Genomic DNA, 72,089 nt, shown 5'->3' with positions numbered 1-72,089 from the left:
TCTCATGGCCATCAGGGTGTCAGAACTGGTTACCTCTAATCGCGCCTGATAGGCAGAGAGGGCCTGGGCACAACCGCAGGGCCTCGTGATTCAAATCACAACCGCTTACAAAAAACGCACCATGACCACACATTGACAGATTAACATTCCGCATGTTTAACTCATATCTCAGGAGCTGTGAACAAGCGGCGGCGAAACTCCCTCCCAGATTCCAGATCACATTGTTCGACCTTTTTTCCCTAGCAGCCTCCGTGATGTGAACCTGAGGGAACAGCGGCATTGGAATGTCCAAGATGGAATTCCTCTGAATGGCCGTTTGACCTGACTCACCACTTAGTGTCAGCACAAGGAACACACTCAATCATTAACAACTGGACCATGGTGACCGCTGATGAGAATGGCTGTTGTGACCCAGGCCTCATGACTGGCACGGCCACTTGCATACACAGGCAGGGAAATCCTATGGCCCTGATTCCACCATTAGCCATGACCTTCCTATTACAATGATGGAAAGGAAGCTTGGGAGGTATTTTGTTCGAGTTGTCAGCTGCTATTTGAATGAATGAGTTATCGCCATGGTAATGATCTGTTGGGTTCTGGCGTGATGCTTAAATAGTGTTTGCAGCTGAAGAAACAGCACTATAATTTGTAAGTCTGGTGTAACTGTGAAACAAGTCTTTTCATTTGTTCAACATACTTTGTTTTGTATAAACTGTGTCACTAGGAATACAAAGATCCTACTTTTCCCAAAATCACTTTTGATACCTCAGCTCAGGGTATCTGTAAATACTGATCAGATACAGTTATTTCTTTATAACAAACACTTTTTAAGAGCATTTCTAGTGCTCTGAAAAAAAAGTCTGAGCCAGTTTTGTCTGCTCTCAACATGGAAGTTGCTGAGCTGACTGCTAACAGCTAATGGTGCTAAAAGCACAGACAGTCATGACTGAGCTAATGGTGTTAACCAGGAGTGGGGCCATTGCTGTTATCAGCTGGAACTGCCTGCAGCTGTGATACAAGTGCTGTGCATTTTGCACCTCAAATGTTTTCAGAAACATATTTTAGTGTGCTGTTTAGCTGCAAAGTTTCAGAGCTGGCTGCTGTGTTGAAAACAGTCAAGCCAAAACCAAGCACCGCCTACTGGCTGGATGAAGACTTTCTCATTTTACAGCTAAACAGTACGCTAAAATATGATTCTGAAAACATTTAAGCCAAGAAATAGGCAATGCAATAACAGAATTCAACTTTAATCATCGCTACCTCGTTTGAATACAGTTCATGAGCAAGGATTAACATGATTGACAGTTGGGAATGAGATTACTTGACTTTGATTTGTTGTTTTTGGTCAGGTGTTGTGGATTTTTGAAAATGCCATCGGAAGCACTATGAGGAAGCAAAGGAACATGATTTCTTTTCAGATTATCAGTTTCATGTACTACTGTCAGGATATAGTGACAAGTTACCAACTACAGCTTATTCAGTGTCCCTTTTATAGGCCTGTAACTGTGTCTTAATTAATGTAACTGAAAGCAGAAATACTATACACTGAAACTCTATTTGTGAGCATTGATCTTTGCATCCTAAACGTAACTTCTTTTCAAATCAATGGGTAACACATCCCTCGTCCTTTTGCTCTTTATTTCCAGCCCATGGCCAGTTTGAGTTTACATCAGCTACAATGGATTTCAACAGTGACCACTTTTCACTGTGGAAAAAATGTCCATACAAACTTCTCCAATCACTGCAACAACATCCAATTCTACGCTCTCCATCTGTATGCTCTGTGTGCTCCAAACACTCATATTTTCACCCAGAAAATGGCTAAACACACAACTTCCAAGCTTTTTCCTCTATAACGTTACAGCCCATTTCCTACTGTGATGAAAAACACTTGTAAGTCACAAAATATTAACATTACTGATCACACTGGAGGCCATACCAGAGCCCTCATTCACAAAACACAGCTTGAAACAAAGTCAACAACAAAGCAATGAAAATATGAAAAAATGTGAAAGAAAGACTGCTGTACAGCTTTGATAACTTAAATCCTTGTAACAAATTCCACGTGTTTATGCAGTGACTAATTATATCGGCCACTAAAAGCATTCCATAAGCCACAAGCAGTGTCCAAATGTGAAATGTATGGCAATTGGAACATCTTCAAATGAATAGCGGAGACTTGACATTTGTAATACTTATTTAGCCAGTTCAGAAGGCCTGCGTTGGCTGATAAGTCTAGTTTCTAGTCTCATGCATGATTGTTGTGACTTTTGACATTATTATTATGATTTTAAAATAAACTAGAGTTGAAATGATGTAAAAACTAGCCTAATTTACACTGTTTACACAACGTGTATTGCAGTCTGGTTAGAATGTAAGCAGGTAGATCCTTAAATCTGCAATAGCCTCAAACAAATGACAGTGGAAGCAACATCTGGTGGAGTTTCAGCACACGTGGCTGCCAACACTGTGAGGCCTCCCTTCACCACTTTGACCACACGTGGCTCCCCTATAGCTCCTCTGGCGCAGAACCATAACAGTACTCCATATCTCTTTTTCACGTGATGTATCCACCACTGTCCTCTTGCACAATCCACAAGGTCTTTATGTGGATTGGGAGTGATAGTGGGTTGATTCTCGACATAAGACTCTTTCCATGAGGGTCGCGGTGGTGCACCTGTTTATCCAAAGCCCAGAAAATGTCAGAGCTACTGTGGTAGACGATGACTTGTCTTTTCGAGTCAGAGCGAGTGTCAGTGAGTGTCTGAGACATCTCATTGCTTCGCCAAAATTGCAGAGCGGAGTTTTGCTCTCCACACGAAAACATGCCCTGTTGGTTTCATTTGATATCTGATCACAGATTATGTTCCCCAGTCATAATTAGGAAATATCTTTTTCAAACATTTTGTGCCAGCAACATTATATTATGGTTAAAGGAAACCATTTCTGCTATGTCAAAACAGCAGCGCTGAAAAAAATGTCACTTTTGAAAAATGTACTCAAGTGTTCACTCACATTGGAGCCTTGTGTTGTTTTTTTTCTCTTTTCTATGAGCACCCAAATTAGTTTAACCAGCGCTTGTCAACAGCCAAACCATCAAATAACTTACATGCAACATATTTGGAACCAAATGTGAACGAGCTACCACAACAACGCTAACAAAACCAAGCTCTCTTCAGGCAGGGGGCCGTAAATGAGTACAAATAATGACACAACGCCACCCAGAAACAGCTGTTGGAGAATGATGGGAAAGGAAAGTGGACTGACAGGGCAGTGGGGACGCATGTGAGGTCCTTTTCAGAGCTGGGGAGGAGGAACCTGTGAAAGGGCCTGCCACGCAGGAGAAAGGAGCCTCTCATGGCCCATTGTGCATGAATGCTCCAACCTCTAGACCTGTCTCTCCAGCTCCAGCCATCAGCCTTCCTCCTGACCCATTCTCTTTACCCGGGCTCGCCTGCTCTCACCCAGTAGGAATGTTTGTTTGTGTTTGTGTACCTCTTTCACTTTCTTTCACCTCTGTAGCGACCCATTTGACTCTTGAGATCTGCAAACCTTTCCATATAACCACATATCATTTTATATTGAGCAAAGAAAAACTACTTCAAATTCTAGTTCACATGCACAGAGAAAAAATCCAGTTTATCTCAACTCATTTTTATAGTTTTAGCCATATTGGTAAAAATCACACTGTACCCAATCCAACTGAAATTAAATTGCATGTTATTTGTCCCCTGCAGCATGCATTTCTGCTCTCTGAATCATGTGTTCACCCTTTTTCTCCTTTCCTAAAATTAAAAAAAAAAAAAGATATGTAGATGTATGTTTTGTCTGTAAAACAGAGTGACTAATGTGATTCAATTGGACTATAATTGCTGATATCACTAAAAAGAAGGCCAAGAAACATGAATCAATCACAGGATCATACAGGTTTTAAACTAACCCCCAGGCTGACCAAACTTATTTTGAAGAGAAAATAAAGACAAATGGTAAATGGTAGCAAGTTTATAGTGTGACTTTATTTTTCCTTTTCTCCTGTAAGCATCCATCAGTTCAGAATGACTTCACTGCTAAACTCGGACCTGCTTGCTGCAGTTTTTCTTGGGGATACAATGATTTAACTTTTTCTCTACACCCACTGTACTGTAATACTTCAACTCAGGTTATCTATTGAGTACCGATCTGATACCAGCGCAGTTTTTTTCCCCCAAATTTATAATCTGCACATTGTGGCACTCGCTTGGATTGTTGTTATGTGAGGTAACAAGAGGGCAGATGTTGCTATATCACTGAAAGTGTGACTGATAGGGAAAACACAAGCTGTCAACGCATATCAATCACAGTGTGGCCAAAACTTGATCCGCTTAAGGACAGTATCGGTGCAGATATCGATCCAGATTGGATTAGTGCATCGATACTTTTCTGTGTGGTAAGAATCTAACCAATGTTTTTGGTGGGCTCATCTTCTATTTTCAGATGAGATGGTTTAGATAGCCTGGCTGAACTGTCAGCTTGTTTATAACCGGTCTGGTCATCTTACCGCTTGTGTTTCTTGCCATGTTGATGTCGTTGCAATTTTACAGTGTAACCAGCTGTTAAATGCTACCGCAAGGTTATTAAAAATGACCAAGCTGTGGAAATAAGAATTAATAATATGTTTATATAACCCTTACTTTATCCCTAAAGTAAAAACTATAGTGTGGGACTTTAAAATATAAATGAACGTCTGTTACACTCACGCCATGGCCAAATCCAGTTCACACAATGCTGATTAAGCCTAGCACTGCCAGGCAAAACTCTCTTTATTTCAATGTAATGGAGTTGGGTGGTGACGGGTGTCTATCCCAACTTTCCCGCACAGGTGCACCAGATTAATGAATCTGTTTTTATCTGAGATTTGTGTTTCTTTTGCTGTCTTTTTCTGTTCGGCACTAGTGATGTCCCGGTGATGTTTTTTTGCCCCCCATCCCAATCCAAGTCATTTAATATTGAGTATCTGCCAATACCAAGTCTCGATCCAATACTTTTGTTTTCCTCGATAATACACTTCCACAGTGCACACTTTAAGAAGGCTTCTTTTAAGTAATAAAAAAACCTGCATCCAAGCTGTTCCTTGATGTTATTTTATTAATTAGTCTATTATTATTAATTATTTATTTTACGAAATAAAATATAAAATGACAAACCCTTCCTTTGAACTTGTTGGCCTCCTCGCTGTCTTGAGGGAATGTCTCTGTCCAGCAGTTGTTGCTGCGGTGCAGCCTGTGTCTCAGTAATCTGAATGATCTGTATCATGTTGAGTGTTTATGTTCGTCATCTGCACATCTTTTGGGGAAAATTACCCTTCATCAATACATAAGCCATGTTGTGTTATTGCTTGCGGGGCTTTTGTTTCACTTTGCAGTAGTCAGTGTGGCTGTAGTAAGCTGTGCACCAGCCCTCTATGCTCTCCCCTCAAAGCACAGTGGGGAAACACCGTGCGTTACAGCTGAAATTAGCAAAACTAATCTAAAATGAAATCACTGCCTTTAACTTAGGTAAATAACGTAAATAAACAGTCTCATACTGTGTTTTCATTAACAGTGTTTGACGCTTAGACAGGCAGGGCTCAGCCCCTACTCTTATGTTCAACAGAAAGGAGAGACAGACAGCTCAGTGGAGTGGAGGTGATGAAGACTGCGCTTTGCATTGCTCATCTTGAAAGTAGAAACATGTGACAGCTAAAATAAAATAATGGATTGGATGTTCTATAAGCTAGTATTCCCGATCCCGATCAGTCAAGAAATGCCTTGATCGGCCCCCAATCCAATGTTTGAAATCGGATCAGGACATCCCTATTTGAGGCTGCTTTTTTTTCTTTTCTTTTTTTTAATCTCGATGCTTGATCTGTATGTGTGATTCTGATGTTTTGCTGTGATACTCTTTATGTCAACAGTTTGAAAGACTATACTAGAATGTTTTTATTGAAATCCAAACGTTTTGTACGTAAGGTCACACAATACAGGAATGGCACCAATTCAGTATGACAGGAAAAACATGGAATACTCTGCACTGCTTCTTTCACTGCATCTGGCCACCCTCTACCTATTTTATGAACCAACATTCATCAGCTTCAGTTTTATGCAGAGTCAGCCTGACTTTGATAATTGAGTCTTCCATGCCATGTCTTTATATTGCGGCTATCCAGCACTGCCATCACGGGGCCTCTAAGTACCAAGTGTTGAGCTTGCAGATTGTTTTACTTATACATTCAGCCTCTAATCTGCAAGATTTATACCTCGTCCCACCCCTGTAATTAACCAACTTCCTAATAACTCACCTCATACATTTATAACGTTTACTATCCCCACATATCAGGACACAACAGGACCTATTGAGATGTCAGCTTCAAACTGAAAACATGAGGTGGTTGCCATAGTGGCAGTCATCACTCATATTCCTCTAAAACCACCTCTGCTTCAAGCTGCGTTCGCTATTTATTCTTCAGCCAGATCTAAAGATCTCTCTGAGGGAACTTCAAGTAGCATATTTTAGGAAAGATAAAAGAAGGGATATGACCCACGAACAGGATTACTGCGGGTCACAAATCACAGTTTGTTTAGCTGTTAAGTTACTTAGCCAACTTATATAATAAGCTAAATCAAAGAATACACGTGTAAAAGAAGCCCCAGACATCTTCCGTTAAAACTGGCCAACTCTGATGCGACAAAGCACACCCAGGAAGTCCAGGTCATGTCGAATTTCACCCATGCTGTCATGGACCCCGACAACCACAGCACGTCAACCAGTAGTCTGAGGCAGGCTTTGGGGTCAACTTTCTGCCCGTGGCTCAGCGCAGCAGCACAAGTGTCTGGTCAGACCCGCTGGTCAGGCACCACGCCCTGCCAACAACCACCGTCTGACAGCTGCTGTTGCCTCACCAACCTGCGCGCATGGGAAAACTTCACAGAAAGCCAAGCAGACGGTTGGGACATGACAGGACAGGATCGCCCTATCACTTTAGAGCAGGCAGTATTCTTAAATGGCCCAAGTGATGAGAGGTGTAGCTGTAGGTCCCAGGCCAGAAAACTGGCAGCAGTTAAAAATGGATTTTACTGCTGCTCCTAGACAGACTTAATAGCACTTCCCAATGAGGTCTAATGCGTTAATGTATTTGTGGATTACATTTTATTGCAATTCAGCTCAATAAAACAGAGAAATGTAAGGGTAGAAGTTTTCTTTGGAAGCATGATACACAGGTCCATATGCAGAAACCATGATACTCAGAATTAGAAACACATTAATTTTTCCTCTGCTTTCTGCCCAAGCCCGCTAATTGATAGAACATATCCGAATACTGGTAAGGTGATCCTAAAATGAACACACGGAGTAACTATTCTTTCAAACCACATTTCACATGTTGTTAATGGCTAATGAAAATCATCACTGGGCAAATTCAAAGCAAAGAATTTTTTTTACTGATCTTTTAAAACATGAAACAAAGATTTTGTTTTGCTAATATGAGAACATAAATTTGATTTGTTGTGTTCACAGAACTCAAAGTGAAAAATCTGATTAACACCATATAGTGAACCATTTTGCTCTGTTGTGTTCTTTTTAGATTTACAACACATATGGCACTTCATAGCTTTGTTATAATCTTCCACCCATTGAAGTTAATTGCTTAAAAAAACAAGTTATTCACAGGCTTGAAAGTGTTATTCAGATGAACTATAAATAACATGAAACACCACGTTCTAGCTTTAAGCGAAACCTGTACCCTGTTTCTCAGAAGCAATATTGATTTAAATGACTTTGTGGTAGCACACAGCTGTCTGCATCCAAAAATCATGGTGTTGTTTTGGTGCCAGTAAGGCTCCTGCTCAACAAGCAGACACCTGCACTGCAAATAAAATGATTACTCAAGTTTCTAACTGAAACTGACTAATGGAGCATGCTTCAAAGGTTTCTTACCAATGCACTGCTTATACTTAACTTAAGCATTAAGTGGACCCTGAGAACACTATGTAACAGCAGTAAAAGCTTTTGAAGTGTAAAACAAATGTTAATATTAATTCCCCATGATTTAAGGAAAATCAAATTATACATAAAATGCATTGTGTGAGACCTTTGCGAAGCAAAAATGACTGGCAAAGCCACTGGAAATACAATGACAGGTTGCAAAAAAACCACCTATGGTTTGGGGGTTAAAAAAACGCTGGAAACACAGTGATGGGTCACTATAAAACCCCTGTATTTTGGGGCCTAAAAGCCAATGGAAAGAGAGCAACTACTTGCTAAAAAATATCAGAGTTTGAGGGCTAAAAAGCCACTGAAAACAAAGTGATGGGTCACTAAAAAACGGCCATCTTTTGGTCTAAAAAGTCACTGAAAAACACAGTGACAAGTCTCTAAAATACTCACATTTTGGGGCTAAAAGCTACTGGAAACAGCAGTGACTCTCTAAAAAACTCTTGTTTTCTGAAACACTAGTATGTAAGGATCTGAAGCTTGGCAAACATCACGCCATCACCCATCCTCTCCACCCCCAAATGACAAAGTCAGCTCATATACTGTGTCACTTCAGAATCGTTGATATGTATGAAACATACCAATGTACCATGTTCTTGGTTTGCAGAAAAGTACAGTGCCAATATTTTCTGCTGGTGACAGGGTTGGTATATTTAACGGACAGATATGACAGCAGTCAAGGAAGTAAATAAGTCATTCAGGTCATTTAGAAAAACCTGTTGGTTTCTCATAGAATCTGGATCTCCAGATCTCGATCTTCTCCCTGGTAACTCTGGTGGGCTATTAAGAGAAGGAGAGAAGCTTGGAAGACGACTGTCAGTGCCAGAGCTTTGCCTTAAACAAAGACATGTGTTACCAAAGGGATGTCAGCCTGCCCGCTCCCCAGCACTGTGTAACTCAATCTCCCCACATTCTCATCCACTGAGGGGGGTTCTTAGGAAGAAAGGGTTAAGTATGTTGATCAAAGGCTCAATGATGGACCAAAGGACTTCTCTAGATCATCAGTGTGACCTCGGTGCATCCATCAGCCATTAGGACGTCAGGACTGTGGCGAGCTAAGGCCCAGTTGGTGTGGAGGCAGTGGAGGAGGGGGGTGAGGGGTAGATGAGGGTCTTTTGGAGCTGGGGTGCTGACGGGCCTGTGTGGTAGATGGGGAGCTGGTGGGGGGAAACAGGACCCACAGAGACAAGAAAAAGAGGGGAAAAACTGGGAGGAGGGTTTGGCGGATTAAAGCCCCAACCAGCCTTTAACTTCTCCCAAACCACATGGAGCTGGTGTCCAATGCCCTACATATTCAAAGGCATGTACACGAGCCCACTTCCAGCCGGTGACACAGATGGAGACAGAAATATACAAGCGCCGGGCAACCAGTTCCTCTGATGTTGCTTTCCATGCGGTGCGCTCTGCTGACAGACCGAGTTAGCCATCAACTCTCTGAGCGGGAGATGGACAAGTTCACTTGTGTTAAGCAAACTTTGTCACCATGCTGCTCATCATTACCTGCCACAAACGCTTAAAATCCAGAGTACTTGTTGGGTTTGACACAGCTGAAAAAGCCATTAAAAGTTGTAAGATAATTAGTTTGAACAACAGAGCCCAGTGTTTCTTACAGCACACTGAGCTACATGTTGAGTTGGAGCTGTTTGTGTGTTGTTCCGGTGACCTTCCATCCCCATGGAAAAGCAAAGGAATCAGCAGAACTTTCCATGTATATGACCCACACCATGGAACCTCTTCACCTCCACCACTGCTCTTTCCACAGGCGAGACAGGGGAAGGATGATACACTGGCACTGAGTCTCACTGGAACTGGCTGTGTACTGGGGTTGGCTATTCCTGGACTATTCTTTGGACCCGGTTCTAAAGCATCGCTCTTCAGTGGAGCAAAAGAGTAATCGACTTGTTGCTGGTGCTACAACTTGTTGATTTACAGTAGCACACTAACTAACTCTTGTCTTAGTGAGCTTAGAGATGAAGTAAAGCTGCTCGAGGTGAGCAAATTACTTCAAGACTGATTTTTGGAACTTGTTGACAACAATTGCGTGCCGTGTAAGTTAACCATAACATTAAAAATGCCAATATTTTCCAAGTGGCAGCTGGAGAGTGTCAAGTTCTGTGGTCTCAGCTGTGTAGCATATTGATGTTGTTTTATCAGAACAGATCATTTAGAGTACAGGGCTTGGAGCATTTCTGAGTTTCTATGGTTTGGACTGAGTTAATTCTTCAGTTTTAGTCAGTTCAGTTTATTATTTGCAGCACAAAAATGAAATGCCATATTCAGTTTGCTTAAAAGATGAATTATGGTTTAGAAAAATGAATTGCTAAGCAATTGGCTGTAAAAATTCATGCTGTGTCCTTAGAATTACTGTACTTCAGTATATGGTAAAAGCAACAGGAAAATGTATTTCCAATACAATTTGTGATCATCTTCTTGAAAAACTTAATTTGCCTCTTCCAGAATGTTTGTCTTCACATCATCTCACAGAGGGTGAGGGGTGAAGTGCTAAGAAAAGGGCCCTTAAGGGTCTTGTAGTTTTTCCCTAGGTGGAGTCTGCTTTTAGAACCCCGACCTCACTTCATGAAAACAAAACGTGAGGAGGAAAATAACCTCAAGGCGAAGCCGTGGCCGAGCCAACCACTGGACACTGAGCAGCACAAAAGCGCGTGTGGGCTGTCCTCGAACTCCCTCCGCCAAATGTCTCCACGTAGAAACCCACTTCCCATAGGGATGTGTCCGTCTCACACGGGCAGACACAGGCAATCGTACATGTAGAAGTGTTGTGCAGACAGAAGGTGGGGGTGGGGGCAAGGGGCAAATAAATGCTTAGCACACTTTATATCTACAGAGCTTTGAGCTTTGCACACTCATGAACACAGACACAAATACAGCATTGCCTGGGGTTAAACCCATCCCATCGTCTCAGACTGCTGATGCTGTCCTAACTGTAGCTGTGAGGCCTGAGGGCGTCACCGCATAAGTATTAACCTCGCTCATATTTTACAAGCACCGCTTACTGCCCCAGTCCAACATAAACAGGTGAGCATGCCAAATTGGGCGTCATTACTCCCCAGGCTAATGTCTTGTCTGCTTATATATATATATATATATATATATATATATATATATATATAGTTAAGACATATATATATATATATATATATATGTTAAGACTTTTACTTTAATATTTGTGAATCTAATGTTATTTACAGTGTCTGTGACAGTTTTTGAACCTATTCAGTCAGAGCCATATGTTGTTTTTGTCTCTTTGTCGGTGGTTAGGGGATTTACACAAAAACTCAATCAAAACTGTGTGCATCTTGCCCTTTTTTCACTGCACTTTATCATCGTGCACAGTTTTGCTATTACATTTGACAGCTGATTTCAGTTTGGTTTATTGTGCTCTGCATGCTATTTTGATATGACACTAAAGATATTCTGAAAAAGGCCCCTTGGATCTTTGCTGTCTGTGCAGAAAAGACAACACAGTGCTAGAAAAACAAAAAAAAGCATGCATCAGAAACGGAGACACATGCTGGCACATTATTTAGACAATACAGTTGCAGATGGATGGAGGCAGTCAGGTAGCGTTCAGAGTCCTCAGTCTGGGGTCTTGACGATCCCCACTTTGCCTTGTGGTCTATGATGTCACACAGGGCTCTGCCTTTGAATGGCCATGTGTTCCTCACCACTAATATCAAACAGATGATGAGAAACCTCCAAATGATGGTCTTTCACTAAGACAAGCAGTCAAAACAAAGTTAAAGGAACACAGAAAAACACCAAGTGATCACATGAAAAAAATTAAAAGAGACTATACGTTCTTAATTGCTGCAGGCTGTTTTGCGGGTGGCGTTGAACTGTATTGTGTGCTCTTCTGCTTTGTTTTTTAAACCTGCATTATTATGTTGCAGAGACTGATTGTATTTCTCTCCTTGAGGGCTGCAAAGAGATGTTTTCAGCACAGTAGTACTTCCATGTTTTTCCATGTTGTATCACCTTAACCAAAGCCTCCACATCCTGGAATAACAAACAAGACTTAAAGGATTGCCCCAGAATAATCCATCATCCATGGGACTGTTAAACATCCTTCTTTCCTCAACTGAGGAGAAGTCTGTAATTGAAGTGCGGTGTCTGGAAGACAACAATCCTTTTCTTCTCACTTTGTATCTGGCTAATCTCAAGCGTCAGCTCGGAAGACCTCTGACTCCTCGTTTTTTAATTTAATGCCTTCATTTGGGTAATTTATTTTTTTGCCACCCTTGCTTTCTCTTTCCCCCTCTCTTTTGTGTCTTATCTCTGAGAGGCCGCGTGTGATCTGAAAGTTCCTGTCTCGCTTTTGCCAAAGTTACAAATTACAAGGAGGCAGACTGTTGGAGCGCATTCAAAGGAATTTGGGAGGGCTTTTGTCACTTCACAAACAGTGAAGAAAAAATGACTTGGCAGAAAGTAATGTGCTCCCAACAATAAAAACTAAACTTAAAGTTATTTTATATACCTTTGGCTAAGACCCATTCAATTACCTAGACAGCAGTAGTAAATTCTCTTTACACCAGATAGTAAAAGATTTTGTCAGCCAAATGAGGACATCACTCCAAAGGACTGACCTGTTCTGAGCTTCCTCATTGGCTCAGATCATTTTAGTTCAGTTCAGTTTTCTGGTCTTTCCTGTCTTCTTCAATCATTGTAAATGAATACAGACTGCCTCACATTTTCTTTTGAGTCAGCTGAAGCTACCCTGGTTTCCCAAAGCACTATAGACGCTCACATGTCTTGCCAGTGAACTCTAAATAACAGGATCATAGGATAAATTTGCATATAGTTAATACATGGCCTTGGCAGACATTAAGCATCCTTTTCAGTGATGTCAGTGATGTCTTTACTCCCAACTGGGCCCTGAATTGGAAAAGTTGGTGCATTGGTTGCTCCCAGTGTGAATTAGACCAGAAGCATTAGCTTGCAGAATATATCCCAATGAACTAATGATCCTGACACTCAAACAATAGCTGCTTTAGAAGAAGGCACACACAGCAGACTCTGTTTTTCTATCTCATATTTTTAATGACAAAATGTTTGTCAGAAACAAATGGATTTATTTTTCTCAATCCAGGGCATAGTATGGGGAGCTTATGCGGTTCCGGTCCCCAGGGCTTCAGACAACTAACAAAACACATCTTACTTCTGCTCTGCTGCCCGCCTACAATGCTTTTCACATACAGGAGGACGAGTGGGAGCGTCCAGCAAATGAATGAAATTGCATGGCTCTCTTTCACAGAGGTGGATTGAACCACTGACAGTTATCATGTCCAAAATGATAATTTATGAATGATGTAAATTATTCCTCAAGCAGCACTGACATCGATAATCTTCTATACTTTTTCATGCGATCTGCAACATTTATAATACATGAGTACCACAGTTTTTGAAGGCCAGGGTGAAAGGGTGAAAATGATTAATTAACTGTCATGAAATTATTCTGAGGCTGAAAACTGTTTAGCCATATATTTTACCATGCTTTGCACATAGTCCCTAACTTGGTTCGACAGCTGCTCCTACTTACATAGTGTACCCACTCTTTCTCCAAACCACTCTCAATTAGCTCCTCTCCTAAATAACCACTCTTTTCACTTGCAGTTTCCGGCTACACATGCACCTCCTTGTTTCATCAAGCCATCCCATCCATCTCAAAAACACCCTCACAAAAGAACTACACTCTTGTTTGTGTGTCTAAAAACAAGAGGCACACTGAGCCACTTCCTATTCACATCAGGTCATTTGCATGAAGGTCCTCTTCCCATTTAGTGACTCCGAGCAGCTCTGCCAACACAGAAAGCATGAGGAGAGGCTCAAGTGTTGAGCCGGTTATCCCGGTCATCCTGCGTCCTAAATCCTCAGTCATTAGAGTACCATGAATCGTACTGCATCATGCTTCGAGAATACACTGCTAATATCATCAGTCATTCCGACCACAACAGAAAATAAACACGGAAAGTGGTGAGGTAAAGAGTTACTGTGGGTGTCACAGGTGGGTGTGACCACCCAAGTAAGACAGCCCCAGTTACCCTGAAATAACAGCATGGGTGCTTTTTCAACAATTCCAACTTGATGAATAATCACTTTTTGCAGGCTTATAGTGGATTTATTTTGTTGGGGGGGGCATCACTTTTTCACTTTTAATGGAAAATAACAGTTTTCCATAATCCTTCTTGCTCTTTTCCATCTCTTTCTGATCACATTTCGGCTTGACACAGACATGGAGAAGACGCTCCTTTCCATGCTGGGAGAGATAATTGACTTCTGTTCCGTGCGTGCCACAATCAAGACAAGACCACAGCGCATTATGAAAATGTGCTGTGTACAAAATAACGTCAGCAAGTCAGCATACTGCTTGATTTATTTATTTCAGATTTTTTAATGATTTATGCTTCGTATTGCATTTGCCAGTTACTATATTAAGCGTGGTTGGAATGTTTGAATAACAGACTTCTTCATAAAGTTTGGCTTCAAACCCGGACACACACAATGACCAGATTTAATGTGTTTCTTCATAGGGAGAGAATTTATAAAAATAATAGCTTTGGATATTTGTTGGAACAGTCGATATGGGCAAGTGAACACTGAGCGAGAACATTCTTGTACTGACATGAGTTGAACAATAAAATGAAGAATGTGGATTCCTTACTCAGGGTTCAAGGATAAGCTTTCTTGTATAATACAACTCATCATTATGTTAAAGACACACCAGCTCTTTGACTGTGAAAATGCATTTGCACCCTTTTCAAAGGAAACATGATTTTTTTTTAATGCCTCCAGTTTGAGTTATTTTAATCTGTCAAAAGAAATTATAATTGTCAGAATGAGGCTATATGTTATGATATATTAATAAGTTACTTTAACTGAGTAAATATGCAGATCTATGTACATGACAACTGTGTTTGATCCATCTGAGTAGCCCCTCTACTAAAAATAAAATAAGTTAAAGACTGATGCACATACAAAATGCTAATCATGCAAAGTGCAAGACTAAGCTACATCAGTCTCTAGATCTCTATAATGTATGGTTATTATTGATGTGCAAATTTTATAATACATTCTAAACCTATTAATTAATATGTAAACCTAAAGATAAACTGGCCTGTATAATCTGTAAACCTCACGTGACCTCGAAAAATATAGATTAAAGCTGAATAGACGGCAACATCATGAACATGTCAACAAAATAAAAAGTGGTTATAACATAAAGTGCCACAAAGCACTGCACATTCTCAGCCCAAAGCCAAGTGTTAGCATATCGTTCATTTAGTCTTTTTCACACTGCATGAATTCAAGGAAAATTTGGGAAATCCTCTTATTTACTTTCTTGCCCGCAGTTAGATGAGAGGATGAATACCACTTTCATGTCTGTGTGTCAAGTCAACCTGTTCTCATTCTCAGGACACTAATTTATGGTATTAATGCTTTGTTGCACCCCTTGGAATCTTATAACAGTGTACAGGGCACCCTTTAATGTCTCCATGTGATAAACAGTTGAAACAAATTGTAACAGCTCGTTAATGTTGTGAAATAGTTGCGGATTGGTTTAGGCAATAAAATTGCCTGGTTAGGTTTACAAAAAATATAATTGTTTTGGGTTAAAATAAGTATGTTTGTTACATAATGGAATGTGACGTCATGTGACTGATAATATGTAAATTGTGTAAGATTACGTTAGCTTTTGGTTTCACACAGGACAACAATAGTGGTCTCCTGGATGAAAGTCCGTTTTTTTTTTACCCATCCACCTCTCCTCCCTCACACCCTTCGCAGGCTTGCTTGCTCTTTCTACTGCATCATTTGCTCTCAGCATCATCCACAGATGGGTTCGCTGACATTGCCTCATAAACATGTTAAAGGGTGTTGTTAGCATCGATATCACAGGTGAAAGGGCGTGACAAAGCGGTTGTATCTGATGCGCTGGGAATGAGAACAGGCTGTTCAAGTTTGGATCTAGAGCCACGAGGATGTTAGCTTAGCATTGTATAGTTTTGGCCATCATTCCTATCATTTATGATAACATTGCACATACCAAGTTATTGAAAATGATCTGAGCCTGCTGAGACATTTCTAAAAAGCTGGCTAGCTGAAGTTAAGATGGTGGGAAAACACAGTTGAACAGTTGACAGACTGCTTGAACTAATTGTACATGCTGAAGTTGTCATGTCATTGTTCCAATGGCTCGTTATTCCAAAATCCCAACAGTCCAAAAAATGTTGCATTGGTACAAACGCCCATTGGTGGGACAGCCCATCATCCAGAAGGCCCATTGCTCCAAAAATACACTCCTTCCCTGTCGTCAGAAATATATAAGGCACTTATTTTTTATGCTACGAATAAGGCATACTCTGCCCCTGGTTTGCTTACCCTGATTTCTTACTGTAGCCACTTTGACTCCTCACGCCTAAACCTAAGCAATCCAACCAACTCAACCAAAGAAGGCAACAAGTACTAGTCATTCAGGTGCAGAGTAGGGCAAGCCATGCCTTTGCCATAGTAATATAATCTGTCTTTGAAAATGTTTATTTTTGAAGGAATGGGCCTTTTTTTCAAACTGTTGGAGTTTTCAGATAATAAGTCTATTTAACAATGGGCAGTCCCCTTGCAGATGTGCCCTCATTATAATCTAATTTATCTTTACCAACAAAGTGTTTTAGATACCCTGCAGTAGGTTAAGTGTTGGCATGTTTTACAACCTTTCTAGACTTTCTCATCATCAGACTCGTTGTGCTTTTGCTCAGTCAGATTTTTTTGTATCACTGTGTTCCCAGATCTCAGCAGTTACTTTGGTGAGTACAATGTTGTTATAACTGACAGATATTAGGTCTAAAACTCCTAAAATAACATCTAAATTGCAATAAAGTAGAATTATCCTTTAGCATTGCCACAGAATAAAGCTAATCTAGCCAGGACCAACATTCCCCTACACCTCTGATGAGAACAGTGAGTGTAAATCATCAGACCCAAGTTAGCCTTGTGTTAGGTGAAAAAATGTATACTTTGAACTATGAGTTCTTGTTCAGCAGCGGGTCAGGCTAATATTAATCTCCTCTATAGGTTTTATTTTTCTACTATTATATGCATGGGTGTGTAGTTAAAAGTAATCATTGCCCCAGTGACCACAGCTTTACTGATATTTATGGGCTAATCAGTGTCTTTTTAATTTAGACTGCAGGTTCAACTCAAACTGATATTTTAGCAATGAACTGCCAAACTGAGTCAAATGGGAGTTTATTTAGTTCTCATGAGTCGTATCTGAATAGAAAATATCAGTGCAGCACTCGACAACACATCCAGCAACATATCAGCTTCATGTTTAATGAACTGAGGAAGGATCTCTGCAGTTAAATTAGTTTTCTTGCTACTGTCTATTAACTGAAAATAGATGTTACTGCTCAGGGTAAAGGGACTGCAAACAAACTATGCTACAGTAAAATAGAACCAAGGTGTTTGAATGTGAAACACACTGTAATGTTGTTTTTGTTGTCAACACACCAGTAGCAATGAAATCTTTTTTTTTTCTTTTCTTCCTTTTTTTTTAAGAAAAGATGAGGCTTGGGAGGGTCATTTTCTAATAGACACACATTTTCAGTCAGAGTTTCTAAAAAGTATTTTTCTTTACACTTAGTACAAAAAAGACATCTCTACCCGTTAGTGCTTCGTTTTAAGATACTATAACATAAATAAACAATTTATTTTCAGTGTTCAGAACAGACAGTTCCAGTGTGACTGGAAAACTAACATACTCCACCATATTCCAGTTGGCAGCAGAGGGTTTAACAGAGTTCTCCACTCAGATTTTGGCGCACCCCAACGCACCGTACTTACAAAATGTTCTTCATTTCTACAAACCTCCAAAATACGCCCCAGCCAAATTGGGGGGTCATTCATGTCAAGATTCACTTATGCTCCCCTTTAGTGAAAAATACAACAAAACCCTTAAAGGTTTTCAATCAAAGACTTGACAAATCTGTCCCAGTCACCCCTCATCAGCCTCTGTCATTTTGATGAACTCCCAGGTTACTGTGCGTCCTCTCCATGCACGGGTCTCTTGTGAATTTACCAATTACAAATCCCAGAGTGCAAAGCACAGTTCCCATCCAGGGCCTCATTCATTAACTGTAGTCCCAACTTCACTGCGGATATATCAGTACATGAGCACGATCTCTATGTGACAGTAAAGTTCTGGGGTATTACCTACTGATATTTAGCATTTACTTTCTGAAAAGAAATTAGATAGATTCTGCTGTGCAAAACGATGCCATGAAGAGCTAATAGTGTAAATTCCATTCCTTTATTTCAAAATCTCTCACTGGTCCACGTCACGCTTTTATCTCGCTCCCTCGAGTCTTCCTCATTCAGTTAGTCCTTGGTGCCTCACTTTCTGGCACTGAGTTTCTCGTGTCCTTATTTGCAGGTAAACACCTCCGTCCTCTCACTGCACGTGTTGCACTTGACGAAGCAGCACCATTGGAACTTACAATTGCACTGCCACACTTTGGTGTACTGGTGTGTATTGTAGCCCCGCCCGCAGCACATAAGGTCGCAGCCGTCTGTATGTGGCGAGGTGCGGTTGCACAGGCGTCCCTGGGTGCCCACACTCCCTGTGGCTGCGTCCTCCTCGCAGTAGTTGGGCGACCTCTCGATGTAGACGAGGTCTGTCTCCATTGGCTTACGATAGCCCTGAGTCTGCTTCAGCTTGAGGTGGGTGGGCTGGCGCAGTCGGCTAGCCCGGACTACCTCCACATGAACGGCTTCGTTGTACTTGTCCTTGAGTACGTAGCCAATTTCTCGGAACTTGGGAAGTGTAGTCCAACAGGTCTTGGTGGTGCAGGACCCCGAGACGCCATGGCACTTGCACTCGAGCTTCATTCTTTCTTCTAGTACCTGGACAGTAAAAGAGAAAACAAAAGAGTTGTAGAACTGCAGCAAATATGGACATGAAATTAGACTCTAAGCCCCGTATTAATAAAAAGCAATGAGAACAAACCTTATGCGTCTCTATCTGTTCACCTACATTTCGATTCTGCAAACAGATTCTGCAACTGGACAAAATTTTTGTACTAGAAGTGTTGAATTGTTAAAAATCTTAAATATCTGTTTATTGAAATTAACAGAAATGACTAGAAGAGGAAGACTCAACTCAAGATAAGACAAAAAATGCCATACCATAAAATTGCAGTTATTGTATTTTTTTTAACCATGCACTGAACCACTGAAATTATCCTAAATACATGGAAACATCACTCTGTATAAGCTTACATTTGAACTGGTCTGAACTGTTGAATGCTCTCTAATCTTTATTTCTGCATTTCGGAAACATTGACAGATGCATTATTTAAGTGAAGAGGACACGACACATTAGGCTCATATATTATTGCATTTTGTCCAGATGCTGCCAGAATGCAAGCTTTGTGTTGCGCCACTAAGTAAGTGAAAACAAATGCAAAATATGTCAGATTGACTAGATGTTGAGATGTTTATTTGATTAACTTTTTGTGTAAAATCTGTGACGGCAATGTGTCATTTCTTATCTGCACCCATGCTTTTACTAAATGGTGATTGCGCTCGTAGCTTAAACTGTAAATTCAATGTGGGTACTTAAATCCAATTGCCGACCTGGCTTGAGTGCAGAGCGTTAGATCTCTGTGAAGTAGACAAATCCAAGCATATCTGATTTTCTAGTCATGGATGACATGCAGTTGCATGTCCTGAGGGAAGGAAAATTGCACTTACTGGTAATATTCCATCCTGTAATTTGGTCTACCTTCCCTAAACCACATCAATGACTGAGAAAAATAAACATGGCTCTCATACAGCTATCAATCATCTTTGATCATTTGAATCCAGATTATTGTCTCATTAATTGTGTTGCACATGCAGCACAAAACAAAGACATGCTCAATCAATTGTTCACAGCTGGACAAGAGACATGAACTTTATTCGACAGCTGAAAAAATGTGACAAATAGAAGAAAGAAATGTTGCCACATTCATGAAAGTGGATCACAGTTATAGATTCAGATGCTTTTAGTCAAAGTGTAATTTTAAATGCAATAATGTCACATTTTTTAGGTTATTCCCTTACTCAGACTTGGACTTGATTTTTCTTTGAGGTTATGTCCAACATATGGTACACAGGGCAGAATGTCTTCTCCTTGAGGCCTAATCCCGGGGCATATGGGAAATATTGTGCGCTGTCGTCAGTATTTAAGTGTCAATCCTTTGCCCTGTGGGACTAAGAAACTAAAAAACCTCAAAATAAAAACTGTACCCTCTTCATTTTCTGCTCCTCAAAGGAACAGAGGGAAGAGTGGGGTTGGAGTTCGAATGGGTCATATTAACACGTCTGTAATAGTCCTGACATGACTCCTTCAACCAAATAAGGAACCCCTGACTTGCTCGAACGAAGCGTGTGTCTTTGTTGTATGAGATGTAAGTTTGGTTGGCAGGGCATTTTTCCAGTGCAGCTTTTTTTCCTGGCACTTCGCCTCGCCAGAAGCACAAGTCATCATTTCTATCAGACACTTACGAAATGTACACATGAGTTGTTCAATATCTCTGTCTGTCTTGTCCACGCGCTCATGTGGTCACAGTTTCCTGATTTGAGGACATTTGATTGAAAAAACTTGAGCTCCACAGACTTCATAAAAGCCGGGGTCAGCTGTCAATCACGCCTCGCATGTTGATTCAGAACGAGGATTTCCAAAAATGTATAGCGCAGAAACCACAAGGAATTCCTGGCACAAGGAGTCTGACAGATGCATGGAAACATTTACTTAAACTGTGTCCATCAAAGCCTCTGATCTGTTACTAATTAGTCCAGTATGAGCAGATTCCCATCTAAAGATCACTTGTCAAACACATAGCCCCAACACAAGATGAAAGAGATCTGGGGATTCACTGGCTGTTCTTTCACATTCGGTTTAATCACGGAATCTATAGTAATTAGAGTTTTTTGTTTCATTGATGCTTCTTATCTCTGTTTAGGAAACAGTCTCAGTTGGATCCCACTGGAGGAACCACTGTCCTTCTCGTCAGACTCAGGATCATTTTTATCACCTCATTTGTCTTGGAATATATCGGTATTGAGACTCTTTTCTATACAGCTGAGTTCATGGCACACGATAGATCAATAAAAGCCTGAAGCAGACAAAGAAAACAAGCAGTATTGTGAACTTTCACACGTCACAAGAGTTAGCTCAAAGTTCAGTCCACGCATTTAAATGTTTACCTTTGAACTTCAAAATATGAATTTTGAACTAAATTCACACACAAAAAAATCCTAGCTTGAAAAATTAACTAGTTTATGTTTATTCCTTTGATTTTTTGTTTGTTTTTTTTTTATTAAGTTTTTTAGAACCTATGTGCACAGTTTAGATATGTGATATTTTTGCTCTTGGACTCTGCACAGATTTGTACATAAATGTCCTTGAAATATCCACATGAACTGGCTTCAGCAGTTCGGGTAGCTGCATGGACCCTGTATTGTCAGTGCATGCTGGGTATTGTAAATCCTCGCTTGCTGTAAAATAAGCGTTAACTGTTGCAAGAGTGAACAATGCTCATGTTCCAAATTTATTAGTTGCAAACTAATGGGCTCAGTTCAGGGTTCACCAAAAATAAAAGCACATTTAATGAATGCACTCTTTTAGTGTGTTCATGCACAACACTGCAAACAAGATCCATAAAAGTTATTAACTATTTTTCACAATAAAGAAAGCCCAGCAGAAACTGGAAGATAATCTTCTGCACTTAAACAGCAGTGTTTTTGTTTTTAATTTACACTTGTCATTTCAGGTGTTTTGTATTCAGACAAAATCCTCATGCAACAATCTGCTCTACACTTAGCAACCTATATTTGTCTCTGTTGGCTACATGCAAATCACATTTGTTATTCAGGTCAACAACGTGGTAATAAGCTGTCTTGTAACTGTCAAGAACATGAGAAAAACACAAACTTGTTTTTGTTTACAGTTGGCAATAATAGCAAGCTACCTAAAAACTATTTATGAACTAACACAACTGCATGGATGAATCCCATTTACAGACTAAAAGCAAGACTAAAGTTTCAGAGGCTCAGACCTCTGTATCCTTAATAACCTCTTCCAGTCTAAGAGAGATTTCGGCTTCTTACTGTCTCAGCAAAGAGGAAATCTGACTTTTGCACATCCTCCTAGAATCCGAGTTTCCGAGCCCCAGAGTGAGAACAGCAACAGTGCCAACTGACAGCCCAACATGCCAGCACCCTGGCATGCAGCACAGACCCTATCAGTCTGCTGTGTTAACACCGGCATTGTCGGCCTGCTTTCACACCCTGAATAGACGCAGTCAAATGGCAGTGACATGTTTTGGTATTGTGCAGAGAACTGCAATAATATCCTGTTCCTGACTTTACACTTCATAATTCCATGAAAGGAGCTGGAAAGAGGGGATGGCAGTCCTCCATCTGGCAACCATTGGCCGGGCCCCATTTTCCCAGTGGACACGATAAAACCCAAGTTATTAATTAGATCCATTTGTCAACATAACATCATCTCTTCTCTTTTATTTACCTCTCACACTCTCTCTCTCTTTTTTTCTTTCCTCTGTGACTGTTCTGAGATGACTAATAGCAAACAAACATGTCCGTATCGGAGTTTGCCAACACTCTCTTAGAAATAAAAGACGCCCTCTTAGAATGGAAAGATATGTCAATAATTGGCTGAAGCAAAACAAGCTGCTGAAAGGGTAACTGAGTAATCAATCCATCAGCAACTTGATCAATCAAAGTGTTTTGTCACATGACTATGTGACTTTAAGCTCTTTATCTAGAACTGTTTGCTCTTCTGCAAAGGAACACATTAACACATGCATGTATACATCAAGCTGTAATAAAATGTTTTGTGTTTTTAAAAGTCCAGTGTGTGGACTTTAGGGGAATGTATTGGCAGAAATGGATTAAAACATTATAAGTATGTTATAATAAGTAGGCCAGAGTTTCTTTGGTTTATTAAAAAAAATAATGAAGAAAATAAGAATTGTTATATTTTTGTTGTCTCAGAATGAGCAATATATCTACATAGGAAGCGGGGTCCTTCTTCATGGAGTCCGCCATGCCACACTGCCATATTTCCACAGCAGCCTACAACAGACCAAACACTGGCTCTGGATAAACCCATTCATGTTTTAGCATTTTTACATTGGCTATTGTAGTTAGCAACCCCTCCGGAACATGCCAAACAGCATTGAAAGTACACAGATTTTTTAACATGAAACTGCTTTATTCTGTGTATTTAATTGGTCAAAATCACTGAGTCTGTTTCTTTTTTGGGAAAAGAAGAGATCTCTGGGGATAATTTGGCTCATGTTGAATATATCCTAATCAATCAGCACTAAAGGAATCCTAAGCAGGAGTTCATGGGATAAGTTTCAACTGGTTGCAATCTACAATCCTCACCACTAGATGCCACTAAATCCCACACACTGCTCCTTTAAAGAAAGATTACTTCATGTCATCTATATTCAAGGACACAACTTAATCACTCGGCTTTATTACAACTTGGGTCTTATTTCTGTCATGTGGGCAATTATTTCTATTGCTTTTGATAATAAAGTAATTACTGAGATATCAGAACACAACAACATTGCCACAGCAACATGGAGACAAGCACATGAACAGTAAAATAATACTCCAAACTGTAAACAGACTTAAAAAGTTAAGGCAGGCTATCTAAACCAATAAATTTGGAGATGAAAACATAAGTGAATGTGCCCAAAATGTTAAACTAGGGCAAGTACGATAGGTCAGATTTGAGTGATTAAGTGTTCAGTGTTCAAGAAAAAGTTTGTTTATGTTTCTTATCCAATCTGAGTTATTTAAAACAATGTCGCCAAATTCCTAGATCTCAGCAGTTAATTGTTGAATAAAATGTTAAAACGGATAATAAGAAAGATGAGCTAAACTATAAAAAAAATAGATCCAAGCTGTAATAAACTGGAATAACACTTCAAATATTATTTCTTAAAAGGTGTATAATATTAGAATATTGTCCATTCATTCAGAAAAACTTCATTCAAAAGGGATTTGCTGTTGCTCCCCCTAGATCACCTCTGGGTAAATTTTTTTTTCTTTTCTTCTGTGATTAAGAAAATAAAAAACACTTTACCTTTCTCCCTGCCTCATTGTTATGCAAGTTCATCAGGCGGCGCGGGGTCTTTTTAATCTCGCGGGCATCCACGAAGCGGCGAGAAAACTCGATTCCGTACTTGATGTCAGCCGAGCAACCTCCCCACTTCCAGCCCTCCTCCTGATTGTAATACCCCTGCTTCTCCCGGTCACAGCCACACTGGCTCAGGTTGCCCTGGCTGCACGCTGCTGTGATGGCGTGGGCCACCCCTGCCGCTGTGATGGCGTAGGTGAACGCTGCTTCCCGGCTGCCTGAAAGAGGGAAAAGAGTTCATTTTTTTCGAAATACTAGGATGATATGAGATATTAGCTTTTACCACAGCTAAATAGAAAACCAAGCATGTTTAGCGCCCACTACAAGTAAAGACCCATGTAAACATATAACACTTGCTTTTGTTTTTTAAGCCAAAACATCTTTTGTATATCAACCTAAACTATATCAGCTGTTTTCATTAGAAATTTGCCATGCTTTTATAATATTGTAAAAAATATAACTTCTTATTTGGACTTATGCTGACCGCCGTCATTTTCTGCACACTGCAATCACAGTGAATGTTGCAGCAGATAAACAGCACAGAATCTCCAAGTCTGCTCCATTGACTTGATAAGCTACCAATTTTTCCTTCCCCCTCCTAAACAGCTTCCCTCCTGCACCTTGGTAGAAATGTGGTCACATTTCCGACCGCAACGTCCTTGGGCCCGGCCTGTGAGAGTGCAGTGTTGGAATTCCAGTGTGGAGAGAGCTGGTCTAGGTGCTGTCCAAAGTGCTGAATTCCTCTACAGGAGCACCTTGTACTGCTGCCCACACAGCAAACAGCTGGGGTCTGCAGGTCTGGCTGCCTCACTCACATGGCTCACGCACATAAAAGGAGACACCCTGAGGTGCAAGAGCCAGATAGTAGTAAGACAGCACAAAATGAGATCAGCAGCTAATCCTAAACAGGAGATATTTTTTTACCTGTGCTGTGTGTTAGTGCTGTTGAGTGGAAATCTTGTAAATTCAATTTATGTTAGTTCTGTGCTTTCTCCTGACCATGCAACAATCAAATTGAATAATTGTCTAGAAGTTCACACAATTATCTAACTGCTTGGATCATATGCCTCTGGATAAAATGCAAAAATTACAGTCTGAAAGCCAAAATAGGTCACTGTTTGTACTTTTTCTAATAAATCAGCCACAGCATGAAGTTGCAGTGTCACAATTGTAGCAAGTAATGCAAATTTGACCAATTCCTGCATATTCTGCGCAACTTTGCAATTCTTGCCAATCGCTGCAACCTTACCAAAATATTTGCCCAATCATCATAGTTTTCCTTGAGTTTCACCAGTCATAGCAGTCCACTGCAAAATGTCAACAAAAGTACTTCCTTGTTCCTGGTTGTTAAGATGCAAGAATGGATACAGTTGCATCCAGATTTATTGCACATGCTGATAGAATCAGGCTGACTTAGATTAAATATGCATGCTTAATGTTAGCATAAATCACAAACTCAGAACAGTGCAGTTGTGTTCTCACTGGAACAAGTTGCCATAAAGTTTTATTTATTTTTATTGCAACTAATTTTGCAATTTTTACTGACTCCTGTAATTTAATTGCAAAAATGCCTGAAAACATTGCAACATGCATTGCAATGTTTTAGAAAAGTTGCCATGAAATTAGGCATTTCAGGCAACAACAATCCCATATTTCAATTGATTGATGGTTGCGTTTCTTAAATATGTGAAATTATACCATTCAACACCTTCAGTGCTGCCAATGTGTCCAACGTCTTTAAATTGCCTTATTTGTAAAACCAACAGTCCAAATCCCAAATATATTCAGTTTAGATGTTTTCTTAATAAATGACCCAAAAGATTAATTATACATTATACATTATTAACTACAAAGACTGTTGTTGATTGATTTTCTGTTGATTATTTCAGCGCTGAGGCAAATCATCATTTTCATCATGGAGTATCAGTGACAGATTAAAAATGAAAAGGGAGCCAAAGGACTCTGGTACACATTTAGCCAAAAGGTTGGTGGCAAAAACCATGGCATACCATTCTTTTTTCCTTCTAAATATCTCAGAATCCTCTCGTCCTGCCCTAATGGCTACAGAGGGCTGGCTTAAAAGGCCTCTCCTGGTCTAAAACAGACTGTGGGCTATTATAACCCTGGTCTCCCTTCAACTGGCAGTAATCTGGAAGGGGCCGAGCAGCAGAAATAAGGCTAACCGCAGAGCAGAGAGGAATGTTTTGTAAGTCTTTTGATGTATGTTGTGTAATGTACTCAGTTGCAATTATTTGAGTCTCTCTAGGTAAAATGCATTTTTTTCTGCCCTCTTAAGAGCCAAAAGCTCCTTGATGATTTATCATTTTCTCAGTGGCTTTCAGAGAAACAGCCAAGAAACTTGTCAGATCAGTTTGGCAACAAACGTCACTGTATTACATCACATCTTAACAGCAACTCCAGTGTTCTGGACATTGTGACTTGATGTCACTGCATGCTGAAAATTTGGGTGTGAAGAGCAAATCACATATCCAATCTTCTTTACTTCTTTGTAAGTTAAGTCTGGTAGCATCTAGTTGGAACCGTCATAATTGTTGCTGAATTATGATGAGTTCTTTGTAGTGCACTGTATTGGACTATTGGCAATAACACACTCAAACATGTCAGATGTGACAGATTTACAAAATGTTTTCAAATGAATGGAGTTTAAACAAATATGCAAAACTTTCCTAGTGCAAAACAAAGCTGCAAAAGTTTGAAATCTGGTAAAACACCAAATGCAGAAATAAACTTTGTAAACATTCAGTACCTACAATAAATAAACTGATACTGCAGATGTACCCACAGTTGCGTCCACCAAAAACAGAAATAATATCCCAAAATGAGCAAATGGAGGAAATGTTTACATCTGCAGCAGCAAAGTACAACAATAAAGTGGAAATTATAAGGAAATAAAACACAAAAATGCCCCAGTATGGCCTGTGTCATTTTGCCTGACCAAATAAACTTTTAAGAATTTTAAAAGTTACTAGACGTAAAATCTTTGCTTATTTTACCTAATTTAATGGGCCCAGACAGTGCGGTCAGATAGAGCCAAGGCTGCTAACTGGAGTCTAGCCTTGGCATGTCTGCTTTGCATAAGGCAGAATAGTAAAATGTACTTATCTATTGGGGTTTATATTTGCCTTTGTCTAATTTTATGGAGCTTTTTTTTGCATTAGTTACTTCTAAATAAACCGCCTATATGCAGTCATTTGCAGCTGTTTTTTATTTCATTTCCTTTTTTTTTTCTTCAGAGGGATTTTTTGCACCTCTTATTCTAGTCTCAGGGGCATTTTCTGAACTCTTGCAGACGTTTTCACCCAAAGCCACTGTTAATTTCCTATCTTGGCACTGCTGCTGCAGAGCTAATACCACGGCCACAGGTTTGCCCGGTGGGGACTGACTCACAACCACTTGCTTCTTTGGTTAGCAGTAGAGCTGTGCCCCACCAGCTTGTGGTAACATTCTGCTGCCCCCACCTCACACACATGCACAGATGGAGTGCGTGCAACCATAATGTACGTGCATTCACACGCATACGTATGCACGCACATACTCAGTGACTGGCCACATAATAAAAATACACAACACACTCTCGCTGCCCTCCACCCTCACACACATACACTGTTAAAAACACATTTGCACATAGACGCACAAACAGAACGTCAGTGTAATGTTTAAAACAGGATAAAGGCAGTCTCCAGAGAAAGGGTGGTTCCCTCAGCCATAGATGCATGCCCATTTCTGGGCCCATTGAGTTGTGCTGCTCATGGGGAAAATGATGATGATGGGGCTTGTACTGGTTGTCACCCCCTGGTGGGTCTGGCCGTGCCAAGGCTCTGCCTGGCCATAATGAAAGCCAATTACACAATCCATGGAACTGCGGCGATCAAGACCCTCTTTTTTCTTTGTGCAATGAACCAAAGAAGACATCGGAAATCAGCTTTTTGAATTATGTTGTCCGCTGGGTATAAATATCCATGTGTATGGAGCCTTCAATCTTCCTTTTGCCTATTCAGTCATATTAAGTGTGACTGCTCTTTAAATCAAAAACAGAAAAACAAAGTTATTTACTTCATAAAAATAGTACTGAGTAAAGTGTGGTTAACCTTATTCTCAGGTTAGAATTTAAGTAAAAACACATTTTGGTGACTGAAATCAAAGATGTAAAGGTTCTGAGTGCACTGAACAAAACAAATACATTAATACAACCACAACCAAGAAACTCTAACAACAGAGCTCTGTTTTCTTGTGCTGGATGTTGAGTGTGCAACATCATTTTACTCCCGTGCCCTCAGGAAAGGAAGGCCCCGCTTTGCTGAACAGCCGTGTGGTTGATGAAATGCGGAGGAGAAAAAGCACCCATAACAGCAGTTGAAAGCCCTACAGAGGCTGGCCCCAGAGTCCTGACAGCCCTCCAGGAGGAACCACCCTGGGATAGCCTCGCTAGCTGCCAGTGGAAAATTGGAGTGACCAGAAAAACCTCAATGAACTTGGAAACATCCAGGAGAGAAGAATGGGGGAATATTAAACCAGATGTCTAATGGAGTTTAGTGGCAAGTGTCTGCTACACTATCCAAGAAAGTCGGAAAGAAGAAGATCAGCCCTGCTTCACTCAGAGCAGGTACAAGCGTTCATAAACAATCCGGTTATATCCCTGCGTCAGAGACTAAAACCAGAGATGTAGTGAAGGCTCCTGACTCAGTGCGCCTTGGCCTTCACATTAACTGACCACACCACTTTGGATAGCGGCCCCTGCTGCAGCGCCCGTCGTGTCTTTTGACCATCTGCTGAAACTGGGACACAAAAAGAAATCTCTGGATGTAGTGGCTTGCCGCTAAAACGGCAATCTGTGTTTAGAGCCGGAGGCAGGCACACCGCTAGACAAATTTCACATGACACAGCACAGGAGATTTACAACCGACGACACTATACAAGCAGCGCTGGTGTAGTATAGGCTAGCTGATGTAGTAACACTGCCGCTGACCTCAACAGGCCTCACTTCCTTCTTCAGGCCATGGTTAGGCTATGTTGCTGACAAGATATACTGAAGGGACTTTGACACAAAGCTAGGAGGCCACTGCTTTCTCCAAAACTAACCCAAGGTCAGTTTTGTTGCATGACTACCCTTTCACAGGATAAAGGGCTGAAATCTAAACTGAGGGGATCTGTTTTCTAGCTGGTGAGACACCAAACAGGCAACAAATCTACGTTCATGTTTCGTTTCTGGCACTGAGAAAGCTACTGACAACCAGAGTGAAATTCTGTGTTTGTGTCAGCATTCTTGGCCACAAAACTTTTGATTCTGATTCTGACAATTAAGGCTGCACAAGCTCTTAAGAAGGTCTGTGGCTTATTGGAGCTGCAGTGAAACATGCTGTAAGAGCACTGGGATACGAGTGAATTACTGCAAAGGTGAGGAGGACATTATATTGTAAGAAGATAGGAAAAGAAATTCAGAAGATGAAAAGAGCTGGAGAGAAGTAGTTTCGACTGGAATACTGGTTGGGGTCTTGCCAAGGAATAGAAAAACACACAGATGCACAAACACACAGACCGGCAGAGCCCAGCAGTGCAGTTGAATGGCTTCTCCACACAAGCCAAGCCTGTTGGTGGAGCAGTGAAGGGGAAAGCTTTTTAAAGGCCCCCTCATCCCTGGACATGCACTCACACCCCGGGGGACAGAGGAGGATTGGATTGCATAAGAAATTACATCTCAACAACACAACGATACACCAGTTTCAGAGCTTCATATCCATTAAGCACAAGGACATGTTGTCACGGACAAATGGCACTACAGTGAACAAAGGGAAAAGTGTCACCTGCTGGTGGCCAGGGGTCCTTACACTTGTGGTGATGTTGACTAACAGTATGATGTAAACAGGACAGGAAAGTTTGCGTTTTTTTTTCTAATCTAAAAGACGTAGAATTTGAGAAGACCCCCCAAAAAAATGTACCTCATTTCCCCAAGAACTATATTTTAGGTGGATGGGGAGAGATAACAACACTTAAACCACACTTTACTCAGTACATTACTGTTTTTGGAGCCGCATATCAATTCACTGACTTAAAAATCTTGTTTTTTTTTTTTTTTTTGCATGGTCCCCCTGTGCTCTCTGCCTTGCTGCACTTCCATTCTCCAAATAAAGTAAAAACCCTAAAGCCAGAAGGATCTTAAAAAAGAAAAAACAAAACTTTATACAGCAAGTTCAAAATATAAAACACACCACAAAAAAACTTCAGCAAACGGGCGTATCAAATAGAAATCTGAGATACTTTTCGCTGTTTTGTAGGCACTAAATGTATGTATAGGTTCATGCGCACTCTATATAAAAGTTATTTTCCACATTCTACATATATAACAAAATTATGACACCCAAAACACTGAAAACAAGCTTTAAGCGATGCCTTGCTGGCGCTGGAGCTGTGTCTCCAGGGCCCCATGGAAGGGGAAGAAAGTTGGAGGAAAATCCCTTTGCTTTGTATACCAATCACTGAACTGACTAATGCGCTCTCTACTACTGTTTTCCGTTCCGCTTTATGTACCGTTGCTATGAACATATGCTCCCAGCAAATTATAGACAAAGTTGTGGTCCGTGAGGTTTGCAGCTTGAGGAATTAGCACAGCCGTGTTCCTGTACAATAAAATAATATTGTTTTACCAGAACTAGGCTCCACATTCTCGGTGTACTCACATCATGGAGCTGGGGAAGTGACACGCTTTGGCACAGCCGCTTGCTGTAGGGTCCCGAGTTTGATTCATATAATAAGGAGGGCTTTGAGCAGTAAAGCTAAAACAATTATGAGGGTATTTAACGTTGCCGGTATTAAATGCTGAGAGTCTAAGTAAGCTGCCTCCCAGGCATAGAAAATTGGGCTGGCAGAACACATCTCAAAAGCATCCTTTTTTCTTCCCCTGATCTCCCTAAGGTGGAGATAAAGCTTTTTGACTGAATACCGAGACTTGCTAAAACAGGCACAAATCCTTCTTCCCACCCTTTCATCCTAATAATGAGGCCGAATCAGGACCTCACCTGCTCAGATCTAGAAATGTAGGCCTGTTATGTGCTGTGCATGGTAATCATCGAGTTCATTTGAGGACAGCGTTGAGGATTTTCCTCAATTTCGATCCCATTTGACTCTGTTTCATCTTCAACGGAAACATATTTACCGAGATATATATCAATCCCACATCATATCTTTGAAGATATCATTATCATCATCACTATAATCAGCGAGTCAAATATGCCACTGATGACATGTTTCCTTTGTCGTTACAAAAGAAGCCTCCAGACCTAACATTTCCATATTCGTTGATATCCATCAGACCCTCCAGGTCTCTTAACATCCTCTCCCTCCTACCAGTGTCTCTTTGCCTCAAACCCACTAACTCATTCTCTCTGAGCTCTCACCTAAGTGGGCCAGTAGCGGTGTGATTGTTGGCACATGTAAATGTCCAGTGGCGGCCCTGCGTGTAGAGAATACAGTGATCGGCCTGGGATTGTGTGGAACAAAGCGCACTGTGAGATTACAGTTGATCCTCTCGCATCCTGTTTCCTCCTGCGTCTAGCGGCACTGGCAGACACAGACAGACGCAGATCCCACCGATAACACAGCGCCGAGGGGAGGGGAGGGGCAAACGACACACACATACACACTGGGGCCCGAGGGCCAGGGCCCAGAACGACCCCGGGCCACGTCAGCAGACAGACGGTGGGTGGGCAGGAGAGAGAGAGAGTGAGTGAGGGAGAGGGGTGAGGGAAAGGAGAGGGACCCCAGCTCCCGACACACCCACACAGTCTGAGACAGAGATGGAGCTGATGAATGAACAAGGGGCCTGGCGATGATAGCGCTGTTTGGTTGCGTAGGACGAGAGGCCCCACCCTAGATACTGACACATGTTGTGGGCAGGGGATGTGAGGCAAGAAATTGGGAGAAAACGAGGAAGAGATGACCTTTAGCGAGCCTGATGACCACAGCCCACGCTCTGTAGAACAACAACACATCAGACTCCCCTATCTGATAAAAGGGGAAACATCCTACACATTGCCACACACACACACACATACAGTGTATATATATGACTGCTCTGTTTTCTCTGGACTCACGTAGAGGAGCGCAGAAAGGATTACCGCTACCCACATGATGATGGGCTGAAAAATAGGCCTTTTATCCATCACCGTTCCACCATAACACAATGCACGCATCATTTCCACGCTGTTATCCGCATAGCATCAAGAACTCAGCTGCCTGGGAGTGAATGTGCAGTTTTGCTGGTACATCAGAAATATTTTATTATTTTGCGAGAACAGCCTCGATATATTGACAAATGGCAAATATTTTTATCTATATGGGATTACAAAATGGGCTGAATGATTACTGAGTCGATAACCACAATTTGTCCGAAGGGTGAACAACCAACAAGAAACTAATCCCACAAAGGGAAAAACCTCGGCGGCAGTGAGATGATTGATGGTATTTTGGGAGTTCACCAGTGTCAAAGTACCCAATTATGTGCTCATGAAAACCCCCAGTTATGAAGAATGAGTTTTTGACTGTCTTTATTACACTAGTCCTGGGTATAACACTCATAGCCAAAGTGCACTAAGCTCATATGTCAACCAGGGAAATGTTGTAGTTTTTTCAAGGAAGACTTAAACTGTGAAGCTTCTCTCTCTAATGATGATCGCCTTCAAAATACAAGCGGCAAAGAAATCTGTTGAGTTTGGATTAATTTTTTTTTTTCAAAAAGAAAGATTAAGTTGACAATGTAGGTGGCTACAGTTACTCTGTATGACTGACTCATTTGCTTTCAAGGAAAGAATGTTTATCCTGTAGTTGACATTTAACTTGAATGTCTGTTTTTAAGACGGCGTCACATGATTTAAAAGGAGTTTGTTGAAAGAGTTCAGCTGGTCGAAATTAATATTTCAACTTGCATTTCCTTTTACTTTGTCAAAACTAGGAAACAAAGCAGGAATGGAACCACATGGTCATTTGAATAGATTTTCTCGTCCGTTCATTATTAGCCTTAGGTTGGACTGCGATGTTGTACTTGCATTCTGCGGGGATATGATTTCACCACAAATGACCATCAACTGATTCCGAGAAGGGGAAGGAGCTCCGCCAGTGCATTTATAATCTGCAAGTATTTTGTTGTCCTCAAACCAGGAGCTTGTAGTGCAGCATTTGAGAGGAGAAATGCTGGCTATGTGGGGGAAAGCAAATGAATGGCTATTTTAAGCCTTGGTGAGGAGCGTAATGATTAACTACGACTGCTTCTGTAATTTTTTTTTATTCAACCTTCCTTTTCTTCTTAGCGTGTCCACACATAAACTGTAACTCGTTCAGCCACAGCTGGACACGTTTTTTGTTTTTTGCTGTGTCATTGTATTCTACAAGGTCTTTGAGTTTGCATGACTGCCTCAGGTAGCTCCATCTCTGCAGTGTTACCCTGCGTCACTTGGTTCCACGTTGCAATTGGTTAAGCCATTTCCAGTCTACCCAACTGCTGTGGGGTAGAGTTTCCGGTAATATGCAAACCATGGAAAAATGTGCCAGGGGAGAGATTGGAGGACCTTTATCCTATGCAGTAATTCTTAAACTAGGATTAATGCTTGCCGTATTGTCCCCAGTGCGAGGTTCGCACACCAAAAATGACCAAATTTTGTCTTTCTCCTCAAGTGCAAAGGCTCCAAAACTTGTCCAGGTGCTTGGTTCTGCATCTTTGAATTTTTTTAACAAGGCACCTACTGCTCATGTTGGGCTTTTCAGATGAAAATGGACATCTTTGAGGAAAGACTGGCCAAGCAAGTTTGCCTATAGAGACAACTCTAACACTCTTCACTGAGAGACCACAGGGACAGTCAAATGGCCTACTGCTGCCAGGCAGCATCTTCTTCTGGTAATGTTATGTTATGGAATGTGTTCTTCAAGTATAACTCATCAACTTCATGATTAATCACAGAATATTTTGTTGGCATGCCCCTCGTATTTTGGAGTGTACCGCCTCTCACTCGTAGCTCTAGTGCCATCTACAGAGGCCCACACCATGGTGTCTTGTGCTAGTGAAGGTATCATCATACAGCGGTTCGTATAATATCTACCGAATTAGCGGCCATCTACAAGAACGATGTTACGTACTTAATGTAAAGGTCCCTAGGTTAGGTTTAGAAAAAGAAACATGGTAGGCTGCCTTTGGGTTTGACCAAGTAAAGTTATGTATAGATTAAAGAAAAAAAAACCTGTTGGTGGACTTTAAAAACGACTTTAAGTTCACTTAGTTTCACCAGGTTCTCATCGCGGTATCCTGGGGCAAATTCCTGTCTTTTGTGACACATCCATCACCCAACAAGTCTCCTTACGCAGGTTTACGGTTTTTATACTACTTCTTTTTTACTTCCGTCAACACATTTGTCACGTTTAGCAGCCTTCCAGATTACATGAGTTACACAAATTACTGGCTTATCATTATGAGGGTTACATACAAATTATGAGGCATTGCTTTTTGAAGGTATACATTTGAACAGTGCATGAGAACAGCCTGGGTAAGATAAACAAAGGTTTACTGCGCTTATGACTTCAGTGGGTGTTACTGTCTTCATAAAGCTCTTTCACCTGATTCTATGTATAGAATCATTGCAGCTCCTCTTTGCCTAAAGCTGCCGTGTGGCCATTGTCCTCTGTTACAACATCAGTTTAAGTGGTCCAAAGAACTTTCTTCTGTAAGAGAATTGTTCAGGAAAATTTGATTGACACCGCAGTGATTCACAAATATGAGCCAAAGCCACTATCAATCTTTTTAATATAAGAATTTGGGGTTATATCAACTATAACAATGTAAAAAAGAAGATTTCATGTAGTAAAAACCAAAATCCTGTGTATCTATTGTCTCTGACAATCTGCATCCAACACAAAAAGACTCCAAAATCTTCAATCTTCAACAAATTCAGCCTTTTTTCCAAAGGTAAGGAATGTAAAACGCTAAACCCAAATCCAAAAACTTCTATCAACCACATCCTCGTTGCAGCTATCCTCCTCCACTGTTTAAACTAGGGATACACAAACCGACCTCAGCCCTGAGTTATATCTGGCTCTATCTGTCTGTCAGTGACCTTTCCCCTCCTCAGAGAGGGAGCTCTTCTCGAAGGAGCCCTGCATCTCCAGCTCCTGATCAAGTACGTGCCTGTCCAGGAGCTCTTTCCACACAAGTGGTTTTCAATGAACCTGCTGACTTAAACATCCTTTATCTGACTAGACGCTGGTTTGGCCCCTGCAGCCCTGCAGTTCTGGCAGGTGGATCTCCCGCTGCCTTTACTACACTCTCAGCTTTCAAGGGGATATTGGAAGACAAGGGAGGAGGGAGGGACCAACTGGCTAGTGGGTCATACTGTAAAGGAGGATGGGAAAACAGAGACATGAACGCACCTTCTATTCTCCAACCTGCCTTCAGCCTAAGCCTCAGCATTTGATCATACTTGCATTTGTTTTGGGAACCACTCAGATAGATTTCTTAGCCGGTTTTCATGTTCTCATCCTGAGAGTTTCTAGTCATGACGCACAGCTCCGGGCTACAACTCAGTACCTATCTGAGGTAAATAAGAGAGAGAGAGACAGAAAAAGAGAGTACATGGAAGAGAAAGTGCAAGGAAGAGAGGTATGATTTAGGTCACAGAGCAAAACAGACATTCTTTGCATCTTTTCAGAAAAGCCTTTTTGTTTTAAAGTAAGATTAATAAATATACCACTTCTTGCGTGCAGTTCTACAAGCATGTTGATATGTTCTTTAAACAGCAGATAAATACAAACTTTGGTTTATAGTACAGCTAAAAACAAATACACTGCTGTATTCCCTCCGCAGCAAAAGGCTCACCTGCTCAAGTGCTGCATCTATTCTTGTGCAATGGGCCAGAGGCAGAATGATTGAACTTTTGTAATATTTCACTGCCTGCAACAACAAGAAACCTCTTTCAGATGACAAGCATGAATCAGGACGGTGACAAACTGGCTGGAAAGTCAAACAGAGAGTAACCAGAGCAGGCCGTTTTATGACAAGGGGGCCAGTGTTGGCCTTTGATGCTGAGTGTAGCCGTTGAAAGGTGTCCATTTTCAAGCTCTAATCGCGAACATCAAGTGCATTGCAATTTGAACAGAGCTGTAAGTTGTGCTTAAGCAGGTCTTACAAGTGAAGGGCATCTTTATTACAGGCGGTCAACCAAAGGAATGTCTGATGGTACACAAGATGAGGCTTTTTTTAAGTTCATGTAACAACATAACAATAAAGCTGTAGTTGTAACTTTATATGAAAAATAACTTTTCATTGATGCTGAAACTGTCACTGCATTCACACAGTGCTAAATGAGACGGATAATCTGTAAAAAAATAAAAAATAAAATAAATAAATATGTTTGCTGAGGCACTTGTAGATGGTACTTTGTTTGCCTGTTTCCAACATAGTAGTTAGGTCACAAACTTTCTCATTTTACAGCCAAAAAGTACACTGAAATATGTTTCTATTAGTATAATAATTCCTTGAAAAATTGAGGTGAAGTTTAGGCAATGTAGTAACGGGGTATTGATTCATATTTGATCAGCACTGTCCACATTAGTTTGGCAGTTTGACCACAGTTCACAAGCAGTGATTGACCTCAGCTCCAGAGACTCCTCAGCTCTGATCAGATTGTTTTTAGTGCACCACTGTAGATTTTTAGCAAACAACGTAAGCAGCATTAATAATAATTTTAATAATAATGGGGGAAATTACAAGTTGATTTATGGTAATAAACAGGACTCTGTGGTTATGCTGGTTGATGGAGATAAGCTGTGAGAAATACTGGTTCATGGCTTCCTTTTCCTTTACAAATGTAAAAAGTCAGTAGTTCTTGAAACAGTGTGTAATGAACCTGCAGTTTAATGGAATTCCACCTCGGATCAACTTTCTGCAGGTTCATTTAAGGCTACAAATTTCCTCATTCATCCACATGGCTTTTTGACAGCAGATTAAAGTTTAGTCTTAAGTGGGGCAACTATGTCCAGTAAGGATAGACATAACTGATTAAAGGCTAGTAACTGGTGATTTGTATTGGAATGAGTGGGTAACATGTGGCCGACTAAGTTTAAAAGTGAGGAGAAGGACTGGGCTGTGTATTCAGTGAAAATACGGAACTGTAAGTTATGCTTTTGAGGTTTAATAGTATTTTGGAGGGCTGTGTTTAGGAGGATGCACATGTGGTAAGAAATCAGCTCTCTAAAAGAGAGACTGTTTAAAGTCAATCCAAGTGTAAACACTAGGTCTAGTGCGTGTCCACAGTCGTATGTTGGACTGTGTACATGTTGGATAAAATTGTAGGATTCAGAAATATTTAAAAACTTGGTTGTGGCACGATTAGAGGTGTTGGCAACATGAAAAGTAATCCCCAACAATCAAAATTTTTGTCATTCTTAAACACACAGGCTAAAAATAAAAAAAACAATAACTACAGGGTTAAAAGTTGGGGGCAATAAATAACAATACAGAGTACTTTAGGGACAGTTGATTTTAAACATCATCCCCTCAAAACTTTGAGTAGTTAACAAGTAAATAATGTGTTCTTTATCAAATTGACAAAAATCCTGAATGTTTTTCAATTTTGTATTTATTGATTAAAACAGCTTTGTTAAACCAAGTGCAAATGAACTTTATCCGAAAAATAAAAATGCTGATTTCATAGTATACAGCACTTTTACCAAGTACCACAACAGAATTGATTTTTTATGTTTCTCTGTTGTCTTGTTGTATTTAATTAATCTCATATAGACAACCTCAGAAATGTGTCCTAAAATCCGGAAATCAGTTTGCATTTGAGCACCTCCAGTTCCCTTATCTCAAAATCAGTTTTTGATTAGATGCCTGAAATAAGGTGTTGGTAACACAAGCTTAAGAGACTTTCAGGCTTTGTTCTAAGTGGTTAAATGAGACTTCAGAACATCATCAAGCCAAACCGCACTGAGCAGTGCTTCACAACCTTGTGGTAGTAACATGACCGTGGTGTAGTTCATTTGTAGCCTAACATTAGCTTTTTACTTTTGGTGATCGCATTTAGGCTTCAAAAATCCTGAAGGTGTTGTTTTTTTGTGGAGACTATCTTGATGAACAACACATATAAGTATTATAAATGTTTGTTCACCACAAAGCCTATTTTCTGCAGTGATCTAAAGTCTAATGGAAAAATCCCACAGGCTTTTTGACAAGCGAACCACGGGTGATGCTAACTTCTGTGTCCATAATCTTCTCTTCGCGAATGGCTGTGGGGTTATGTATGTAGTTATGAAGTATTTTCAAGTCAAAAGGCTTTAGTTCAAGGGAAATCCCAAGTCATTGGTGTTAAAGTCCAAGTCGAGTTCTAAGTCTTTTTTTTGATTTTGTCAAGTCGAGTCTGAAGTCCTCACATTTATGACTCAAGTCTGACTGGAGTCCAGGTCATGTGACTCAAGTCTACACCTCTGGAATATAATGACAATTTCAGAAAATACAACAAAAATATATATTTCATAAATATTAACAATTACAGCTTTGAAGGAGGAAAAAAGTACAAATATACAGTAATAGTGGAAATGATTATTGAAAACTGAATCACCAGAGTTGTGCAATAGAATAAATGCAAAAGGAAAATAAAGCATGCTCATATAATTCTGTTTGTGTGTAAAAGTTGAGGTATGGGGCAAAGATCACTGGCTGGATTGAAGACACGTCAACTTATTATGTGAGATGTGTAACAGAAACCACATGGGGCTTTCGATGCACTTCACGCGTGGGTGAACACACTTAAATACGCATAATAAAACGGCATCAACAAATCACAGCCCCGGGATCAGTCTTGACAGAAATATTTAAAATAGAATGATTCATCCAGAAACCAGGCCAAGGATTATGATTGGAGGCTTGACCACGTTCGCCATTCTCATCCTGAAACCCTCCCTCCTTTCCTCCTGACTCGCTGATGGATTTGTCTCTAATTTCATTATTACTTCTTAATAGACTGCAACAAACCACTCAATAACACCCATTTCTGTTAGCACAGGATAATTCATTCCACATTTTTTACAGACTCAAAGTACCAACTCATGCCAGCACCATAGCAGGGCACAGGGAGAGGACTGCTACATCTGCTTTTGCAAAGGAAACAGAGACGCGCTTAAATTGCCAGTTTCAAATCTCACTGCGAGTTTATGGTGTTGTTCTCCAATTTGTCCGTTAGAGCATAATAAGGGAGCCAACGCTCTTTGCGAAACAGAGAAACTGTTGAGGGATAGAGCTGCAACAAGAATGGGGATGCTTTCATTTTTCCATCAATCCATCTACCCTCAAGTCTTGTGTTCAGCAGAGTGTCAGGCAGTGGGGAAGGTGCCAGCAGAAGCCATCTTCTGAACTCAATACACTTTTTCTGTTTACAGTAGAAGAGTGAAATAAATATCAAATGACCGGCCTTTGAAACGGAATCACCTCTGCTGAATGGAGATATCTCAGGCTCTGTAATGCTCAATAACCCAACTATTAATGTGCGTTCTCTTGGAAAGCAAATGTAATACCATGGAGAAGCTCCAGAACAGAAAGACTGCCTCCAAGAGCAGGCAGCACAGAGAGAATGCATTAGACTTGCGGTCGGCTGATCTTTAGTTCTTGAAAAAATGCCGACATCTCCTCCCTCCAGTCCAAAACTAAGACTGGATCACAGAGCGGGGGGAAAGGTTTAGTGTTCATAATTTGGGGGATTTGAATGAAAAACTTAAATGGGAGCGGAACGGGAATAGCTTTTCCCCTGTACTTGATTATGATGATGTGGGAATTTGCAGATTCGGAGAAGGGATTGGAACATTTTGTTGAAGGGGTGTATTCCATGATTTCATATGCCATGCTAAAGAATTCCATAATGCATACAGACATGGTCAGAAAACATGGTTACATCTTCAGTCATCAGCAACAAACACTGGAAACTCATCGCGACTGAAAATGTCGTGTGCGAGTTGATGGCAGTTTGACAAAAAGGTGTTGAGGGAAAACGCTAAATCGCCCACTTTTGGCATGGAAGTTCTGCAGTAGCTGTGGCTTCTGTGGTCTCCCACGATGACCTAGTGGGACATTGCTAAACTGAACGAGCACTTTCAGATCCCAACCAACAGCCTTCCCACCTACAGTACTGGAGAGTTTCATCCCACTGCCTCAAGATAGAAAAGCCAACCACACACCTGTATCCACAAGTTCTACTGCTTGATTAGGCTTAGAGTATACTGAGGGGAAAAGGTTTAAACATCAGTTAATGGTAAAATGGTGTGTGTGTGTGTGTGTGTGTGTGTGTGTGTGTGTGTATGAGTAAGAACGCTCTAAAGGCTAATACAACAGTTATTTAAAGGTATATTGTGCTGGAATTGTCAGCAGACTGCTCTAATGCACTTTTTATACTTTTTCTTACGTATCATGTAATCATGAGCCAGAAATGTGTCTATATCCCACGTATGTGGGAAGGCTGTGATCACATGATGCAAATGACAAAACAGAGTAATTTCCTAAAGAGACCAATGTTTGAGAGCATGTGAACTTTGGGTCATTTGATGGTACACTATAACCATGTTTCTTAAGCACAGAAATTTTACTTTTCTAAACCTAACTTCTGTAAGTGTATGTTTACGTATGTAATGTCATTTGTGGGGCATTCATTCATAGGATATCATAGAACTGTCCTCAGGGGATACATTATTGTTGGTTACTCAAAACCAACCTCTGATTCACCGTGCTTGGCATTTCACCTTGCTGTATTTGCATTTTTTCAGCACCGTGTTGTCCGTGATTTTTGTAGTTTCCTCTTGGATGTGTGCTGTTAAAGGTCTGAGTCAGAGGGCAGGGTCTCTGCAGATAAATACACCACCACTCACCTTCTAGTGGATCATAAGTAATGGTTGAGAGGGATTACTTTTGTATGACTCTATACATTTTTTGGGAAAATCCTGCATTGTTTTCCTTTAAGGAACCGCACATAAAAACGTATTTTACTGCAGGATGATATAGATCAAAAGGGTCACAGTATGTACCATTGTTCTATATTGCACAGAATTTTCCCTTCTATAGGGGTAATTCTTAATCATTACACCCCGGGTCCGACACTAGCACAAAATTCATTCAGTTAACATCAGAGGACACTGCCACTCTCCAGACAACCGCATAGCATATGGGTAATACTCTGCACTGTTTAAAACAAGCCTGAGTGACTGTAGATCATTGTATAAAGTCAACTGGAATAGCTGCCACTTTTCATCCTTTTTTATCCTTTCTGGTTTTAATAGTGCGGCAAGTCTGTAAGACAGAAGTGCAACATATCGCTCATACCCATAAGTCTCCGTCTGATCTCAAGTGCTGAGTGAAGAGAGAAACCTGAATACATCACCAAACTTCCACAATCCACAACATCACCACAATTATTTGTTTAATCGTCTGACTGCTCCTGTTATCCCAAATGAGCTACCCACATCAGTATACTATAAAAATTGAGAGCAAAGATGGCCAAAGCAAAAAAATAAGACCTTTGTTCTATCACAAAAAAAATCACAGTAGCATTTGTGATCAAGAGCTTATTTAAGTCTCAGATAAGTCTCAGTCTCTGCTGTGTTCCTCCAAAAATGTTGTTAGGTCCTGCAGGACATGGCAGTTATAATCAACCATCAGACCAGTATCACTACTTTATATGCGCGATATCGAACGATAAAGCTGATGACTCACTTCTCAGGTAAGATAAACATACCTGTTTGAGCTGAAAAAAAAAAGTTTAGAGAAGATCTGTTATATATCAGGTCTCCAGAACGAAGCGCTGCCCAGTGGTTAGAGAGATTTCTCAATCCACTTCAGTTCAACTCAATACAACTTTATTTTCTATGCAACTAATGTTCCAGTCAGTGAGTGAATTTATTGTTCATCTCTGAACCTTTGGCTTGCTTTTTTACCGCACTTTATCAAAAACACATTTTTTAAACAATAATATTTGTGTGTGAATGGGTGTGTGTCCTTGTTTCGATCTGTCACTTGCCAGTGCATTTATGGACAGAAATAATTCATCAAAATGTAAAACATGGACTTGAAATCTTGATTTTTACAGTTATTGATGCTTTTATCACTACAGACTTTTTTTTGATTGTGCAACAAATCTTGAACCTCTTTGGGACTATCACATCCAGATCAAAAAATCAGTGCACAAGCCTCTTTTTAGAAATCTAACGCACAAAGAGCTTCTGTGTGAACACACCTCAGTAAAGCCATGGGTTCCACATAATATGCCAACACTGTCAGAGTCACAAACGATGCAACATGTTCAGCCTTTTGCTCCTGTAGAGTGGTGGAATAAATCTCTTCAAGGAGCATGAGACATGAAGATCCCTGTGCTTTTGCATCCCTGTTATAGTTTTTACAAACTATTAGGAACAGAGCTACTGAGTGAGTTAGGCTGTTCTAATACACTGTTTGTATTTAAGCCTGTGAAAAGAAATGCATCACATTTTGGATAGAACTTGTGTTATCAGAAAGGCTTGGATCAAGTGATCAAGATGTTAATGGTCATAAAAAAGGAGGTTGTCTGTTTAAAGAGGCATTATTGGATGGTGGATGGGTAACAAAGCAAAGGACTTTCCCCCCAGGAGACTGGTGTTTGTGTCTTTGTAAAACCAACTGAACTTTGAGTTATTTTAAGGAACATCGTCACTATGTTTTTTTTCCTAAACCTAACCTACGTTGAGTACATAATGTCATTTGTGCAGCGTTCATTTGTTAGATATCCTTTAAACCGTTGTATAAGGATACTTTGTAAGGTTACAGGGTGCCAGTGCCACACAGATGGGGCTAGAGATCATCACCATTTAATTTATAGTTCAAAACTGTAATTGAGAAAGTGTAGGTTCTGCTACCAGATGCGTTTCTTTCCCATTTATCAAATAAACAAAAAAATAATTTGAAAAGTGTACCTTCCTTTTTTCTGTATATTACCTCCATATAAAATTGAAACATGACACGACGGGAGGGGGGGGGGGGTTTTGTGGGGATTATCATGTGGAAGAAAAATAAGAAAAAAAAGCAGAGAACTAAGTCTTTTGTTCACTTGTTATTTTCTTTATTTAACAAAAACCTCAAATCAGTAGTCTTTGTAAATCTGCTATGGGAGCCAACCCAGAACGAAATCAAGTTCCACATTCGACTAAAATAAGACGTCATCATTGGAATACTTTACTGAGATGACCACCAAGTCCCATCATTATTGGACAATCATGGCAGGCCCAGTAGTCATCACTCCCGACCAGAACTGGACACCAACAGTCATGTGCTCACTTCGGGCACATGACGCATTTGTGGAGATCCACTATGGAAACCAAACATGAAGAACAAAAGCGAGCATGAAATTCAAATGACGCCACTATGGGATATAAATGTCGCATCACTGATGAAAAGTGAAGGAGCCACTGTGAGATTGAATGGCCTCAGCCTAAGTGAGTACATTCATATAACTTTTTATGTGCATCAAATACACAAAGATAATTGACAATGCGAATACAAAGTGGTTTAGGTAAACATTATAATATGTAGGAACATGAGCATGTGTCCTACAAAAAATGCAGAGTAGACACACAGATGCTTCTGATGAACCAGCGCCTAATATCATCACAACATCTCTATGCCCTTCAAAAGAGCATGAAAGAACAGAGCAAAAGGAGGAGGAAAGGGGATGTTGAGTGTTGAGGAAAACAACATGAGCTCCATTACAAAAGAAAGCGCCACATTCACAACAAAGAAAAAATGCTTTTGGAGAGGGAGCTGGAGCTAATTCAGCTACTCCTTAAGAGGAGTGATTGTTAACAGAGCCACTGGATTAAATGCACAGCCCAACCGCAACGTAATGGCAACAAAGCATCTTCTAAATGAAAGGAAATATATAAAAGTCCCTGTAAAACAAAAGCGATGCGAGAGAGGTCTGCGGAGAGCCAAGTCTCTCAAACAAAAGCATCGTAAATGTAAATGTTTGTCTGCTTAAGGTCTTTTTCTGCATGTATGTGCACAGCCAGGCATGGACACAACCAATTTAGCCCGATTAACAACAGATGTGTCCATCTATTTTGGTTCGACAAGCGCTCTCTGCAATAACACCATTAGTTGTCTCCTCATTTGCGATATCATTTTTCAACCATACGTTTTCCCCATTAGGGCTTCAGTGCCTTTCGGTAGCTTTTCCATAACTCTGGCATAGCCAGCGACGGTCGGCATGCTGCTAACCAACAGTCTCATTGCAGAATCTACATCAACAGAAACCAGAGTGCGCTGGAGAAATACAACATTGTCAATTGAGAAGAGGACAACTAAGATGGGCTGGAATCTGCAGTATATGAAGCCCTCTTGAGCAACGCCAACGCCAATGGTTATACAATAGAGAGTCAAAGAGGCTGTGTGTTGCTGGTTTGAGTTTTGACTGTGTGATGTGTGCAGTTTGGGTTTGGCTTGTGAAGAACCATATTTCATGGGGCTCAGAGGGTCGGGGGCTGGTACCACATTTTTGATACTCCTCTTGTACTGTTGCTTAAAACTGAGACAATAGGATGGCTTGAAACACACATTATGTAACTTCTGTTCCCTCTTGAAGAGGAAAGTCACTGGTACTATCACAACTTCATTATCATTACCAAATGACAGTCATTGATCACAGTCAGCTAAATCCATTTTGAGTTTGCAGCGCTCATATATTCATTTAATGATCGCCTGTGAAAAATGTACACACACACACATACACACACACTTATGTGGAACCATCACTGATGATATTCCTCACACTCAGGCAATGGCCTTATTCCTTAAACAGAGTTAAGTAGCTCTAAAGTTACAAACGTCATTCCATACTGCACAACGTCTCACATGATGTATTTGCTTGTGTCGAATTGTTTCGGCGCAGCTTTGCAGCAGTATTTCACTCAATTTGAAGTCATTGTCAAGAGTCATTTTAGTGGCTACTAGATGTAAATACTTAAAGTAAATACTTGTACATCATTCAAGTGCATGTACCTTTAATTCAGGGTGAAATTTTGGGGATTTCTGGAAGATTTGGGACCCAAAAACTTGCACCACTAATTAGGGGGGAGAATCACCAGAGGCCCCAGGATACAATATTAGCACAATACTTAAGTCACTATACAATATTATTGTATTTTTAAATATTTTGTAGTATGGTCAGTGTTGTGATAATATATTGATATATATTGCAGTTGATTACCTTTTTTTCAACTGCAAATTATTTCCCCCAAGGAAAACTTTGTCATGATTTGTTTGATCAAAGAAGATACAGTTTTTAGTCTGTTTGTCTCAGTTCAAACATTTCTATTGCAGCAAAATGTATCTAATGGAGTGAAAAAACATTTTATTATAGTAGTCTACCAAAAGTTTAATTTGTATTTGCAATATTAACAATTTTTATTTGCCTAATAAAAAAAAACAATACTACCACTAATATCTGTGTATTGATGCAATATTGCTGTGCAAAATATACAGATTCTATTTTGTTTCCATTTCTTTCCTTATACCACTTATCAATGAAGACAGGTCCTGTATTAAAGGAGTCGTGTCCAACATTCAGAGCATACTATTATTCAAAGTCTGAGCTAGGATTATCTGCACATGGCTTTCAGCATGGAGGAGACTGAACCAAAGGCCAGCAGCCAACATGCTGACAGAGCTACAAGTATTTATCTGTAAGAAAACCGGGGGTCAGATGTTGCATTTCTAGTGATGGTGATGGTTAACAGCAGTAACCGGCATATGGGTGCAGTGCAGAGCGCCGGCAATTAGCTAACCGGTGGGATACACACACACAGAGACTCACGGGCACTAACATGCACGCACAACCGGACCAGCTACCACAACAAAGAACAGAGAAGCTCCAATTACAACACGCAGAGAGGTAACATGACTTTAGTCTCTGTTTAGGGCGCGATGATGCCACTATATTTATACAAAGCAAACTCCCGCTTAATTAAAACTCAAAATCTCATAAAGAGCACCTTTAATGTCTATTTTTGTGGTACTTCCTTGTGTGAGCACTTGATTTTAAGATCTTATTTATTTCTGACATAGGGCTGTGTTTAATTAAGTTATCATAACCTTATTAACACACAGAAATAGAGGCCCGATTTTTGCGCTCTAATAACAAATGAACCCAGCCATGTCCAATAGTTTGAGCAAGGTTATGCCACATAACATGTCATGATCTACCCACGAGAGAGTCCTGCAGGGTAGAGGAAGCCTCTAAATCACTGCATTAACTTAAACAAATCAATCAATTCAAACCCAGTTATTACTAAACAAACAGTTCAACAAGTTCAAACCGTTCAAGCTTGAGCAGGTTCTCATGAAGACAGCCATATAGAAGCGCACAAACACAAATACACTCACAAGCGCACTCTGTGCCCTTTCCCTTTCTCGATAGAACCCAGACTGACCTACTCGCAGCTCCTGACCGAAGACTGTCCTTTCTCCCAGCGCCGAACAGTTCCAGCGTCCATATCGGAACTGGTACTGACACTCATTGATGCCCATCTGGGCGCCTTCGCCCACAACAATGATGGCGTCTGGGCGGCTCTGGCAGATGGCCCGCTGGCGAGGTGCCAGCCCGGGAATCTTGTTGCAGATGATGTTGGCACCCAGAGCCACCACCGAGGACAGGGCCCTGCCAAAGTAAGAGAAACACACCACACGCGCACACATTCATCCATACGCACACAACACAGACACACACACACAGACTCAGTTAGAACTTGGTCAGACTGACTCATTTATGTGAGACTGTCCAGAACAGGATTCAATTCAACCAGTGATTGATGCACGTTCCGTAGTGAAGTGAAGGCTGCACTGCATGAAAGTATTGCTCTTTAATGGATTAGAGGTAAATCAAAAACCTGAAAACATAATCCAACATAAAATATGAAAAAAGCACACAGGGAAACTTGCTAGAAAAGCACAGAGAAAGAAAACAAGATGCTTATTTGACTACTGACATTCCACATCGGTTTGGATGGTGGGAGTTTGAGTAATGACTTGGGGTTATGTGTTAATTGTTAGGTAACATAGTGGCGTGAACAGTTGCCAGACTTGCGCGAATACAGCATATACACTTGCTCAGTGTCTTGTGATGGAGTTGTGGGGTTCAAATTTTAACCAAATGTCATGCAAAATATTATTCTTTATGATTTGTGTGATTATGTGTTTGAAAGTTATTCAGGGTGAAAAGTGCCGCCTATAACTTTCATGAGAGACAGCTTTTACTTCAGCCACATCCTAAGATTGGTTTGCATGGAAAATATGTAAGGTTTTCAACACTCGTCGCCCTAATTCGCAGGGTATTAATGTGCTGTATATTAGATGACACATGTCCTTCTTGGTTCTCAGGGACACGTCGTCACTATCTGATCACTCAATGCGATAATATCAAAACATGTGTTAAAGATGGCTTTGCAACCGCTGAGAAAGCCAAAACAGATTACAACTAAACAAAGCACCGACTCTGTTTACAGCCCTCCAAACCATGTAGATACATACTTTTCAAACATGTCAGCAACAGGGAGCTATAAACAAGCGTGGAGGCAAACGCCGGCTTTGAAGTATGACGTCGACCTCCGAAAGCTTCACCACAAGCGGGGCAAACTAACGCAGGGAAGTTGTGTGTCAGCGAAAAAGCGACGGCGGCAAAAGAGGAGCGAAAAGGAAGAACGGATGAGGGAGGGGGGGACACTGAGGACAGACAGTGATTTTTGTGGATTTTACTTCACAGTGATCTTGGTAGGAGACCCCCTGACTAAGAACAAAGATATGATCGTTGATTAGAAGTCGCCCTCAGACAATCATGCTCCCTTTCCGCTGGTTTTCAGCAAAGAAGGAAAAACATAAATCTCAATTTCAAACACATAAGTTCAAATAAATCCTAACTGCAGCGAGGCGAGTATCTGTTACCAGACTGAGGACTGCACACATTCTCTTGGTCTTCGCAGTGCAGTCAGGGAAACGCACAGCAGTATATAAAAGGGGAAAAGTGCCATTGTGTATACTGTTGCTTTTGCAAATCTGCTCTCAAAGCTACCACGAAAAGCTAACGGCAAGAGTTTTTTAATTGTAGCAAACTTAAGATGTGTATTTCTAAAAATAAAAAAAGAGAGAGAAAACCAGAGGCAAGATGTTAATGCGACAAATTCATTTTTCTCTGCAAAACATGTGCATCACTACACAGTCAACTGAAGGCCATCTCTTCAAAAGTCTGAAACAAAGTCTAAATGAAAAGCAGAAGTTCATCAGGTGCATTCAGTGTCTGCAGTAACACTCTCAGGCCTGCTGCTGCTTTCAAACCCTCTGCGCTCTCTCTGCTGTTAAACAAGCTTGAACTCCTCTGACCCTCTGTGACCCTCTGCTGTATAAGCAGTCGTTCATGGCAACAATGACATGTAGTCCGCACAAACCGAAAGGTCAGGCTCATTAAGACAAGTAACGTGCAACTGGAGAAATTCACTGTCTTGCATATTGAACGTGACGGGTGAATGAAACTGGTTTGTTTATGTAAATCCAAAGGCAGTAAAATACATTTGAGTCTTTTATTTATTATAGTAAAGGCCAATGCAATGGCCTGTTGATGTTTACAAGTCTGACAAACAGAATTGCCTAATAACTCCCCCCTCTCGGCTCTTTCTCATGCCATTCACCTGCTAATTCACAGAATCACAGTCAACCACGGGCAACCCAAAACCATCAGACAACACCAAACAGAGAATTCCACAGCTAAGCTTTTAAATCCCTGAAATCATCAAAGTGCACAAATGCGATTCTGTTTGCTTAGTGTATACTCTGTGTGTGTACGCCAGCAGCTTGGGGACAGCTCACCCACGGTCACAGATCCACCATCAGATAGACCACCAGCAGAAACTCTTGTATCAGGTACTGATCCAATGTGTACGCTGATGCAAAGCGTGCAGTGTTTGATTAATCACTGGCGCCGTGAATGCAGTTTTGACACAGACAAGTTTTTGTTAACTACTAAGCAACAGGTGGTATGATTTTTTAAGTAAACCTCTGAAATTTGTTGGCCACATTAGTGGTCATTTAAGTTTAATTTCAAGTTTGAAAGAATGGGTGGTTTTGGGGGTCCTCATTCAGAATATTTTGAGCATCAAACACTTAATTTCATGCCTTCTTGTAAATTTTTCTGCACCAACTTAGGCCATTTCTGCATCATTTCATGCTGGAAATGTTTTTTAATTTTGTCAAAATAAAAGTCCTCTGCTACTTTCATGTTTTTATTGGTGGGGGACACATAAAATGAGTGGTTTTGGGGGTCCTCCTCCAGAAAGTTTTGAGTGTCAAACACTTAATTTCCTGCATTCTGGTGATTTTTTTCTACACTAATTTGTCCCTTTTTGCATCAATTTATTGTGGAAATGTCTTAACGTGTTTAATTTTGTGAAAATAACAGCCCTCTACAACTCTCATGTTTTTATTGTGGGTGATAAATACCCGTCCCCCCACCCCACCCCTTCAAAAAAAAAAAAAACAAAATACAAAGGAACAAACAAAATAATCTATGCCTGTGGTTATACGGTATATTCTGTCAAATTCTGCTGTTGGACTGATCGAACGTCAATAAACTGGCTTTGCACAAGGGCTCTGACACATGCGACACATCTTCATCCTTAATAATTTTGTCTGTGTTACATTTAATCACAAAATGTGTGATGGTACTCAAAGAAAAACACATCACACTAAACATCCATCATTAAATGCAGGAGAAACAGAGACCTCTGCCAGTCTAACCTGACAATAAATTAATTTCTTTGGAAAAAACATGACCGAAAAAATCAAACCGGTACCAGTGTCAGTGATGAGGAGCTTAAAGATTCCATCACAGGGTAGTTTGGCCTCTACGTCACAGCATACAGCGTGCTTTTAGCCACCTACTTCATCACATGAAATACTCTGAACCTAACTGACACACTATTAAGCTACCACGCTTGCATCTTCTACCAAGGAGTACGCACACAAAAATGCCTGAGAAACAACTCAACTAAGTCAAGTGAATAAATGCTTCGTTTTCGAGGGGAAGGGATTAAACTTTTATTTTAGTGCTGTGTATCATTTTCCCTCTTTTGTTGCTCATTTACAAACATAGGTGTAACATTTGGGAGTGACATAGGTGGGACACATTCCCCTCAATATTTGTGGATATTCCCCCCTCAAAAAACATGAAAGTAGCAGAGGACTTTGACATTTCCACCATAAACTGATTGCAAAAAGGAATAATTGGTGCAGAAAAATCCACTAGAATGCAGGAATATTAGTGTTTGATGCTCAAAATTTTCTGGTAGACAACCCTCAACCCTCTCTTTCGTATGTGCCCCCCTGGTCTTGGAACAAAACTCACACCCCTGCATATAACACTATGGCCAAAATAGAAAGAAGACATTTACACTGTGAATTGATGCAGAAAAGGCACAAATTGGGGGACAAAAATCACCAGAATGCAGGAGATTGAGTGTTAAATGATCAAAATGTTCTGGTGGAAGACCCCAAGCCCCACCGGTGTTGAATTGAAATCTATACCCTTGTTTACAAATATAAGAGCTTAAGAAAATACGTTTTTATGGCTTTTTTAAACTATGCCCACAGACGCACACTGGTTAGGCCAGTGTTACATTAACACAACAGGGTGAAAATGGTCAGATTATTGCCACTGGAACATCAGGTGAGAAATTCCTGATATTGGAGTTTGAGGTGTGCTATAGCCCAAAAGCTCTACATGCTCAGATCCTTTCGCTGACGGCTCATCTGCCACCCACAGCTCTACAATTTTTACAGTTTAACAGGCCAAATCATTTGTTGTGCAGCTCTGAGGAAGGTGCACTGCATTACTCTGACTCCATATAGAAATATTCTCCCCCAGACATATGTTGTGGTCAATCCTCAATAGAAAACATACTTAAACAATCCAAACAAACAATGGTATGTTAGTTTTAATGTGCAAGCCATTACTATACTTAGCAGTGTAGCCCACTTTTAACAGAAAACCAAAAACCACATCTATTTCAGCATCAGGTTTGGGGTCTCCGGGCAGCAGAGGAAGGAGCGAGGGCGCATGGCTGAGTAATTATTTTGGAAGCTTTAAGAAAGCCAGTGTTCTCCTGCAAGTCTCGTTTAATTCAAAGCCGCAGCGCATTATAGTGTCAATCACGTGCATGTTGCAGGCAGATATTCTCAGATGTGGCTTCACAACGATAACATCGAAATACTGAGAATTAACCAGCGATGAGGTAATGCACAGAGATGATCTTTCACACGCTCTGACAGGTTAACGGTGCTCGCATGCGTAAAAAGTGCCCATATTGTGTGAAATTCTCCTCACAGGGGGAGAAAAAGACAGAATCTCCGCATCCAATTGTCTTGAACATCTCTGCCACTCTGTGGCCAAAATGAATCCATGTAGCCGTTACCCAAATATTTTCTGACCAAGCTAAATATTTGCAGTATACAAATTATGACTGCCTACTCACAACACGAGACATGTTCATCCGCATGCACACGGCACATTAGCGCGTTCAGGTTTAATTAGTTTATTCCCACGTGGATCATTTTCCCGGCTATGTTTCCACAGATGAATAAATCACTATGAGAATTTACGCCTGTATAACATTAGGAAGTGTGTGAAAATATCCCAGAATTAAGTCACATTTACTGTTCAAGTTGCACTTTAGCTACGCCTGCTCCCTGCGCCGTTACAGTCTGATGACACAATATACACAAGTTAAAAATGAATCTTCACTCTGTGAGCGCGAAGAACTGAAGAAATGCATCTCCAAACCGGCGTTTGGTGATGGATAAAAAGCATATATAAGCTGCACGGGAGCTATACCAAACCCGTGCGTCTTTGTGTTGCTGAGTATGAGCGCGCGCGCTCTCTCAAGTTAATTAAGGACCCCGTTAATTGGTTCAAACTTACAGGTAGCTGCCACTCGTCAGGATCAGGAAGATCTGTGGATAATAGACTGACAGCAGTACACTGCGCGACGAGAAGATGATCATGATGACATTGAGCAAATGGCCACGTTCGGATTGAGTGAGACGACGCGGACAGGATGAAAAAAAAACTCCCTTAATTCCCGGTTTTTAAGTCCCTTTCGCATAAAATCAAAAAAAGAGGTGCTGTGCGTCTCCTTGTCTTTGGTGCGGTGGCTCTACGCAGCTCCAAGCTCCCAGGGCCGTGTGTGCGCTGAGATTGGCTCTGTCATCTCTCAGCGGCGGAGGCTGTTACACAGTACTGTGGGTTCCCGAGCCGGAATGATGATGGTTTTAGGGATTTTGCATGGCAGAAAAGTGCCTCTCTCCACTCTCATGAGAGTCGTGCCTGCCATTGGGCAGGGAGAGACACTGCTATCCGCCCACTTTGCCACAACGGGACAATAGGGTGACACTGATCCGATCCCCGTTGGACGTGCAGGAGGTTTCATTCATCATCACACCCCCACCTCCACCACCACCACCACCACCACCACCACACCCCACCATCCAGCCAAAAATAAACAAACATAGACGCTGGCTGCTTGAGCCTCGCATCACAGCTCCAAAAAATCAGTACATTTATGTGGCAGGATGTCATTCTGGATCAACAAGTTGGTGTCACATTAACGCAACAAAGTCCCCATAATATGACAGATATTATCCCCATAATATTTCTGTATGGGTGTCTATGTGAGGGTGAGAATAAAGCGACATTATCCTGCTGAAAAGACATTTCCTCACCTCTTATGACATTCCTAAAATCTTCTTAGGACCTATACTGCATTATGTCTTCTTGTAACAACTTTTCCTATAATATTTCCTTAGAAATATAACATAAAACATATTTGTGGTACTCAGATATGAGTTTCAGGGACCTTGTTATTTCCTGTGGTAGCTCTATAATATTCCTATAGGCGTCTATAATATTCGGCTCAGTCTGCTGCGCTCGCATGGGATGGCCTATAATATTCAAAAATATTTTTTTCTGCAGTTATTTTAATATTAAAATCCACAGACTTTAAGGTTCCTAAAGGTGAAGGTATTTCTTCAAAAAAGGTTTCTTGTTTGAATCTGAGCAGAGAAATAAAATCCTTGTGGAGATTTGGAGTGAGTTGAGAGGCTTTTATCGCCTCAGCGTCGCGACTCTCACTCAACACCTGCAGACTCCGGCTATTGTAAATGAAGAGGGTACCATGAAAGATTTAACCGGAGTAAAAAAGGATTTAAGGAATGAGCTAACTGCTCGGGCTCAGTAAACACAGAGATGGGTGACTTTCCCCCCATATAGTGGAGCTACTGTCATGTGATATGAGCATCTGTGGAACTTGAAGTCATTTACACGCTTCACTCCACATGAGGTTCTCACAGGGAGGGCTCACTTTTTTTTTTGTTTAGTTCATTGTGGCTGCAGGAATCTCCGAAAACACGATGAAATCAGTACAGGTGCTTTAGTCTTTTTTTATCATATGTGGCAGCTTGCATTTTAGTTAATAAATTATAATTAAGCGCAATTGACTCATGAAATTAAATATAGTGGCGCATAAAATGTTGTGTTGTTGTTAGGGACTGTATTTTATCAGGATGGATGGGGTGCACTTTGGTGTTCTTTTATCAATTTTTCACCTTAAGTGGCAAATTAAAAAAAAGAAATCCCTCCCGGTACTTAAAAAATACTTGAACTGCATGCACCGTTTTGAACTACCCCCTCACCCCTGAAAAAATAAAGAACAGTCCCTTATATTGATTTTGTGGCTTTACCTCAACTGCATATCCAATGTATGCATTATTGCATGCTTACCTGTTTAATTTTAGACTTCTGGGGCTTATTATAAGTTAAGTCATAAGTTTTAGTGAAGAAAAAGTGTTGTTATTTCAGTGTGTAATAAGAAGAAAAACAATAACCGCCCCGTGCGTGCACAGCTGACAGAAATACAAAAATAAGTGCCACATGAGACATAATTCGTCCTGATTCTAATGTGTGACTACCTGGGGGTCCTAATATGCTCATGCTTGAGAGGCGCTGCCGTATTTAGTGCAGCACAGTAGAAACAGAAGTCCTTCTGTGTTTATGCATCAAGGTGAGGTATTGCAAAACAGGTAAAAACTCCGTCTGGCCAATGGAATGTGGAAATACAACTCAGTCCGCCGCTATTAATGAAGGTATGCAGGAGTGAGCTGGATCTGGAGCAATGACAGCGGCTCAAATTATCTTGTGCGACAAAAGGAGCAGGAGTCTCACGAGGTGAACTAAACTGTGAATCGATCGCATTGTCTGTTGGCATGGGACTTGATCTGCCACTTTTACGCACGACACATTCCCCAGGTGCAGGCGTTTGGATATAATGATTAAAAGATTTTTTTTCTTAAACACGCCTGCTGAAAACACATTTTTTTAAGGTCAGAGGGCAGCCGACGCTTTCCTGTAAAGAGTTTAATAGTCAGTGTGTCGCAAGTTGATATTCACGTTTGCGCATGTGAAGAAATCAGTCTACGCAGGTAACCACAGGTAATGAAAACTCACCCAAGCCTGAGGTATATGATGCCAAAACACAGGAACACGTAGAGACTCCGCTTTCGGAGGGGTTTGTGCATGATCGTTGCCACTTTGTCCAGAGGCCATGCACTGTAACATCAAGTGGTCACGCTTTTCCGTTCACATTGGCAGGTTTCCTAACCCTTCCAGATGCACGTATACCGCCTATTTTCCGCGACGTGAAGCTGTAGCGCCTTTGAAATCTTCGACCGTGTGAAATCCATGGTCCAGCAGTACAGGTGAGATGCTGATGACGACCTGAAAGGTGGCTAACAACTCCAAAATGAAACTTGAGAGAGGGTCGGACTTGAAAAGGTGAATGAGTTCTTGGAGGAAGTGCCTCCTATTCGTCCTTACTTTCACGGTAGAGCCTAATTAACGATTCCCATTTGCTGCGCCGTGCAGGTAGAAAAACTAGATGCACTTACTGCCAACCCTGTGGATTTTGCTTTTGTACATGGCTCGCTGTTTCTATTCTCAGAAGACATCTTAAACTCAGTCCACATTACTAACTTGCAACAGCCAGGTACTCTAATACAGGTAACAAAAGGGCTACACGCCTCCTCCTCCTCCAGCATGGATATGCAGGGAATGGGACGGGCTTCCAGTCTGAGCTCAACACGTGTAGTTGTTGTACAGAAAACTAAAAGGACCGAAGTGAAATGGCCTTTTTATAGGCCTGTGGCCCAGGCTAGGCAACACTAGGCATTGCCCCACCAGTGCGGGCTCCGCGGATGGACTCCACCACAACAGTAAGCCCCATAAAGTCAAACAGACGAGGAATGGCTTTCCAGCTGCATGGATAAAAAGTACTATTGCATGACTAATAATGACTAATAATAATTAACTGGCGTCATGATAAATATGTTTCAGTGAGGTTCTGTCAGTCAGTTTGATTAACAGTGCAATGCATGAACAAAACAATATAAACAAAACAGCAATATTCCCAGTAGTTGGGCTTGAGTCAGAATGATGTGAATTTTGAGCAGATGTTCAGAGTACACAGTCAACTCCTTTGGGAGCTTTTATTTGACTAAGAAGACTCCCTCTGGTGGCAACAAGACACTGTTGGACTGTTATGGTTAAACATACAGTGAAAACCTCCTGCAGTGGGGTGCCTACATGGCAGTCCTCATAATCCAGAATGAAATGAGCGCTCTGCCGCGTAGGTCAAATTTTTAGTCTGAATGAAGAAAATAGATTAATGGGTTCATGGGTGTTATGGTGAAACTAAAGTAAGAGGCAGTTTCAGAACTCGGTGTTAAAATGGAATTAGGAATTTTTTGTTTAATCCTAACACTGAATATAAATCACCCATTTGCTGCAAGAACAGTTGAAGATATACACACACACACACACACACACACACACACACACACACACATATACAGTACTGTGCAAAAGTCTTAAGCCACTTTGAACTTTATTTTAATTTAGCAAGGTTATAATGACCATATTTATTTCTCAGTAGTCTCTTTACTAAAATACAACCAGTATATAGTATTTAAAAAAAATCAAATATTTCAGAATAAAACAACGTCATCCAGCTTAAGTTGCAAATATTTACTGCGACCTCCATTTTGACTTAGCATGTCTTGAACTCTCTTAGGCAGGTAATACGAGATTTACAATACTTATCTTCTGGTGTATTTACACCAGGTAACATTCAAGACATGTCCAAAGATCAGTATTGATTGTTTGAGCTACCTTTTGTTATCGTTGTATGAGTCCATGTTTCACACTAAATATTGACTTCAGACAGAAGAAGCCATTTTGTTTTGACTTTTTTTGCTGTTTTAAAACATTGTACATGTTCTCTGTATTCTTTGTATCTTCATAAAGAGACTAAGCAATAAATATATATATTATGTTCACAACCCATCACAAGATTTTTGCACAGTACTGTGTATATATATATATTCTTCTGGTGTATTTACACCAGGTTTTATATATATATATATATATATATATATATATATATATATATATATATATATATATATATATATATATACTCATATGATATTGGCAACCCCATCATCCACTGACAGACCTAGCACGTTCAAAAAAACAACAATAAAAAGATTATGACATTTGCCGTCTAGGGTGCAGTACAAAAATGAAGATGAAATTTTCAAATAGCACATTCTCTCTGTGAGAAATTGACAAATTAGAAAAAAAATGCATTGACAAACCAAGACCCCAAAGAAAAAGGGAGAAAAAGAACTTGAGAAATAAGTGCACAGCATATTTTCTTATTGTTTTTTATTTATATTTATTGTTGGTAATTGTTAAGTTTTGTGTTTGTATTTACTTCTCATGAGCTCTTGTTCTTGTCAGTAATGCATAGTATTTATATAATAATAATATTATTATTATATTGTTATAAATATAAGGGGGTGGAAAGCCAATGTGAGAATGTCATAATGGATGGTAAAGTGGGATTGGTTACCTAGGGCCCTAATGGGAGGGGGGGACTCAAAAAGCTTGATATTAAAAGTTTGTGTTTGTTTGCAATCTTTTACCTCTACATAATTTGTGGGCTCTGAGCTGAGATGGGACAAAAGAATGGGGGCCATCCAACCCCTTTTTATTGACTCAACTTAAATCAGAAAAATGTAATTTTTCTGCAGCAAACTCATTGGGACACTTTTCTGCTCTGCCTGGCTTGTCAAAACTCTAAGGAACCCCATTCTCTTCTATCTAAATTTTATGGTCTTAGTTCAATTTCTTAAAAGTGCACATAAACTATCAATTCAGTATATTTCCAAGAAACTGCATGAAAAACGGCTAACGTGTTGTAATAATGATGGCATAAACTAAAATTACAGACATGAGCTATCTGAGCACGGAGACTGCCGGGCTGTTGTTGACCACGAGAAACAGACAAAACCGCAGAGACCTTTGTTTCAAGACATCCCTGCATTGTGGTTTCAAGGCCTTTTCCTTCAAAACATGCCCATCAAAATTCCAGATGGATTTTAGAAATAATGAAAGTCAACATGCGGGCCCAGGGTGACATAAAAAAGACATGTATTTGATGTCTACCCCGTAACAGATGGTCTTGTTTGTCTTCAAATGTACATAGCTCATCGTCGAGGCCTGGGTGGGGATGGTCCTGTTTAGTTTAATTAAAATGTTCAAAGAGCCAACGCTTTTTTATTAAAGCACGATCGAGACCGGGGACAGTGTGCGTCAGCGTTATTTGTCACCCGCCATTGTCATTACAGACATGTCCCACACATCCGCGCTCGCTCGTTGGTGGCGCGCGCATTCCTGTGCACGCTAACACACATTATCTGTCTCTCTCTGTGTCCACACAAACAGTAAGTATGCTGCATACAGACTCACAAATCAAAGCCGTAGACACAAGCACTGCAGACACACACAGAGGCTCTCACACACACTGTAGCACTTGGGTGGTATATGGAAGATCTTGTGACACACTGTTTATTTAACTTCAAAAAGCTGAGGCAGGGATGAGAGCATTTGGGTCAGCGAGGACATATCAATCTGAGTAAGTCATACGCCACATCACCGCTCGTGCTTTATGCTGCATTACAGGCCATTGTATTTGAAATATTTCCTCTTACAGTCTCCTGAAAGGCGGTCGCTGTCCTCCTTGCTCCGTACTTACCCTCTTCTCAGTCTGCTCCATTACTTTAACAACTGCCAGCCAAATTTTTTTTTTTTTTTTTTTCAACATTGCACCATTGTGTATCTGTTCCTTTTCATCTGCATGCACTCTTCCCAAACTGTAGAGGGGAAAATGTTGGGAAGAAAAAGAAGGGGATCATATTTTGGCAGGCGTGGGATGATATGTCGCACTGTCTTTTTGAATATTATTAAGTACTCTTGACCGACAACTAAATAAGAAAACCCACCGGTTGCCCATGTGTTTGCATGGGAGCTGGTTCAGCTGGAAACAGTGAGAGGGCTGAAATGCAGAGCGTGCCAAACCATGGAGTGGCGTCTGGGGCTGGGTCCACCACATCTACACTGGGCCCCAGGCAAGAGGGGGGAAACGGCTATTATACACTCGCAAAGTCCCCCCTCTCCATCTCCATCGGCCATCTCCCTCTAACTCTCTGTTCTTCTTGATCTTAACGCTTCCGTCAATTAACCAAGCTCGGATTTAGTCACAGGGGATGACACAGCGAGAGGAGGCAGCCGCAGAGGAAGACGACTCACAGAGGTGCGCTTAGAGAAAGTGACCTTAGACCTTTAGGATGCCTCCTCCTAGATCTGTCAGGTCAGAGGTTAAACCAACTCGACCAGTCCTTCCGTCCTGACCAAAGGGTTTGACCTTTTCCTCTCTCCTGTTCAATCACAAATGTGGATAGAGAAACAGGGTGTGGTCTGATTAATTCCTCGCCATGTTCGCTGATATATCAAATACTTGGTGGCTCATTTGTGTGCATATATCCCAGCGTGCCTCTTACTGGCTGATTAGCCTGGGCTGAATGCTGCGCCATGCCCTCCTAGTGGAAAGCAGTTTTTCTAAGGGTTGGCCTCGCCAGTGTCCGATACCACTTGCGGAGCTTGTATTAAGTTTGAACTGAAACTCAAAGGGAGAGCAACATTTTTTCTCCTGTTAAAACCTTCAAACACTAATTTGCAATGTTGCTATTTTAAATAGGGCTCACTTCTTAGCGAGGCCGCTGGCCAAACTGTCATGGGTGTTTTCCTGATCGGACCAGGGCTGCGAGACAGAACAGGGAGGCAGGATCAATTTACCCAAATCTGACAGTCTGGGACACCACGCCAGAGCTGTAGCCTCTAGTCAAGAGCACGCTCTGTAAAATGAATGAAATGGCTTAGAGGAAAGAAAAGAGTCCAGTTTCAAGTTGGAAAGGCCTGAGAGGGACTGAGATTAGGACTTGTTGCTACTGTGCCATGTGTCTAGACCTGGCTCATGAGTATATGAGTGTGACTGTATTTGGTTATGTACAGTATGTTTCAAGGAAGTCATAAAACATGCACTTAATAATTACTGAATGTGATAGTTCAGCAGGAATAAATTCTGCGAGGACAAACTAACACAAGACAAGCATAATTGGTGGTTTGTTTTTCTGACTTTGTCTTCCTCTCAAACATTTTAGGTTTACTGACCAATATTTGCTAATGAGCCAGAAGCAGAATAAAGTACAAATATTAAAATATGTCTGCACATTTCAAATCGTCAATTCATCAATTATATGTAATCCATTGTTGAATTTATGCTTAAGTATGTAATATATATGAAAGTATGTTTTGATTAATCTTTTTAGCCTTTCCTTCCTGAGTGTCAGAATCAATAGACTGAAAAACCAGAATACTGAGTTGACACAGTCTAGGGGATTGAGCTGAGCTGTTATATTATTTCCAGAGATCACAATATCATCAGTGATGTACCCACATCCAGACTTTGATATGTAAAATGCGAGATAGTTGATACACACCATAATATACACAGCCAGATACCGCACATCCTCTAAATCCCTGTGCGAATATAGCATCATATAGCATTGGTTTAATTCCATTTTATTCTCCAGGGGTCACATTACAGAAACTTCCTTTCGTCTAAAATTCTAAAATCTCAGTTTAGGATTACATTTAGGATTTTTGGTAGTACAAACAATGTTTCCTTACTGTATTTACTGGATGTAATTATATTTTAAAATAGAAATTTAGCAGTTACAGAACCAACCTAGCTAAGGGATTACCCACACTAGGAATCCTAAATAAGGATGACATAGAAAGTCAAAATTACTGCCAAAAACAGCTGCAGCACTGTTGTTAGCTCAGGATGGCAACGACAATAAAGATGGGGAACAATGTAAACAAAGAAATCTAATGATTAAAAGGCTCCTTAACTGTATGATGATGGTTCAAAATTTCTCAGACCATGTATATATCGACTACCTAGACAATTAATTTAGATTTTATGTAAATTATTCATATTGATTTTAAAATTTTGATTGGTGCCTGCAACTCTGGAATTCTTCATATTGTGGCTTGTCCATCTTGAGTAGGTTGCCAGTACATTCTAGTTATAGATACAGGTATGATAGGAGGAGTGCCAACTGAAGAATTCTGATTACAGTTGTTTCTTAAATTTAGATCTCAACTGGAATTGGATGTCAGTATGACATGAGAAAGACTTTGACCTCTTATGCCAAACAGATATTAAACTTTGGTTGAAATGAATATCTGTTAATGAGTATCTGACAACATTTTAAATGTATAACGATGTGTTAGAATTTTATGTTGTGTGGACATTAACATTATGGCGTTCTGCAGATCTTGGGTTTTGGGCACCTTACCTTTTCCACATCATTTTTCCACGTCAAGATGACATTGGCATGAGATGTCTGAAAGACGTTGGATTTTGGTTTCTTAACAACACAACTTAAAACCAGCAAAATGTCAAAGCCATCTGTCGTCAGTATTTTTCATCAAATTGACGTTGGAATGAGACGTTGTGCTGTTATTGAGTTTTGGTTGCTCGATGTCACAACCTAAGTGCAACCAAATATAAAAGCATAACAGTGATGGCCAGATGCGATTAAGGTAGGAGGTAAGAGATAGAACAAGACAAAGTCATTTTAAATGGCTTCTGTATCAGGAAGACAGGATTTTTGCTGTCACTCAAAGATAAAATTAGATGGGACGCGCAGTTTGGATATTTTTCTTCAGTGAGGCCCCGAACAAATTTAACGGGTCCGACTGCTCTGAAGAAATTGTTTTATGCAGGTACTTGAGTTGAAATCAGATGGACAAGAGGCCATCTCACCACAATTTGGGCTTGTCAGTTGTAATGGGCTGTCAATGAAGGCGTCTGTGTGTTGTGTTTTAGGGACATGTGGTGGACAGTGGAGTGCATGTAAGCAACAATGCTGCTGTTATAGCCCAGATTGACCTGTTAGAAAATGGGAGGCAAAGCTGAGGGCAGAGATCCCTAAATTCAGAAACAATGTGTTTCATTTCTAAAAAACAACAACAAAAAAGACTGATGTTATATGAGGAAAAAAACAAAACATAGACCACATTCGGTCTCCTCGGTCACAGAATGGAACCCAGGCATTTACATTCACAATAAAATCTGACAGACATATGGCTTGTGTCTGTAGCAAAGGCCCCAGACCTTGTGTGCAGTGGAGCGAACACGAGCAATACTCTCTGTTGGCCTCTAATAAGCCCGAGGATATGAGAAAAGGTCTGAGAACAGACAGAGTCCTCGTCAATTTGGCACTTTGGAGGGGATTTCATCTAAAATATTGATAGCATGACATGTTCCTTATGTCCAGAAGCAACAATTCAACGGGATAATTGCTGTTTTGTTTGCAAAATGGCAGCCTGACTATGAAAAATAAGGGCATTAATAAAGCATAAATGACATAAAACAGTAAGTTTGAGGTTCATTTTATGACATTTAGAGGGCTCTTAGCACTCCAGCATGGCCTATAGTTCTTTAAATAACCATCTTGCATCATTGATTCCAGCGCATATTGGTCTCATTGGCTGAGAGCTATTAGTGAATGTTCGGAGCATGTTTTGCCTCAATAGGCAGGAATATGGATGAGATAACATTGCAAAACTGAATTAGGTATTAACTTTCCTCCCCTTGTGGGTAAACTTTGCGGATACATCAAATGCATGCTTTGGCGTTGGAGTTTACATACCTGTGAAAGTTAAACAGAGAGCATTGACATAAGGTGTGGCTCCATATTTGTATCTGACCGCAGCTATGGACGGGCACAAGTGCACAGACACGTGCACACGCGCACACACATACATGTAAACCTCCCTCTGAACAGCTGGGAGTGTTTGCGGTGCGAGTGGGTCGTTCGTTCTCCACTCTGTCTCACACAATGACCCATGCACTGTCTATGTTTGCACAGCACCTAGCTCAAACAGCGTTCGTTTCCGTCCCCTTGCCATTCAAGCACACTCTCAGGCTTGCTTTTGTGAAGACGCACACAAACCAGGAAGGCTTGGCCTTAGGTCGTGCTTAGAAAACCGGGGCCGAGTTCATTGAGAAATCAACTAGAATCTCAGAAATGCACCTGATACATTTTGCCCGTTTTCTCCCCTGGCATTTGATAATTTGGCATTCCAGTCAGGGTCACAGAGATATTAGTCGTGCAATATTTCATTTTCTTAACAATGGCAGTCACAAAGACATGCCTGCCGCTGGGAAGAAGCTGGTACACCGAGTTCACAAAGCCAGTGAAAGACCATCCTTGCTTTCACTCTGCTCAGTCATAGAGAGGTTAATGAAAACCGCAAACAAACAATGAACTCCAGACCATCTTAACAAAATGAACAAAAGGCATTTTCAAAAGAGCAATATCATTTATTGTCTTAAATCAAATCATACATTACATGTGCTATTATTATTTTTTTTTTTAAGTCAGATCAAATTCAGAAAGAGCAGGCTCTACTATTGCTTGCTTTTAATTTTCTCAGAATTTCATTATTCTGCTGAAGAACCCAACATAAATCACTCTGGATGAGTGCATCAGCTAAATGTCAAAAATTCTTTTTTCTTTTTTTTTTTAAGTATTTGGCTATTTTCAATCCGATCTGTTTCTGCCTATGCCATTCCCCTCAATCCATCCATGCTGTTTATCTTCAGCATTGCGTTTGGCAGATTGAGGTTTCTATACCAATGGCCTGATATGTTTGGATATAAGAACGTGGTTTTCCTGTTTTGGCACTGTCAATGTGTCTTTTCATATACCATCCTGACATCAAACGCTGGGTATGTAATATGTAAAGGCCATCTGTGGCGTTCACTCCTGCTCACTGATGGCTTGGCAGCTGTATAGTGAGGCCTAATAATACCGGCCTGATAGACTGCGGTATAAAGAAATGGCACAAAAATGTTTCCTTACAGTGCTGCCTTTTTCAGGAGGCCTATCGTGAAATGATATTCAAGCTAGATTTGCTGTTGATATATGGGAGCAATTAGCTCAACCATCATCCTTCAAATCACATCATGCCACATGCCAAGATCTCATGTTACACAATGGTTATATCTGCAGGTTTAAAACACATGAAATAGCATGTGCATTTTGTTATTCTGTTGTAACGTTCACCAATTACACAATACAGCTAAAGATTATTCTTCTGTACATCTTATTTTTGTATTGCAATAAAGCACTGTTCAGTGACAATCATTATTTGAAAATAACTTGTGTGTTCACAGGTCATATGTGACAGAGTTGGAATCCCTGAAATCATGTGATCGACTATCCAGCCACAAAGGATGGCCATGTGATGCAGTTGAAAGCTCTTGAAGAAACTGGTAAGTGTTGTCTGTGACGTGAGTCATGGCTGTAATTGCTGTGGAAAGCACAGCATTTGCAACTCTCCGCCATAAACTAGGCTGCTTTTGTGTTTGATGTAGTAGTATGTAGAGAATGTGCAGCAGACATTAAAGTAACATTTGTACAATGGTTTCAGTTAAAGTTCACAGGTTATTAATCATAGCGGTAAGTGAACCTTGAGTGACCATTTTTTGTCGTACTACTTTCTGGGTCAAGAAGGAACTGTCTTGTCAATTATAAAAATACATTTACCTTTAAGCGATGTGGTATCTTTACCATTTATTCAAATGGTTGAGTAGCAAAAGAAGAAAGACAGAAACCACTGTTGATATTTGCCAAATTTTATCATGATAAAGGCCTTTTTTCCTCATCTCACAGGCCTCCGTCAATTAACTTAAAGGAATATTTCAGCCTCCAAATAATTGTTGGTTTATCAATTACTCACCCTATGCTATTTTACATTTGTGAAGAAAAAAAAAAATTCTTGCATGCCTCAGGTGAATGGAGAGTCCAGAATTCTAGAAAATTCCTGATGAATTGAAGTAAAAGAGGGGTACATTTAACCAAAACAAAACTATATGTTAACATCCATTTGCAAACTCTCACATAACTGGTACAGTACAATCCAGGTCTCGTTTATCCAGTCATATGCTCAGTACTCTCTGACAAGGTACTAAAAAATCACAACATATGCTCTCTTCAGTGGAAGACTACATTAATAAAAACACCTCGCTAAACATGGGAGCTGCTGGTTTACTGCTGCCTCCATCTGTAGTGTGTTTGCGTTGTTGTGAGATATTAGTGTTGTGTTTTGCAAGGAAAGAAAACAAGTTTTCTTCATGACTTTAACATTAAAAAATTGTCATTTTGTGGGGTGAAGTATTTTCTTTAAATGTTAATGGCCATCCTAGTCTTTGTCTGTTATTACATCATCAAGCAAAATACAGTAATGCAGAGCCCCCGGGTTAAAAGATCAAGAAAAATCAAAAAAGTGCTCATATGACACATTGGACAAGTCCACTGTTCTGCCTCCAGACTGACGTTTTGTCCAGTTTAAGCATTAAGTGGTTAAAAACCAGATCCCAACTGGCATATAAAGCTTAAAACTTCTCAGATAAATCGTAAAAACCATAATTCTTGTAATACTCGTATTTTGTCATTCTAAATGCAGGTTTTTTTTTTACCTCAGAAGTCATTAGCCCACTTCTCACAGCAAAAGATACTTTTCTTAGCCTCTCTTTTCATTGTTTGAAAGTACGTCACTGAACTCCAAGTGAATGTCCATCAGTGACAGGAGTTACAGACTGACAACATGAAAGACACTTACGTCACAAGATCCAATTTAGAAAGCCAATGAATCCCAGTATTTCTCCCTCTCATGTGTATATATTCTGAATTTGTTATCTTTGTGTGTCTGCATGGTGTCTCTGAGCTGGACATTCTGCCTCAGGTGGGTTCAGAGCGTCCCGGGCGTCACTGGCAGCCTTGGGTTGGGCCTGGCTCCGGGCTGCTTGACAAACACAGGTTCCCTTTGTTGTGTCAGCTACACACTGAACCTTGCAGGGGCCTCACATACACAAAGGAATGTTTGGATGGATCTGTTACACAGCCACACACACTGCTTGTTTGCCTGTTTGACTCCACAACAGTAATCTGACATCTAAATTGGGTCAGGGAGGTTCTTGTAGTGCTTTGAGGCCGGACAGTGGATAAGGAGGCAGCCAGAGAAGAGGAAATGCTAGAAAGACAGTTAAATTGTCTCGGGTCAGGAGGGTCACAGTCAGAATCACTTAAATTGTCAAGCACGATAAACATATGGGACGTCGTCTTGGTGACATTGGTGTAAAGACAGCTTACCAGCAATCAGTTTGCAGACTAATATGTTGCGAAGAACAACCAGACCGCACAAAGACATTTATGAACCTTTTTTTTTGTTCCAAAATAGAAATGAATTCCTTATGAATACGCTCTCTGAGGCCATTTGTCTATTAAGATTGTTTACTTCAGCTTCATCTCTTTCCAAGTTGCATCAAGGAATCCCACACAATTTGCATGTACAGTCAACACACACTCTATTTCAACTCTCATCCTGCTCCTGGCCTCCTGTTAACCCCACACTTTTCTTCCTGTGTGTTTTGGTCTGTAAAAGCCCACTTTGTTGTGTCTGAGCACTGAGGCATCCCAGTGAGCAACGACTTCCTGTGAGAAGTGACTGCTATTTCAACTCCACAGCGCTTGGGCTGCCTGCGGTTTGTCTGTTTGTCGGTCTGGGTGTCTGCCCTCAAGCTTCCCTCGGTGCGTAGAGGAAGAAGACATTTCCGTGGAGACAGTAGAGTGACAGGCAGTGTTGCCAAACCGAGAGCTCCCTGCCGGCAGACTCAACTCCACTGAAACTGCAAACAGAAAGCATTCTGGGTTTTTTGACAGTGAGAGGTCAGAGGGCACTTTAATGTTCCATTGGACTTGGACTGTGGCCGCTCTGAGGGGATCCTACTTTCTCCCTCTGCATGTCCTCTTCACATCGTCCTCAGTTCTTTTGTCTGGTGTCAGAGTGAAGATGACAACAACGGCTGGCGGACACACAAGGGGAGCCATCCTCCACACTGAGGCCGGAGCCATTACCTCAGCCGCCACCAGCATGACAATGATATTTTCAGTCATAGTGTAAACGCTGTTGTAAACTAAAGCTGAAGAGACATGAAAGGCTTCCCATTTGGTTTTATTTTGTTGCGGTGCAACACTTTTTTTTACTACATGCACTCCCTCAGAGAATTCAAAGAACGTCTCCTTTGTTTGGACTTTAACAATTAGGCCAAGTGCAAGAGTAAAAGTCATTATCAGCTTGTGATGGGAGGCTGTCGTAAGTGTGGAATGGCAGTGTAATGCTCTTATAAAAGGCATTTATATGGAAGATGTTACCATGACTCGAAAGAATTTCCAAATCTCATGTAATTAGTTAATGAGCAAATGTAAATGCGTCAGTATTTAGGAGTTTGCAGTGACTTTAAGCTAATTAGATGGGACAAAGTGGGCCCGCAACTTCAGCAGCATTCTCTGGTCTCTGAATTCAGTCGTAACATAACCAAAAGTGACTGTAAGAAAACAGAGACCGAAATGTTCTTCCGTTCCCCACATGCTGTTCTTCTGAGTATTTATTTTATTCTTCACAGAATTTATTTGTCTTTTGGTCAAATCGGCCACCTCCATATCTCCTGGAGCCAATATTACACCCGGGAGTGGTTGGCCTATGAGTGGATTAGGACTTTTCCATTGACCAGCGGTTTGCAGAGGTTATAATCTTGCACCCCAAAGACAGATTTCCCGTTAAGCCCAGGAAAGCTGTCTGACACCACTTACTGGAATCTAGTGGAATTTGCAGCAAACGCTCGCTTGGCAGAAAGCTTGCACAGAAAGCTCACAGAAAGTGGCAGATAGCAACTGTGGACAATGCAGTTCCTCCTGTTTTAAAGCAATGGTTGCACGAGGGCAATAAATTTGTCTTTCCTTTATCTTCATTTAGCTTGAACAGAATAATGGCTCCCAAACGTGCACAGTGCTGGCGCCGCATGCTGTCGGACAGATAAATCAGTCATAACCAAGCGATTAAATATATTGAGGGATATATTGGTGGTTAATGGGTGGTTGGATCCTGGCACTCCTGTATGAAATTCAGACTTGACCGCTGTCATCAGGAAGCCATCCGGATGATGATGTCTTTGGGAATCGCTGCCCATCTGTGTGTGGTATAATAAATCAGAGCAATATGTCAAAGGATCAGCTCAGTACGTTATAATCTAAATGTCTCTCTTACTATATATAACCTTTTTGTGATGTGTGTGAAACATGCTGTCCCAAAAAAGTGTTCTTTGTGATGTGATCTGCACAATGTCAAGCACAAGTCTCTTTTCTGCTCTGACATGAATTATACTACCAAGTGCAATATTCTTGAATGTTGGCAAAGTGACCCAAATCTTCATTTTCTGGTGTCTTGTTATTGTAAACTGTCCAAATTTTGATGCCAGGGTGAATCAAAGTATCAGCTGACATTGAGAAATACTGGAAAAAATTTGCAAAGCAAAGTGACAGTTTAGTCTTCCCAGTAGATGGAGACAAAGCAGCACAAAATGCCCCACAATGCCATTTTGAATCAGTCAAGTTCGGTCTCCTCCAGTCACAATAAAACATTCACAGAAAATGCATGGTTGCTGCAGAGGCATAGCTAATTTTCAGTTGCCTTTTGAGTGATGTTTAACTTTTGCAAAAGATACAATTTAAGATTAAAACTTCAAAAACACTCAAAAAGCATGCTACAAAGAGGCACCGATCATGGATTCTGTCTATGCATAAAAGCATTTAGAAGTTAAACAGAGCTGGTCCTTGACTCTGACTAGTGTGGACACCCAGCAGAGGGAGTTGTTGGACAAGCATTGAGGCAGCAGTGGAAAGGAGGTCTCTACTTTCAGCAGTAGTGCAGCCAGTGGATCCGGCCTGCATGGAGCCGGGGTCTGACTGTCCCCCTAGTCCATCCGCCATCTTAATTGCTGCCGTCTTTGCAGGAGTAACTTACAGCTCGAAATTACCGCTCTGATAACAGAATGTTTTCTTTTTTTTTACTGCGGACAAAGACCACTCTTTGATCAAGTGAACAATATATTTGTGTATCTGTTCGTCGTCCTGTACTAGAAAGTGTGTCTGCGATGGTAGTTTTTGTTTGTGATGATCATGACTCTTTACGAGTTTAAACAAAAAGAAAAAAATACAATTTTTAACTGTCCAAACAGCATGTGCAATCAAAGTGTGTTTCAGGACCCTTCACGTCTTAATTATATGCAGCATTTCTCTTAATGTGTCCCCTAATGCACACTTTGCCTGCATCATGTTGATGTCACGTTTATCTGCAGTACCTCTGCTCATTTTCCTTGACAAAGCTCAGGGTGAAAATCCCCCCCCCCTTTATTAATCACCATCAACCAAAGTTAAGACAGCTCTACCAGCTGGCCAATGGAGGCCCAGTCCCTGCTTGCACGCCACCCCACACATGAATATCATTAATAACTTCATTAGCACTTCCTGACTACAGCCAACACTATAGTGGATTGGATTGCCAACTGGATTGTGTGTATGTGTGCGTGCAAGTGAGTGTGTAAGGAGCAGGAGAGGGGTGGGGGTAGGGGGCTCTTGACTCTTGATTGCACACCACTTTTTAGATTCAGAGGAACACATCTCCTCCAATTCCAGCCCTGCTGTGTGATTGAAACAGTGTCTGGCTCGGACACCCCACGCTCCCGGTCCCACCAGGCGTATCACTGTACAGTAACAGTACCCCTATTAAGATTCAAAAAGGGCTTGATCAAAGATAGACATTGTGCCCACTGCTTCGAGTCAAAGTGCATTATAGCGCTGGGTTCTGTTTTAGCAAGTTGCACAAAGCACTTAAACATCAAACATATGTAAATACTCTGTTTAATTGTACAATCTGAGACCGATCTCGGCCGGAATGAATCGTCAAAACTGTCTCCTCTCATAGTGCACGGATTGATGTTAAAAATCTGGAATACATAGTGGTGTGCGCTACTTACACAAACTGAATAATAATCACAAATGCACTGAGCGATCTGATTATTCCCCTGTGAGGAAATGTCATTCATGTCCATGATTGCGTGGAGGAAACTTTTTAAACCTTGCAGAGCAGCATAATGTTTTAGTAGTACCCTGCATTTGTTAAGACCTAACCACAGTCTGGTGGTCACCACACTCCTCCTGAGAAACATTAGCTGCTAGGACTTTTCGAGAGTGCCTCAATCTTTACAGACAAAGTGTGTTTTCTTTCTCCGGTCAGATTTCTATAGCCCCTGTTAATGGATGAATGTGGTGATTCTACATTTATTTCCAGTATCTTTCTGATATGTTACCATGAAAAGACCTAAACTGACAATGAATTGATCCTGCTCAAGTTTTACTTGTGTAGTATTTAGTTATTAGTTATTTAGTTATTATTTAGTTATTAAAAATTGTATGAAATATCAATATATTCCAAAGTATTGTATTGAATGTAGAATTTCCAATATCATCCTGACGTTGTAAATACTCACAAGTGTACTGAATCTTTGGAATTATTTTTGCCTTTTTTTTTCTTTTTCTTTTTAACTTAGTGCATATGTTCATGTTTGTTTTTTACATTAAACAAAATTCAGTAGGAATGAATGAGGGCCAAAGACAGATAAGGGAAGTTAGAAAGTAATGGGAGTTTGAATTACACATTGTGGGCTTTGGTCTTTTTGTCAGAGTTGTTGACTATAACAAAAATATAATGTAAGAAGTAAGAATCTTGCTGTTTAAAGGAATTTAAAGTACTTCTCCAGACATGTTATCAAGTGAACTAATTACACTAATGCTAAGATTTTGTTTAACATGATTTTCCCATATAGCTAATAGTTTTAGAAAACAAAAAAGGGCCAGAAAAGGGCTGGAGGCAGATCTCTTAAATTCTCCTAAATTGAGAAATTTGCTTGCCATAGGTTCAGCATTCACTTTCACTTCACTTTCTCCCTTTGCATTAGGTTAGGTTGACTGTTGAAAGAGCGGTGTGCATCAAAGGTGCTAATACTAACAACAGAGGAAACATCGCAGAGATTCAGCAACAAATGTTTTAGCCTCAGTCAGCCACTCAGATGAGGAGTCTGTTGTGCACCAAAGTCAGTGACTAACTAACTTATCAGAATACTAAGTGTAGTTAGCATTTTTATACTGTTTTTTAGCTTGTAGGCTAACTGGCTGTGGCCGACACAGCTAGTTAGCAAAAATATCCGGTTAACACTAGCTTAAGAGACTTTCATGTTTTGTTCTACATAATAAAATACGTCAGTAAATACCCCACTCCCGAACTTTGAAGCTTTAATGTGTCTCTAAAAAGGTGGTTGCTAACAAGTGGCTAAAAGAGACTATAGAAGTTCATCACGCCATGCCGCGCCACACTGAACACGGCTTTACATCCTTGTAGCTGGGGTGACGCGACTGTAGTGTAGTTTGTTTATAACCTGATAATAGCTTTTAACTTCTGATAATTACATTGAGGCTTCAAAAATTCTGAAAGTGGTGTTCATTTGTGAGGTCTATCTTGCTGAACAAAACATGTAAGTATCATACGCATTTGTTTACCACAGAGCTTATTTTTCTGCAGTGATCCAAAATCCAATGAAAGGATCCCATAGGCTTTTTTACAAGGAAATCAGGGTGAAGCTAACTTCCTGATCAGCCAACAGAAAAACATAATCCCTGAGGCACTCTATTTGTTTCTTATATTAGACAGTCATTGTTATCTTTGTCTTTTGCATTAGTGACATACCTAATCTAGTTTGCACTGCATACGTTTTAATCTTAGATTTTAGGGAAGTGCAAAGATATCCCCCCTTTCAAAACCACCTCTCTACTGACAAATGGCACACAGATATAAGTCAGTATAGACAAGTTATTTTAGACATTTTAGGGGACATAAACAGAAGATAAACACATTTTTGAATGGAGGAAGACTTTTGTACTGTAGCTATTCAGTGAAGGATTATTACAGACATTTTGTGTGTGCTCAATTTCAGCTTTACCTGCAAATAAAGAAAATCTGGTTAGACTGATGGCATGTTTGCCCCACTTGTGTTTCTTTCCCTTGCAGACTTCACAGTAGCAATGTCATTATGTTTCCAGATCTCTGCAAATACATTGATAACTACAATGTTATCATAGGCAATTGAAATTATGGCCAAAATGCCAAGTTGCAGTAGGCTAGATTGTCCTTTATTACAGTAGGAAATTAGAGGATATTTGCTTTAACTGTATTTTATTTACTACTCTTTTGTTGTTAAAGTTTACTCATGATTTCTCCATCTGGTATTTCTGCGTGTGTCAGCAGGCATCCCGACACAGACTACT

At 40.6% G+C, this 72,089-nt stretch overlaps 1 protein-coding gene across 2 annotated transcripts; it reads right to left on the bottom strand.

Moving 5' to 3' along the window:
* Nucleotides 1-17,251: 17,251 nt before the first annotated feature.
* Nucleotides 17,252-55,383, bottom strand: wnt7bb (wingless-type MMTV integration site family, member 7Bb). 2 transcript variants are annotated; one of them, XM_042496284.1, is made up of 4 exons: nucleotides 54,841-55,383; nucleotides 46,730-46,956; nucleotides 24,185-24,456; nucleotides 17,252-18,924 (listed from the first exon to the last, which is right to left on the bottom strand). In XM_042496284.1, exons 1-4 carry the CDS (start codon nucleotides 54,909-54,911, stop codon nucleotides 18,445-18,447), a joined length of 1,050 nt encoding a protein of 349 aa, XP_042352218.1. In that variant the 5' UTR covers nucleotides 54,912-55,383; the 3' UTR covers nucleotides 17,252-18,444. The 2 variants fall into 2 exon arrangements, with proteins under 2 accessions (XP_042352218.1, XP_042352217.1); XM_042496283.1 differs by lacking the exon at nucleotides 54,841-55,383 and adding an exon at nucleotides 52,261-52,694.
* Nucleotides 55,384-72,089: the final 16,706 nt, after the last annotated feature.

Source organism: Plectropomus leopardus, chromosome 11 (genome assembly GCF_008729295.1).
Source record: "Plectropomus leopardus isolate mb chromosome 11, YSFRI_Pleo_2.0, whole genome shotgun sequence".
NCBI classification, from domain to species: Eukaryota; Metazoa; Chordata; class Actinopteri; order Perciformes; family Serranidae; genus Plectropomus; species Plectropomus leopardus.
This window is presented reverse-complemented; position numbering and strand designations above follow the sequence as displayed.

Bases quoted from the DNA above. Each gene is read 5' to 3' on its own strand.
- wnt7bb (XM_042496283.1), bottom strand. From the start codon at position 52,343: ATGATCATCTTCTCGTCGCGCAGTGTACTGCTGTCAGTCTATTATCCA. The intron at 46,957-52,260 runs GTAAGTTTGAAC...TTACTTTGGCAG, and splicing joins CTGACGAGTGGCAGCTACCT to GGCCCTGTCCTCGGTGGTGG. The intron at 24,457-46,729 runs GTCAGTCTGGGT...TCCCTCTTTCAG, and splicing joins CGGTCAGGAGCTGCGAGTAG to GCAGCCGGGAAGCAGCGTTC.